The sequence below is a fragment of the Silene latifolia genome, chromosome 11 (genome assembly GCF_048544455.1).
Source record: "Silene latifolia isolate original U9 population chromosome 11, ASM4854445v1, whole genome shotgun sequence".
Lineage (NCBI taxonomy): Eukaryota > Viridiplantae > Streptophyta > Magnoliopsida > Caryophyllales > Caryophyllaceae > Silene > Silene latifolia.
Genome location: NC_133536.1, coordinates 194732564 through 194804652, shown reverse-complemented (window position 1 = coordinate 194804652; position 72089 = coordinate 194732564). Strand labels below are relative to the sequence as shown.

The following is a 72089-nucleotide window of genomic DNA, read 5'->3' as shown; positions in this document are numbered from 1 at the left end:
GTCTCCCTTGTGACGGGTTACCATTTGTGGCGGATATTTGTGAGATAAAATGGTAACAAAATGGGTTAGTGGAGAAAGGAGACCACATGAATAGTGTTGCAGAGAGAGAAAAAGTGGGTACATTGTGAGATAAAATGGTATCCGTCACAAACTTGTAACGGATATGTCATGTCTTCAATGAGAATTTATGTATGAGAAGTAAATAAGGAAAAAAGTTTTAAGTATTTAGATTACTTTTAGATACTACACCGTATGAACGATTCATTGTACCTTCAATCGGTTTCACAAGAACATGTGAATGCTAGTACGATACTTCGTATGTAATATGTTGGACAATGAAACGAATATCACGTCTAACATCATTACCCTTAAATAATTCAATACCTTCTCGTTGTCCCAAAAAGCAAGAAGCTACTAAAAAATACTAATCACTGTCCTAGACAAAGAGAACTTAAGTCGTCTCTAAATGGAACATTCTGCTATTTCTAGCCATTTACTTCAATAACTTCTCGTCGTCTCCTAAATCTTTTATTAAAAAAAAAAACATAAATGATTGTGTGGATTCATTTTTGATAAATAATTTGAAATTCGCCCTATTTTATGAAATAACTTGAATTTCAACCCCATTTAAACAAAAAGTTTGAATTATTCCGCTATATAGTCCTAAAATTAGAAAGCGATTTAGTTAATAGGACGTTGCTCTGAGTCTCTCTAAATTAATTGATGAATATTGAGGCAACATTCCAACAAGCCATGCCTAATTATTATTCCAATAAGATGCAAGCCAGCCTATACTTTTTGGGAATTTTTTTAGGATCATGGTATGATTACTCCAACAAGGGTCCAATGAGAGCCATAATCACATTACATAGATAATCTAGAAGTACTTTTAGGAAACCTATGTAGTCAAAGTTGTTGAACAGATTCAAACAGTCATGTAAAGATTGTTGAAAAATCTGAGAATAAATAAGGTTAGTTTATCAAACATTGTACTTTGATATGAGTAATTAATTAACCACTTAATTAAAGAAAAGTACATTATTCTTAAGTTTAAAACAGATTAAATATTGTGAATAAAATAAAAGTTGGATGAATAAGAAAAAGCAAAAAGATTAGTTTTAAATAGTGGAGTACGATGATATTTAATTTGTTTTAATATTAAGATGGATAATTCGGTTTAAGTTAGACGGATTACTGTAAATAGAAATGGAAAAATAGAAAGGGGCAGGGGTCTTTTTTTGGCTCACATCTTTGGATCCACCAAAAATCAAGGCAGATAGCATGTGTTAATGTTGTGTTAATTATCAATTGATACTATTTGTCACCTGTGTATTCTCAAGTGTGTTTCAACTAAAACGACAATTTGCATGTGACTATGTGGGGATTGAAGAGTTCGTAGTTGTACTACATGAAGTAGCTTCTAGTATGGATCCCTAAATTCCCTGTTAACATTTGGATATACGGGCAGATCCGGAAAATGACTTCATCCGAATGATCCAATCTAATGATTCGATTCGTACCCAAAAAATAGGATAAGGAGAAAGTTTTCTCTTAATTAATAAGGAATTAAGGATTTAGCCCTGATGATTCGAGTCAGGTAGAAGTGTAAAACCGCTGAGGAGATAAAGCTCCCCTAAGTTTCAACATTACTACATGCATAGAGCTCGAAGACAAGATCTCTAATTAAAGAAGAACAATCTTTTATCAGTTGATCTATCTTTCGGCACTATGTTTGTAAGTTGTAACTTCTTTTCTAGCCATAATAGGTCACATGACACTAAAGTGGAGCATGGTGATCGAGTTTGGAATGGAGCACTGAAATGGGGCGCCTAGGATGGAAGCAAACCGTTGAGGTGGTGGGGGCAGTTGGGGCCGTAAACTACGTACGAGTTTCATTTGTTAACGTTTCAACCCCAAGTAGTCATGTTCTATTTGTAGTCGACTATAGCCGTTTTATTGCCAACGAGACGTACGCTTTTCCCATCGTGTTTTGTCAATTTTATCCTAATGCTGATGCGTTACGCTCATCCAAATCTCTTTGTTGCGTCGATTGATAGTGAAAGTCACAACTCGCAACGTTATTACGTTGAGATTAAGCTACCTAGTTGTCCATCAACATAAAATTTCTATTTTCTAACATTAGGTGGACCGTTTTATGATTCATTAGTTAGTTAATTGGTCTTCTTTACAACGGTTATATCCGTCTTAATTGTAAAACAGGTAAAGTGCATATATAAGATACATTTGTACCATTCTTTCCAAAAAAAAAAAAAAGATACATTTCTACCATTCCCAGCAAAGCATTATGTTTTTACAAGAGACTTACCATATTTGGGTGAGGACGTTAAAGAATTTTGTAAATATTGTAACATAGTTTTATAAGAGTTTTTTTTTTTTTTTTTTTTTGGGGGGGGGGGGGGGGGGGGGTAAGTGTGGTTAATGGAGAATGGTGAAGAAAATAAAATGTTTGTTCTATTTCGGTTATTTATTTTTGTTTTGAATCTAAAAGTTAGAATATGGTGAGAGGATGATTTAGTGATAAGTTGATCTTTTATGTTAGCATAGTAGCAATCTTGAAACAAATACAAAGTAGGTTAAGCTGTGAACATTTAATCTCATGTATGAATGCTTGCACACAATCACCAAGTTAAGGAGACCAAAAAGTGAATCTATATGGATTAAAATGATTGGGGGAGATCGAACCCCCTTCGAACGTCCTTCACTATGTGAGTAAATGTATCAATTTAGAAAGATCCACAATGATGGTAAGTAGTAGTTCTTCTTCTACTAACTTTTACTTTTCACACATAAGATTTTATTTATAATATTTTTAAGCTACAAACTACTACAATGGTAAGCTACTAGCTTAGTGTTGTGGTTTAAATACACCATATGTCAACTACCTTCCACAACACTCTTTTAATTAATACATTTACTTATTTTACCTATAAAATAAAAATTAAAAATATTTAAGTGTTGTTTTAATTGGTAGATTTTTTCTTGTGGGCCCATTTGAGCTACTAGCTCCATGGAGCTACTAGCTCAATTTAAGTTAGTACATGTAAAGTGCTCCAATGGTTAAGCAAGTAGCTTGAAAACTTTTTTATTTGCAAACAAGTCCTTTTGCTTAACCATTGGAGATGCTCTTAGACATGTAAAGTGTTGAATCTTAGTAATGAGGATGCTTGTTGTACAGCAAGTGGAAGAATTTTTTATGGGTCATAACAATCACAAATTCTCATTATAGACAGACACTATCCGTCTATACGTATAGACGAATACCATTTTCCCTCACAAAATACTCATTTCGCCATAAAGTGGGAAGCACATGGGGTGCCCTACCTTGTCTTCTCTACCCATTTTATTAGAGGTCTTTACCCGTCTGTTCGCCCCACCCGTCTATACCAAGACCTATTGCATAACAATAATTAGTCTATAATCTTTTTTTTTTTTGGCAAGAGAATTTTACAACATAACCTGACCATAGCCCTTTTAGCAAGGTTATGGGCCCTCTTATTGAGACCCCTAGGTATATAGCTGATGCTTACATAATGAAAAAGGGAGACAATCTGCGAGATCTCGTCCAGAATTAGTCTACAATCAAGTAGTGGACTTATGGGGTCAAGTGAGACAATGCTAGCTAGTCTAACCACCTAACCCTCCTGAATATAAGTGGCCTCTTGGGTCAATAGGGGTTTCACTTCCATGGATAACCCAAACCGAATCCAAGGCATTTTGTTCAACATTTTGGTCCCAACCAAGGTCTTTCCCACTCCCATGGATAAAATTCCCTAGCCAATTGGTAGAGTCTCTTTAAATAGGTCTCACTCCCATATAAGTGGCCCACCTAGAGGAGATTCCCAAGCCTACCCATAACCCATCTAACTAGCCCAACTCCCAGCCCATTGATAGCCAATTACAAGAGGTAAGGTCAAACAAGGGTCAAATTCAATTATTCTCCCAAAAACAATCTCACACAATACTACAACTTGCTTAAAAGGACTAATTATCAAACGTAGTTGTTCATTCATATACAAGATGTTGTGCGGAAGCGTGAATACCTCGTGTTGGGCCTCTGCTGCACCGGTGTCCACAACCCATAATAGTACGATATTGTCCGCTTTGGGCCAAGCCCTCACGGATTTACTCTTGGGCTCCTTCCCAAAAGGCCTCGTACTATTATATTTTGTAGACACTTATAAAGATTAGCTTTCATCTTTATTCTACCAATGTGGGACATGGGTTTTGCACCATAACATTCTTCCCCTCAAACCAAGGACCATCATCTTAACTCAGACCTTGACCTCTATCACTACAAGAAAAACTAAAACAGGCGACCGAAATTTGGCGACTGATAGCAGTAGTCGCCAAATTGGCGACTGAAATCAGTTGCCAATCTGGCGACTGGCTTTTTTAAAAAGGGAATCAAAAGTGGCGACCGATATTTTAAATTTGGTGACGGATTTAGGGGTAGTCGCCAATTTGGCGACTGAAATGAATTTCAGTCGCCAAAATTTTTAATAGAAACCAGCGCTCCTCTCTCCTACTTTACTCTTTACGAAAAAAAGGAAGAGCGACGAAACAGCGGCGACGACACAACCGACGAACAACACCACACAACCACCCTTCCACCGCCATTTCCACCGCCACATCCACCCTCTTTAATTAGGTTAGTTTTTTTTGTTTAATTTCAGTTTAATTAATTTAATTTGTTAGATTAATTTGTAGTTAGTTTGATTAATTTGTGGTTAGTTGGTTAGATTTATTTGTAGTTAGTATGTTAGATTAATTTGTAGTTAGATTTAGTTTAATTTGTAGTTAGATTTAGTTTAATTTGTGTTTGAATTAAAAGGGAATGATTAAGGGGGTTTTTGTCTTGGTTTAGGGTTATGGGTGGGGGTTGGTCGGTGGGTGGCGGTTCGGTCGTGGGTGGGTCGTGGTGGGCGTGGGTGGGGTGGGTCGTGGGGTGGTGTTTGGTGTTGGTAGCTAAGTAAAACCGTCTCATTATCATTAGTATTAAGCTAAGTGAAATCGTCTTAATTAATATTATTATTATTAGGGTTATTTAATGTAAATACTCTAAACTATTGCACCTCTTCTCAAAATACTCTATACTTTAAATTAACTACGAATACTATCAACTAATGCACACATTCCCCCATAATGGAACAGGTGGAAAGGCTACTTGTACCACCGGTATCCTTTTTTAAAACTTGGTTTTTCATTTTTTTTTATCTTTACTCCTCTTTGACCTTTAATTATTACCTTTTCTACCTTTTCTTCTTCCCTCCTTGTACCTCTTGATCTTCATCGCCATTGTTGACCCTTCATTAGCATTCATCATTTTCACCCTCAATTAATTCCACAATAAAAAGGGTAAATCAGTTTCGCCCTTAATTAATTAATACTGTTATTGTATTTAATTTTTTAAATTGCATTTTTCCCAAGTTATTGTTTTTAAATTGCAGTGTTCTTCCACATCCTCGTCTTCAAATATGCTTCGTTGATGGGTTATTTATTGAGAGAGTTCAGATTTGGGCGGTGATTTTAGAGATTGTATTTTAACAAATCTAACTCTAACCCATTTTCTGATTATGTGTCTGTACAAGGTGCTTACCTACCCCAATGTCTAACCCACATACAGGCCCTGTTTGGTAAACAGCGGATTAATATTAGCAGAAGCAGATTTAGAAAGCAGATTTGACTAGCATAATGATTTAGCAGATTTGACTAGCAGATTTATTTAGCAGAATTGTTTTAGAGGTGTTTGGTAATTGACAGTTTTAGATTAGCAGATTGTTTAGATTCTTTGTAAAATGACAAATAAGGATATGAATAAATTATTTATTAAATATATAAAAGGAAAGGTAATATTTTTTAAGGGGGTAAATATGACAATATTTTCTCATTCCAATCCGCTAACCTAATATGCTAGTAGGAGCAGCATATTGTGTAGAGTTTATGGATTCAAGTACCTAAGAGGGGGAGGGGGTGAATTAGGTACTCTTTTTAAAAATTTTAACTTCAACTTTATTGGATTAAAGTAAGTTAAGTGAACAAAAGAGATTAGAGGATACTTTGAATAATATTGAAGGATTGAACAAGTATCACAATGAATGTTTGCTGAAGTATGAAAGCAACAATCGTTCTGACTGTATCTATTTGTCTCAGTTTGTGGAGTATTACTGCAGACCAAATACGACAGTATGATGAACTGTTACTTCTAAGTTTAAGCGAAACAAAACAAACAAACAAGGTATAAAAACAGCGGAAATAAAGTAAACACTTGAACACGAGATTTTTGAATTGGTTCGGCAAGAAACTCAAGTGCCTACGTCCAATCTACCTTTTTATTACTTTCCTTTAGTGATCTACTCCGACAACTAAAAGACCCTTGTAATAAAAGACGCCAACCTACTCCGGTTGCAAAGCTAGTACAAGAACTACTCCGTTCTATGACAAGCTAACTCGCAATCTACTCCGATTGCCAACTCACAACCTACTCCGGTTGTCAAGAGTTAAAGACTACTCCGTCCTAAACTCTACTAACACACTTAAAATGTAAAGGATCAAGTTTCCACTAACACATTCTTAACAAAGAATAGAGGTGGACAACTTTTACAAGATCAACACTTTTAAGCAAGAGAGTTTAGTATAGAAAAGCAACAGTAGCCACGACTGTAGAAACTGAAAGACACTTGAAGACTTTTAAAAGGATTTTGCAAAAGACACGATTTTTAATCTTTAAAAACACTTTGCAAAACATGAAAGAATTAATTCAGAAAGTCTTGGGAGTTAATGAATGAGGGACTCGGTATTTATAGAGGAGGTGAGTGAAGGGGGTTGCTAGGGTTTTGAAGGGTCAAAGACCTTGCATGTGAGGAGCAATAGTAACCACCCAAAAACTTGCACCAAAGAGGAGTCTTTTGCAAAGGTAAGAATAGAGAAAGAAGGTTTGAAAGATAACCTTAAATGCTCATGCAAAATCAGAAAACAAAGGATGTGAGACAAGTCACATGATGACAAGTTAACACAAATATGGCAAAAAGGAACTTTTGTTTTCTTAAAATCCAAGGGATTGAATTTGCACAAAGAGGAAACATTTTGAATAATTCAAACCACTCTTTATTGGATACTATCTCCTTAATAAAAATCTGATTTTCTATCTTTGAAAAATAGGAGTCACGTGAAAGCATTTGAAAGATAAAAAGAGACTTCAAGTTTCTCGAGTTGTGGCATAATCCAAACAGCTGTTTGCGTGTGAAAGCAACAGTCGTCTGGACTGTTTCTATTACTCTAATATACTCTACTTTCTTGCTTGTACATTAGATGACACTTGACTAAATACAATGGATGATTAACAACTTCAACACTTCTTAATCCAAGCTTGATTACATCATTAATCCTGAAAAGGTAAACTAAGAATACACAAATCAAGTGGGCATGTTATCATCAACATAAGGAACCCAACATATTGCAAAATAGCATATTGGACCCCAATATGCTATTTCAATATGCCATTAACCAAACGCTCTAAATAGCATATTCGTAAGTCAAACATGCTAAATCTCTCCAATATGCTGAAATTTGGCCAATATGCCATTTACCAAACAGAGCCACAAACTGCTGCTGTTGAATGAACAAAATGAATATCAAAATAATTGAGATATTTAATTTGATGAAAAAAATCAAGTCCAATGATGAGTAACAAGTAACAACTCAGTACAAAAGTCAGTTGATGATATGGCCAAGCAATTCTGAGAAACATAACCAAATAAATTTCAAGGAGAGATTAAAAAAAAGGAGAGAGTGGAGATATACAATTTATAAATCCAAAAGTAAAAATAAAAAAAATGCAGGTATCATTTGGAAATGTAAGATGAGGAAGATAAAGTTCTTAAAAATAAAACGGTGGGCCCTGCTAAACATATTACCTACTACACTAGGTAAAAAAGAGGGTAATTCTGCTAGATGGGAGGGGTGCATTAGTTGATAGTATCCGTAGTTAATTTAAAGTACGTAGTATTTTGAGATGGGGTGTAATAATTCAGAGTATTCTCATTAAATAACCCTTATTATTATTGTTACTAAGTTAAGTGAAACCGTCGTATTATTATTAATATTAAGTTAAGTGAAACCGTCTTTTGCATTAATGGAATTAGCTAAGTGGAACCGTCTTTTGGATTAAGAGAAATTAGCTATTAGCTAAGTGGAACCTTCTTTAGGACTTGATTTTGATAAATTTAGTTTGATAATTCATGTTATTGATGAATTGAGGTTGAATAACCTTGTTTTTTTTGTTTTTCTTTTCTCTTTTCAGGGTTGTCACCGCGCTGCTAGACACCACCGTACGCGGTAGCTGTTGCTTCTTGTTTTCTTTTCATTTTTGCTTTTACTTGATTAGGTAATCTCCTCTTACCAGTTACCTTTTAAATTTACTAATTTTAGTTCAAATTATGCTACGGACTTTAGGATAGAAACCTTTATTATGTGGTTGAATTGTGCTATTGATTGACTTAATTAATTTAGTACTTGATTGTGTTGTTGTTTGATTTGATGTTGACTTAGTACCCGTTCAAGAATTACTTATTAGGAGTAATTCTTGAATAGTCCCCATTTTGGGACTGTCTTTGTACGTTTTAAGTCATTTAGGTAGTAAACACGTACTTGTGATTAATTAATGAGGAATGAGTTTGGTGGCGATCCCTTTAATGTTCTCCGAATACATGTATATGTGAAGAATATTATGATGTGGAAGAGAGACTGTCGGGGGAGGATGAGGCGGAGAAGGAGAAGAGAAGGGAAGAAGAGGAGGAGATGAGGGGGGAAGAGGAGGTGAGGAGGAGAAGGGAGGAGGAGAAAAGGAGGAGGAAGGACGAGGGGTTTGGAGATGAAGATGATTATGATGATTATGATGATGACGATGATGAGGATGAGGATGAGGAGGAGGACGACGACGATGATGAGTATGATTAAATTGGTATAATTTTGTATTCCTCAAGAGTAAATAATTAAAATTTAGAAGTCCGTATAATTTTCATTTATCATTATTTGTGTTAATTTTTATTTGTATTACTGCAGATGGCTAGGGCACGTCGAGGTAGGAAGCGTGGAGGCTTCTCAGGTTCAGGTTCAGGTTCAGGAACTGTTTAGGGGTCAAAGCCGATTGCGGCGGTACCGGAACTGTTTCTGGACACGCATTCCAGGGTTGACCACAAAGGGGTTAGAAGTTGGACTAAGCCAAAAGACAAGCAATTATATGTAAGTTTTTCCTAACACTTAATTTTTGTTAATTTATTCTCTTTTAAAATGTCGTATATAAGGTGGTTACCATATTAACTTACAACCATTTGTTTAATATTGTAGGATGCATTTAAACAAGAAAAAGCCGCCAATCCAGAAAAACCGGATAATGACATATGGTATGAGTTGGTGAAAGGCTTCAAGAAAGGGCACGTGTATGGTACCGGAAGTTCAACACCGGCTTTCTATGAGAAAACGCGTAGGAGATCGACTTCAACAATTCCCAGCACCACGTATCAACCGGGAATTATTAGTCAACTTCAAGCTCAAGTAAGAGAGCGTGATGAACGTGAAGCCAAACGTGATGAAAAATTCCGCCAAATGAAGGAAAGAATGGCAATGTTTGAGAATTGGTGGCAAGGTTGTAACCCCGGACCTAGAACCGACTACGATCCTTTTGATCCGTATGGTCCACAAGGGGGGAGTGGAGCCGGTGTTGGCATCCAAGTAAGATGATTTTAGCATGTAAGCTTGTAAAACTTGAACTTTAGACTTGAACTTTAGAATAGCTTAGCTTGTAAAACTTTCATTTTCAATATATGAAATGAGAAAATGGGTGGTGTTGGGTTGAAATGTATGGTGTTGTGTGTGTTGAAATTCGGGATGTATGGCGTTGTGGAACATCGGTTTGTATGCAGGTTGTAAATATTTGGCTATCAATGAAAACGAAAAAAACCACCAAAACATACAGTGGGTTTGGCGACTGAAAAAGGGATTTGGCGACTGAAATTCAGTCGCCAAATTGGCGACTGATTTAGGGTAGTCGCCAAAATGGCGACTGAAATTCAGTCGCCAATTTTGACTCACTGATATTGGCCTAGTCACCCAAAATTGGCGACTAAAGGGGAATTTGGCGACTGCAATTCAGTCGCCAATTTGGCGACTACCTCAAATCAGTCGCCAATTTGGCGACTACCATTTCAGTCGCTAATTTTGTCATTTGGCGACTGATTTGTCAGTCGCCAAATTTGGCGACCGATATTAGTCGCCAAAATTAGAAAAGGCGACTAAAGTCTGCGACTGGCGTTTGGCGACTGAAATCAGTCGCCAAATTGATTTTAGCGACTGATTTCAGTCGCCAAAATCGGTCGCGTGTTTTATTTCTTTTTGTAGTGTATGGAGGACTCCCATACTGTAATACTACGGTTTTCTAAGTTTGTTACTCGACCGAATATGGCTTACTCGGCCGAGTAAGGGTGTCGTGTGTTTCTGGACAGTTCACTGCCCAGAAATACTCGGCCGAGTATGGGAATACTCGGCCGAGTAGAGGATACTTGGCCGAGTATACTCTATAATCGACCGAGTATCCGGTCTGATGGGTGTTATTTCCGCGGTTTGATTTAGAAAGGATTAGAGTTATATAATCGTGGATTAACAGTTGCTAATCATTTCCACAAAACCTAAACATTTCAACGTAACTCTAATCCTCTCCAAATCTCTCTCAAGTGCGTGGATTGTTAGCAAGTTTTCTTCATCATTCATTGTATCGTTGGTGTCAGTAAGTCCTTGATTTTATTAGTTCCATTGATTGATCTTATAGGGTTTGCCTTGATTTGTGAATTGGGGAAAAAGGGTTTTGCATATGGTAATTGGAGTTTATGTGATTGTTGTTAGGTGAGGACTTCGTAGAGGAGCCGTTTTAGATTGATTTGTTTGTATCTCATTACAGTTGTGCTAAGGTAGGATTTCTTACTCGGTTTACTGTTTAATTGTTATAAGATTGTGTGGTAATTGTTGTACGATTGATTATCTGCTGATTGTTGTTGGTATATTAGAGTTGGTGTTGGTGTTGTGATGGTTGATGGTGATGTTCGCGAGGTGCGTCCTCGGCTGAGTGGAGTCACTTGCGGGAGTGGCTTCACGCCCTAGTTTCGCCCTCTGTGGAACCCGCCACGGGAGGGGATGTGCACATTAATGAACATGGTTATCGCTCGTTGATGAGCGGGGCTTAGGTGGGTAAGGTTGCGGTCCCCCACTGGCGGTGAGGATTACCTGTTGCGATGGGTAATCTGGCAGGGTTACACACTTTAGTGTGTAGTCAGTTACGTGATATGATTGGGAGTTGGAGGTGGATGATGATCAGCAGTTTGTCTTTTTACTTGTCTTATTTTGATTATACGGTAATTGACCCCGTTGTTGTTTTGTAAAATCTGTGGTGATCTATTCGGGGATGGTGAGCACATTGTGACAGGTGATGATGTTCACTAGCTATGGGGCCGTCGTGGGGAGTCATCACTCGAGTCTAGCTTCCGCTGTCAAGAGATTTAACATTCTGTCTTAGTTGTTGAACATTAGTAGTAGTACTTTGGTTTTGGATTTTAGAACATGTAAACTTTAATTATTTATACTTTAATAATTGTTTTGGATTGGTAACTTTGATATACTATCCCCGGGCTTCCGAGATGGTGACGGTCTTTCATGCTAAGGTGGTCCTGGTAAGGCACCTTGTTATGTGGGGGTGTCACACACATTCTACAGCCTCAACTCTAGACACCCGAAATATCACAAGTCTTGATAACCTCTACTTAGCCGACACACCATGCTACCACGAGTCATGTCTTGTACCACATGTCACCGCTTGGTCAAGTGAGTGCCCTCATATGCTCCTGAACTAGCATGTCTTTGTGCCCTTCTTGGGAATTTGCGACACATGCATATCGAACATCCTCTGCATCCAATATACCCTGGACCGGTTCCGTCACTTCAGAAGTCCTTGAACACAAACGGTCTCTGGCATCTAACCTGGAAAGGACCCACCAGACCTGTGGCACCCAACCTGATAAGGGTCCACCTAATCAACAGTTCTAGTACACAAATAATCTCTGTCCCACAAGATCTATGACGTCTTTCATCCATTTAGCCCTGGACCGGGCTTGCTCAAGGACTCACCCCGAGCTTGGAGTTCAATGTCTTACATTGTACAACTTCAAGTCTTGGGCCTGCTGATGAATCATCGTGTGTAGCCCAAGTCGAACCTTGGGCTCTAATACCACTTGTTGTGCGGAAGCGTGAATACCTCGTGTTGGGCCTCTGCTGCACCGCTGTCCACAACCCATAATAGTACGATATTGCCCGCTTTGGGCCAAGCCTTCACGGATTTACTCTTGGGCTCTTTCCCAAAAGGTCTCGTACTATTATATTTTGTAGACACTTATAAAGATGAGATTTCATCTTTATTCTACCAATGTGGGATATGGGTTTTGCACCCTAACACAAGATTTACTTTTTCATGGACACTTTTTCATAAAATTTCCAAAATCAACATAATTCTTTAACTATGTTTATTAATACTCAAATTGAATAACCAATTAATTTTTTTTATCACCAATCACATTAATTTTCTTGGATTAAGTTAATTTCATAATTTTTTGGATTTAATTAGAGTTTAATTTTTCAGTTAGGGTTTCTTTTGGGGAAAAGGTGATGATGGTGGTAGTGGGGAAGGCTTTTGGTTGCGAGGTGGCGGCAGGTTGACGGTCGTTGGCTGGAGAGGGTGAGTGGGTGGTTGTCAGTGAGAGTTGTTGCATGTTGGTGGTTCGCGGAGGGCGGTTAGCCTGGTTCGGTAGGAGGGGTGATCCAGGTGGGTAGATCGTCGTAGGTGGTGGATCTGGGAGGGGTATGATTCTTGTCGGCCAGAGGTGCGTGGGAAGGGGCGGTGCCCACTCGGTGGGGGTGTGTGGGGTGTGGTGTTTGTTGGGTGGTGGTGGACTCGCGGTGAATGGGTGGAAAAAAAATGAAAAGGTTGCCTTAATTTAGAAAAATTGAATAAAAAAAAAGTTGAAATGAGAGAGGTAAAATGGTCAATCGTGTCTATGATTGAGTAAATCATGTACATGAAAGAACATCTCTTATCAAAATAACTCATTATTAGACTTAATCGGACCCTAGGGGGGCTACTGTAACACCCCGGCCCAAACCCTGGGTCGGGATGGTCACTCACGATAGCTCGTCAGGCTGTGTACATGACCCATAGATCAACATGCACATCCCGAGAACCTTCCAAGGAGGTCACCCATCCTAAGACTACTTTCAGCCAAGCACGCTTAACTGTGGAGTTCTTTTGCATGGATAATCAGAAAAGAAAGTGCACTTTGTTGATATGAGTAGTACTTTCAATCTTTTTAAGCACAGGGACGTAGCTAGGATAGAATACGAGGTGGGGCCGAATTTAAAACATGCTTGGAAAAGGAATCAAACCCTGATGGTGAAGATAGCATAGTTACAGTTTAACCACTATACAATGATTGCATATTGTCTATGTATTTGTGAAATATTTTATATATTCTACCCGGGCCATGACCTAGTTTGGCCATAAGGTAGCTACGTCTCTGTAAACACTAGTCAGATTTTAAGCCTATCAATGGACCTCTTCAAGGGGGTACCCTACCCAAATAATATCTTCGGTTTAGTGGAGTATTACAACTACTCACTAATCTTATTGATTAAGCCTAAACAAATGGTAAAGGTTGTGGCTTTAACATTCAACATTATGTATAATTGATTTTTATAATTAATAATGCAATAAACAACAAGGATGATGATTAACAACTAACTAAATTATAATAAAAGTGAAATGAAGACTAAGGTAGTAACCTTAACTACAATTAATCTAAATATTCAAAAATTCCACAAAGATTAACTAAAGAAATGAAATTAACAAGATAATACTAGAAATTAAAGAGGAAAACAGAAATTACCAAACAATTGGAAAAAGGAAATAATAACTGATTAGATTAAAGACTTGAAAAAGATGTACATAAACCTTAGAGTAAATTAAAAATCAAAAAATTCACGTGGTATCCTCGAACTTTGTCATTTTGCACGTGGTATACAATTTTTTAAGTTTGTGTACATGATATCCTCCATGTTTGATTTTCATGCACATGTCCTTTTTGTCGCTATAAAAAAACTTAATTGCGCATAATTTATAGACCAAAATTCCGAATCGGCCAAATTTTTTTCCCTAAAATGATTATCTCGTCATAATCTACAATTTGAGAAAAAAAAATTGTCGACTGACATTTTATAGGATTTTTTTAACGAAAATCTCAAATCAATCATATCTTCGATCTTAAATTTCCGAATGACCATTTTTGTTTTATCAATTTATAGATCTCGAAGAGGTAATCAATTTGAAAAGAAAAAATAGTCAATTCCGATTTCTGGTCTATGATTTATGCTCAATTGAAAATTTTAAGAATGATAAAAAGGGCACGTTGTGCTTGAAAATCAAATCTCAAGGATATCTTGTGCACAAATTTAAAAAGTTGGAAACCACGTGTAAAATGTAAAGTTCGAGGGTACCACGTAAATTTTCCGATTAAAAATTACTTCTTTTTAAAATCCAGTTTTTTAAAATTATTTCCTTATATAATTTTTTTTTTAAATTACTCTCTTAAAATGCACTTTTATTTAAAATTGGTTCAAAACTCCAACTTACGGTACTTATTCCGTGAATTTATGAACTTAAGTTACAAACAATTGGAAAAAGGAAATAATGTAGTGGGTCGTACAAAAACGAGGGCTTTGCTATTTCTCTTTTCCTTTTGGTTACAAGGGCTTTGCAATTTACACAAAACTGAATTAGGCCCAAAAGACGGACCCAGCCGGTGCATCGTTACACCGGCTGTGGGGGAGTTACGCTGACTGGGGTGAGATGTACCGACAAGGCCATTTTCGATGCGCTGAATTGACCACAATGTACCGTAGCTGATCATGTTGCGCTGCTTGAGGATTAGAGTTACACCGACAAGCCAATTAAGATACACTCGATAGATTACAATGCACCACCGGCTGAGGCAAGAGAGTTACACCGAAAGGCTTAGTTTGACTCTTGACTTCCATTTTATGATTGGTAATTTGGTATTGCATGGAAAAGCGTGAAATGGTACAAAATACTCAACAAACCAGCCGGTGAAGCTCAATTAAGCAATTAAATCATAAAGGATATTCTCTTGTGTACCCCTCAACTTTTTCATTTTCTATAATATACCCCTCTTTTCATGCAAAAAAATTTTGATTGTCAATAACTCTTGGCTACAAGTTCAGAATACGATAAACTTTTTTTTCCAAATTGACCGTCTTTAAGAGGTCTTCCGTTTGAAAAAAAATTCACCGACGTCTCAACTCGTAGTCGGGAATTATGGTCGGTCAAAGTTTATTTGTTAAAAATTGTTTGACCAACCATAACTACCGGCTAACAGTTCAAAAAGCGGTGAATTTTTTTTTCAAATTGTAGGCCTTGACGAGATAATTGGTTTGGGAAAAAAAATACTGTTTTCTAAACTCTTAATGGAGAATTATTGTCGGTCAAAGTTTTTTTTGCGAAAAACGAGGGGTACACCCTACAAAACGAAAAAGTTCAAGGGTACACGAGAGAATATCCCAATCATAAATTCAAATAATTAGCGATTAAATGCATCAAAATTAAGACTAAAATAAGGATTTTTTTGACAAAATATTGGAAAGATAACGTAGTTAATAGTTATCAAGTGAAGAGACTGAACACAATTGAGATCAGAGTACATTATTTGGTGGTGGTTGAAATAATGATAGGAAGTAAAAAATATTAAATGGTTCTTAATGCACATTTTAATTCCTCACGTCTACAAGCCTCGGTTATTTATTACCGAAAAAACTTGTTACTTACTTCATGACCTTCCATAATTCCATTATACACAGATTGTTAAACACTTGAACAAAAAATACTAGCAAGGTTTGCATGTCCTTCATGGCTGTTGATCATCGTTCTCATAACTTTCCGAGCTTCTTCAAGATAATTCTTGAGCCTCGAGGCGATCTTCGTAAACTGGTACTACACTAAAGTTGTATAATTTGCTATCTTCTTACGTTTGTAACTTGTTTTCTCTTCTTTTGTCTAAAGCAACCTCTACGTTCAATAGTTTGTTTGCCTCTGATTAAAATAATACTCATAAAGATTAAAGAATACGAAAGGTAAACAAATGATTGTGACGTAGGGAGTAGGATCAATAATACCATATTCTTATGAGTTCCGGATAATGCATGCATGCAAGTGTGATGATAATGTCACACCTATGAAGTTGAAGATAAACATAACTTTTGAAAGTAATAAATTCATGATCCTGTTTTAAAATTGATTATATTCAATGGAAACTAATAATTGTATAATTGTATCAGGGAATTCCGAAGAAGTTCAAGACAGATCATGGGGATGATCTATTGGATGTTGTAAGCCTAAAAATTCCAACTGGTAAAACATGGAAAGTAAAGTTACTAAAAGAGAATGGAAGAGCATGGTTTAAAGATGGTTGGCATGAAATTGTGACCTATTATTCAATATGTCATGGCCATTTCTTGATGTTCACTTATGGAGGAATGTCTCAGTTCAATGTGTATATTTTCGACATGACCGCTTGTGAAATTGAGTACCCTCTTGATCCTCCAGAAGTCAGTGTCCCAAAGACAGTGAGGGAAACTCAGATCAAGACTAACCCTTGTTCACCTAGCTCTTCATCAAAAGGTTCATTCTTTGTTTTCTTACTTGATATCTAATGTTCATACCTAATGTTCTCGGACATAAATTGATTTTTTGTGAGGCGGTTTTACACTAATAATGGAAAACGGGTCTACAACAGAAAAGATGGTTATAAAAACTTTTAAAAGTTTACCAAAAATTCGTTTTACATCAAGTCTTGTGTAAGTCCGCTTTACACAAGATTTTTTGATCGGATATGGGCTAATACTAGCGCTTCCCTTCATCCTTGGTTATCTATTTATCGCTATTTCGGACCTGATATAGGTTTGCTCAACTTTCTTGCAGAAAATGGGATGCTTGCTTTGGTTGGACAATATAAAAGGAAATTTGGAACTCTCACCCCTGAGCACACCAAGAAGATTAATTCTTACAAATTTGAAAACCCTTTTTTTACCGTCATAATGCAACCGTCTTACGTGACTTCTAAGTTCCGCGTGGTAAGAATTTGATTCATCCAAGTAAACTGAAACATAAACCATATAAATGAGATGAAGGGGTGGAGTTAGCGTTTGAAAATTTTGAAATTTTTAATTAAAATTTTTGAATTTTTTCAAGGTTTCCTTTTAGTCTTTTACTATTACTGACTTCAAATCCTGGCTCCGCTATTAATTTAGGAAGACAGGGAGTGATACGAGATGGTTACTTAAAAGTTGTTTTGATTTGGTGCGGCAGAATGTTCCATTGAAATTTGCTAAGGAGTACTTGCTAAAAACTCAAGGGAGCTACACACTTCAAAATGCAACTGGCGATACATGGCCTATTCGTTGTGAAGGCAGTACGAGAAGGAGAATTAATATTTCTACAGGCTGGAAGAAGTATGCAATGGACAACAAATTACGAGTTGGTGATATATGTGTTTTCAAATTGATAAATGCTGCAAAGCGTCTGTTCAAAGTTGAAACAATCCGATGTTCATCTCAAGTGCCAAGTATTTGTGTTGTTGGTCGAAGTAGTCCTACGAGATCTCCGGAAGAAGATATCGAAGTAATAATAATCGACGAGTAACACGTTTAGAAAATAACGTTGATTTTGGGACTTGGTATTATCGATCAGAGAAAGAAAGCTACCAGCAACTACTCCACATTGTTTTGGTTATATGTAGGTGTTTGTAAGAGATCGACGCGGACTACGGACTATGCACCAAAAATCAAGGACGCTGTATGGCTTGATTTTGACTTATAATGCGTGGTAAGTGGTATGATGTAACATTAGAGAGTAGACTCTGCTCGTCCTGCCATGTTTGCATATAAATTTCGAATTTTGGAATCAGTCTAGTTATATAAGTAGGTCATGATCTAACTACTGGAAGACGACCTAGGACTTGATCTTGAATGAGGATGGTCTTACCTTGAGACCTTGTTAGTAATAGCAAGACTAGCTAAGATAAAACATGTATTTCTCTTCACTCCGTGAAATTACATTCGATGTTTATAAATGGCGATTGGAGTAGTTCTAATTCCACTATGTTCTCTATTCTCACAATCTTTAATCTTTATTAATATTAAGGCTAAAACAAAAGATAGCACAATGTCCCAATTAAATAACTATTATTAAGAAATCCTTCAAGGCGAATTTGGAGATGGATGGCACCCGCAACATGGTTAGTGGACCGCTTCTCAAAGATGATCTTCACGGAAGGTGAGGCTTTCAATCGTTCTCTACACTCTAAAATAATGTTAATGTAAGGCTCACAAGGAAAAGTATTACCCAAAGTAGCTTTGACGGCAAGAATGCAATCTGAACTAATGATAAAGTTTATAGGGTTGTTAAGCGCAAATATCAAACCTTCCTTAATCACAAGAAGTTTGGAAATAAATGGGTTATGGGTTAAACTTAAGACTTTAAGGGTCCGTTTGGATTGAAGGAATTGGAGAGAAGGGGAGGGGAGGGAAAGGGAGGATTTAATTTCCTTTGTTTGGATAAAAAATATGGGAGAAAGGAAATGGAAGGGGAGAGAAATGAGAGGACTTATTTTTCCCCTATAGAACAAATTATAATCTTTCCAAGGGTGGCAAGATTTGGAAAGAAAACATTATTTGGACTCTAATTATACCACCACCATCCTTCAATCCTCCATCCATTTTTCATCTCCCTCCTTCCTCCCCTTCCATTTCCCTTCATAATTTTTGTTATCCAAACACCCACATTCCATTTGCCCTCCCCTTCTCTCCCCTCCCTTCACCTCCCCTCACTCCCCCTCCCCTCCCTTTCCCTCCTAAAATTGTATCCAAACGGACCCTAAGAGTGTGTTTGAATAGCAAAAGTGGAGGGAAAAGGAGGGGAGGGGGAAGGAGGGATGGGAAAGGAGGGAGAGAAGGAAAGGAGAAGGGGACTGAAGTGTGGTTATTTGAATACAGTTTCTCTCCAAATATTGCAAAAAGATTTTGATTAAACTTGGAGGAGGGAAATTGGATCCCTCTAAATATCTCCTCCGCCATTTTTCTCCACCCCCATTCGCTATCCAAATAAGGAATTTTAAATCCCCTACTCTACCTCTTTTCTTTCCCTCTAAGGTGTTTGGTTCGCACAAAAAAGGTGTGAGGTATGAGTTTGGAATGAGTCAAACTCATATCAAGTGTTTGTTTGGCAAATACAAGGGTTTCATACCCATACCTCAAACCCATGAGGTATGAGTTTCTCATAGCCAAGGAGGAGGGTGGGTATGAGATTGATACCCATGGGTATCAAACTAAAATGAACAAAAAATATGAAAAAGCAAATTATAGCATATTCTTAATCCAAATTTTTATATATTTATTTGATTAAATAATCATTTCATTTAAATATTATAATATTGAAAATTATTATTTACAAAATTTTAATTTATGCATTTTAATCTTAATTGAGGTTCAAACTCATACCACTAGAAAATGAAACAAACACAAGATATGAGGAATAAGTTCCAAACCCATACTACCTGGATATGATTACTGATTTCCTGATTCCAAATCCGCACCCGTGCACGAAACAAACGCCCCCTAAATCCTTCAATGATCCAAACACCCTAAAAGATCACAGAACAACAAGACACACACGCAAGGCTAGCAAACTAGGAGGCAAGATAGAAAGCCAAATCGACATTGATCTTGAACCAATTGCGCGGAGGAAGGCCCATAGACAGTAGTCTATACCCAGTCATTAATAGCGCACCCATTTTTGGTGGTCATTACCCATTATTTTAATATACTTTTTATGACCGAGCCCGCAAATAACGATCCTAACGAGCCGGTCCACACTTTTATGACAAGATTTTTTTTCCAACATTTTCACATTATACTTTTGTCTTACTTATACTATTTTACTAGTCTTAAGTTTATGAGGGATACTCACGTCCTAAATAAGAACTTGTGTTTATTAAAATACTCGGGTGGTACCTCGACTCATTTTCTAATACTCCGTATGATTTTGTAAATTTTATGTTATAGAAGTGAGTCATTTCTGATTTGGCCACTGTTAGCTTATGTAGTGGTCGACCTTCCTAAACGCACGGGTTCGCATAAAAGTCGCAATCACGGAGATGATGACGAGTTTGAACCTAGGTTATGACTATCGGTTTCCATAACACACAACTAAACTTGGCAAAACTGATGACCCGAACCCGAATATGACCTATACTTTTTCAACCTAACTCGAATATTTATTATCAACACTAATTGTTCAAATAACTTGTAAACAACCAATCCAAAAATGTCTCTAATCCAAAATAACCTAACATAACTCGAATTAACTTGATCTGAACCCGTCCTAATTGACTCGTTTGTCTAGTCTAACGTACAAAGTGTACGACCAACTGAACCAAGCCTACCAAGGCCTCGAAAAGTGGAAATCCTAAACCCTCTCCCCAAAACTCCCGCGTCTTTCATTTCGTCTTTTCTGCTACATCATCTGTGAAACTATGGTGGCTTCCGTTCATCTCTTGCCTAAAATCTCCTATCACTCAATCAAATTTCGATCACCTACTGTTTGATTCCAACAATTCGTGTTTTTTTTTCGCGCCGAAATCCGATCGATTACCAGGTTTCCTTCTTCGTCATCTTCATCATTTTTTGTTGTTGTTGTTGTTTTTATTTGAATTATCGTTAATTATAGACCATAAAGACGTGAAAATCTGCATTGTAAATTATTTAATGATGTTGAATTTGTAATTTATCGGGAGTGTTAATTTCAATTTTACCCTAAAAAAGGTTCGTAATTGACCTTTAACGCATGCAGTGGTTGAACTAGGGGCTAGTAGACGGAAATGCCTTATCGGATCGATTTGCTTACAAAAAACTGCAGTCGTTGGTGTTCGGATGTAATTACTACTCCCTCTGTCCCGGTCATTTGTTGTCCTTTGGTTTTGGCACAGACCAAGGAAAGAGGAGAGGGTCAATTACTAAATGACAAGTGGAACAAATTGAGTGTGAATGATCAAATTACTCACGAAGTTCATTCTTAAAATAGAAAGGACAACAAATGACTGAGATACCAAAATGGAAAAGGACAACAAATGACCGGGATAGAGAGAGTATTTAGTAGGTTGGAGCACTAGTTGCTGAAACAAATTGTTTTCAATCAATGGTACGGTTGCATACATCCGACTACAAACCTTTTGTAAGTTGGAGCCTTTGAGGGATTGTGTCGATGTTGGTTGAAGAAATCAGTTGATTAACTTGTTTCAGTATGATCCACTGGAATGACAGTAGCGATTACTTAAAGCATCTTCGTTTTAGTCTAAAAATTATAGGTGATTCGCAGTGAGTGGTTTTCATAGGGCTACACGGTGTTGCATTAGTCCTGTGTAGCAAAGTATTTGCAGTTTGGTTTAGATCTTATAGCTATTTTACCTTTCGCCTTACTTATGCAGTATATACTATAGTTCAGCGTTTATCTTGCATTTCTGAATTTGATTTATGTAGTATTCTGCACTTAATTAAGAACCGAGAACTGCCTTTTGTTTCCTTAATGAACAAAGTAAGTGATTAGTTTTGGTTGATCATCGGCTTGCTATTTGATCACTATGTTTAATAGAGGAGAAAGATAAAAGAAATTCTAACTGAAAATCGTCGAGGAAAAAGCAAACAAAGTTTGGACTATTATTTTAACAAGGTTTTCAAATGGCCAATGGTAGTAGTACTTTGTTCATCTCTTTATTTAGATTAAAAACCTGCAACTTAGGCAGTTTCAGCTTCTAATTACCGTATGTCTGATTTCTAGTTTCTATATTTGAAATTTCAATATGCAGCAACTCCTAAGTTTCTATGCCCTTTTCATTGAAGACCCCCTTGGTGAGTAGTTTGTGAAGTCTGGAATGATATTGGGAGAGAAGGAAGATAACAAAGTTCTAAACTGAGGCTGCAATGTCTGATGGATAAGTTTCCGATTCAAAGCGGCCAAAACATTTGTCTTCGCATACCTGGTTGATGTTTACGAGCGACAGGGATCTGATGGATTGTAATTGGGAACTGTGTGATAAGGGATTGTCACCTAATGCTCGCATGGGACCTATTCTAAGTTTCTAAGGTATTGCTTTCTTGATTGTCTATAATATTTATTGTCATCTACTCATCTTGATGGTTAATATCTGTCTGTAATCTTATATTCTTATGTAACATTTGCATCCTTATGCTCATTGGTCCGGTCTCTGTATTGTTTGAGAATGGTTGAGGTTTAGGCAAAACTAATGTGTTAAACCATGAATTATCTATTTATCTGCTATGTTACTTCGACTTCTCATATTATCTTGCGTACTTCTATTAGACACTTGGCACTAAGACAAGGGTGACACTTGAAGCAATAAAATATGAGAATTCTCAATAACTAGTCGGGTCGAACTATGTTAAATTCTTTTAAATGACTCTAAGCAACATAGATTAGCTGAGGCGTTCGTTTGAGGATTTTCTGTTGTCATTGGTGCTAGCTCTTTGACTTATTGTCTTACTAATTTTCAGTAGCAATGTCAAATTTGCTGCTACTTTGCTAGAGGTCCAGTTAAAGTTTTGCTGGGACCTATTTTATATCACAGTGTATCACCTCTGTAGTTCGCACAAACATGTTTCACTTGAACCCTATTTCTACTTGAGCAGGAATTGTTTGGCATGAAACATCTGATTCTAGATCTCTAGATATCATATACGTACACTGGTTAGTGGCTAATGCCTACTCTTTAGTTTACTGTCATTCCTCGAGATTACTGAGTCCTTGATTTTCAAATTCTCAAAAATTTTGAAACTATACTTCAGAGGACTTTTCAAGGGTACTTGGGGATGGAATAACACTCTTCTTTTGTTCTTACGTAATTATATGATCAACAAGGATAGAAGTCGTCTCCTTCACTGGTTAGACAGTCAATTATTTTGTCAAACTTCTTTTGTCAAACTATATATACCAGAGTCCCAGCTTCGTAGCTTCTACGGCAAAGTAATTTTTCCTAGGTGTGACTATTATGATTGAACCATTTTACTGTGCATAATATCCTTTTTTTTTTTGTCTCGTTCATGCTAAAGTTTATAGGCTCTTAAATTGACAGTTCCTATAGGCTATACGGACATTCTCACAGTGGAAATTTCTTTTGATACCTACAACTCCATGAGCTCTTGTATTTTCCTAGAAATCATCATGGGATATTGTCGTATTAAGGTTCCTGGAAATTTGAGGTCCACTTTGTAGAACACTTGGTAAACTTTTTTGGAGGTAAAGTTAACACCATTAGTTCCAAGGTATTCAATTGACTATATGAGCAATTTTTTGATAAAACCCTCCCGTTTATTAGTCTTCTTTCTCGCCCCCTCCTCGCTCACACGCCCACCAGTATCCTTCTCAACCACGCAGGCAACTCTATCCCTCTTGGCCTTCTCCACACCTCCGTGCACAAGTGCACAACCGTTCCCCACTCCTTCCCAACCCGGTTTTCACCCCCATTCAACACTCATCACCTAAAATATTGTAAATAAAATAAGATTAACTCAAAATATCCTCTCAAAACTAAGATAAGTGACCAAACTTCGGAATGATAAAATTAAAGAGGGGCTTGAAATTTGGGAATTATTTGAGAGAGGATTAGGCTAGTTCCCACTCCTTCCCAAGCTAGTGTATGTGGCCGTCGGGGTGAGTTTTTTATGCGGTCGTTGTGGACTTAATAGAGTATATTACAGCAGTTTCTTTAAGAAAAGCTTTTATAGCTAATATTTCATTTATTGTCGATTTCGTGTAATGTTAATGACTATATTAATTATTTTCGCCAATATTATCACTTTATAAAAAAGTAAAGCCACAAAAAGTGCTAGGAAAAAGAAAACTTGTTGGAAGAAACTTATCGAGCTCTTTACGGGGCGTATATAATGGATTTGGTTGATTTGCTATATAACTCGACCTACTCTGCTCTTTGCCCTTTTCATTTTGGCTTTGGCGTATCGAGATATCTCGTTCGGTTTCTTTCCATACCGATACATCTCCGGCGATACTATGCATATTGGCTGAGGTTTTTAACCATGGAGATTATGATAGTGTATGGGTGAAGGTGTTAGGGGAATGGCTTGTCTTTTAAATTGCGGTGCCAATTGCAAAGTCAGCTAATATCTTGCTCATTTTTACATCTACCTTATTGGTGATGTTTTCGACTAGGGTCAAATCAGTCAGTTATCCGTTGTATTGGTCAAATCAGTCAATTATCCGTCGTATCCGTAAATATTGGATGCAACGGACTAATGGGCTAAAGCTCACCTATTTTTAAAAGATCCTTTAAATACAGGAAATACCATTGCGATAAGATGAAATTTAATTGACACTTATCATCTATTTTACTCCGGCTCGTTTCAAAGGGTCGGACATGGGTTATTTTATGAAAGATGAAAAGTTAACAAGTATTTGGTCTAAAATAAAGTATCAGAGTGCCATACAAATGTTTAAGGGTTTAGTGTCGCATACAAGTACGTGAGCACATATGAAGTGTCGAAGTAACATAGCTTTTCAATCATTTTGAACCAAAATCAGGACATATTTCCACGAGATCTCCAAAATTCCAAGTAAAACCCTTGAGTCATAGAGTTACAAACCGAGTCTATGTAACATTGTTCAAACGTGTATTTATCACTCGGCATTCAGTAGGACCTTATGTACAGAATGAACAGATGCAGTAGCATGTAGTCTGTTTAATATGGCACACCAGCTGACTGTCCATGTGAATTTTATGACAACCCTCCCTTTTGCCTGTCTTGGTCATTTCAACTAGTAGAGATATTACTCAATAGCCAAATCTAGTTCTTGTTTGATTAGGTGTCTCCTACTTTCCTCGTCATTGTGTCATTAGTAGAATTATAAACCAGGCATCTAGTTGTTGAATATGAAGTTGCTTGTTCCTACCATTCTACTTTTGGTAGGTTCTGCAGTTTATTGGGCCACTTTGCTTAGTGTTTGTGGCACATCACATGCTTATATGTCGTTCTCTTTGAGCCATTTAAATCAAGATAAACTAGATTCTTATAGTACAGTTATCTGTATCTTTTTTATGCTCCTTTATATTTCAACTATGAATTTTCTGACGAACTATCTGATGCTGTCGAGAATCCATCATACTCCTCGCTCTTAAGGGGTCGTTTGGTTCAACAAGTCGGAATGGAATGGAATGAAGTTTGATAGTATGGTGGTATGGGGTTCTAAATCCATACTTGTCTAATCTTGTTTGGTTCATCATAAATTATAGAAAGAGGGAATGGAGTTTGAATCCAAGGGAGGAGGGTGGGTATGGGATTCCAAGGGGTTGGGGTGGAGTTAGAATCCATTGGGTATCTAACTCCATTCCAAATCACCCCAACCAAACAATGGAATGGATCAAATCCATTCCATTCCATTCCAATATGTCCAACCAAACACCCCCTAATTATATTGTCTTCTTTGACTGAAGTTTGGATTTAGGAAAAAAATTATGAAATGAAATCTTTTACTAAGATAAAATATGCACAATACAATTAGGATGGAATTTTAGTGCTTACTTAACTAGAAGTAATATGGGATGATCACTATGTTTATTTATCAGATTTATTTATTAATAAGAGGATAATTAATTTAGAAAAATGGACTGAAAAGGAAATAAGGGCAATATAATTTGGATGAAGGAATAATTGATATGTTGAAGCTCCTTGTGGTACTAGCAGAGTGATGTAATGTAGGGAGCTAATTTTTGCGCTTGAGCTGGTGCGTTGAGATTCATGCTCATTTGATATGCTTAAAACAATTATCATCAGAGGGTTCAATCACTTCCACCAACACAGGTGGACACTGTTTACCTTAAAATAAATCATGAATGCAAGAGCATTTGGACTCGACTGCTTCTTGAACTTGTTTTGATTGAGGGTACTTATAACGCAGTAATGGCGCAAAATACAAATTAAAGTAGTGGCTACCGGAAACTGGAGAAGGTGGGCGAGAGGTCAATAGTTACCACTTACCTCATAAGGCATAATAGTTACTCGTCTTCCCACTGGGACAATGTATTATCTGTAAATGGGTGTAATAGCTGCTAATCACCCTCACCTTTGTTTTTTGACCTCTGACATTCTGCCAGGCTTGTGTGGACTGGGAGTAGTGGAGGCAAAATACAAAGGAAAGTAAAAGATAGTGATGAAAAGGAAGATGACTCTCATATGAAGTAATATTTCATTTGCCGCTCTTCATCCTCCCTTCACCTCCCCTTTCATTCCTTTCGTCATAGTTTTTTTTTTCCCTTCATGGTTTTGAGTTTTATTATCCTCATAACAATAACTCCCAATTCAAGTGAGCCAATACAACTCTAGAAGGGAAGGGAAGAAGGGGGAGGGGGAGGGAAGTAGGCAGTAGAGCAATGATGTTTTCTTTCAAAAAGCTTATTCGGACTTCAGATGAGAGTAGTAGTTACCAAGATAACAAAACTTAAAATAAGAGGAAAATGGAGGAAAGTGGTGTTAACCACTGGAGGTGGAGGGTGGAAATGAGGAAGGGAAGGAAATGATTTGGCGTAATAATTACCCACCACCCATAGGTTAATGCATTATCCCATATGAGAACAATAGTTCCTCGTCTCCCTCTCTTTCCACCCTGTAACACAATCACTACCGTCCTCTATTTTCTTCTTGTTTTGAGACTATTCCCGCAGCAACTATCATTTTCATCCCAAGTAAGCCCTAAATCTTTGTTAAACTGGAAGAAATTTAATTTGTCTTATATTCCGTATAAGGTAAGATGGATTTGTCCAACTTCTTCCCTTCCCTTTCACAGTCTCATTCCATCCCAGTTTACAAATCAGACAAAGAAAATAGTATCTATACTTCCAGTCCCTATAGTTCTCCCTAATCCCCCATCCAAACTAGGGCAAATGATTTACCCCAGTTCAAGCACCTGCTTAGAGTTTGGAAAGACGGTTTCTTAGCATAAGGAAAGGACCTCCTTACCTCCCTCGCATTGTATTGAATGAATTTAAACTAAGGGACTTTGAACATGAAGTAACCAAAAGTCTAAATTTTGTTACCTGCTGGAGAAAAGGTTGTTCATACTGGGATATGAGTATATGACAACAATATACCATAAATTCTACCTAGTATCATTATAAATGTCAGATGAAGTGTTTTTTGGAGGAAAGAAAAACCTTTTAGCTAATTTCGTCAGCAAATTTACATAAAATCCATCCCAGAAAAGGAAAGGGAGAATCTAAACAAACTTTCAAGCATAATATAGCAACCCCTAAGTTTAGAGAAGAAGTGAAAAAGAAACGTTCTTCCTAAATATATTTACTCAGAGCTTGAGAGAAAGATCAAGCTTTGTGGAGTCTTCCTGATTAGTTTTCTCCAAAGTGTCGCCGCTCCACCAACTACCTGTTAGCCCTTCATCAACTAAGCCGAACCTACCAGCAGCTCCACCTCTCGAGGTGGCGTCTCCTACAAGCTTTCCAACTGCTGGTTGTTGCTCAATAGGCAACCTTAACCACCCATTATGTCCGTACAAATTTCCGGACCCAGTAGAAGACATTGTCATGTAAGGAGGTTTATGGATCATTGAGTGTACCTGAATTCCAAGAGATCTATTAGGAGAACCATGCAGAGGTAATGAAGCAATGTTTGAATAATTCTGGTGTTGCTGTTGTTGTTGGTGGTGGTGCAAATAAGGGTGGCCGAAAGCGGCTGCAGTGGCTGCTATGGTGGCTCCAATCCTCTGGTTTCGCTTTGCTATAGTCCGCTCTCGCTTGTGAGCGTTTTGATGTCCGCCTAAAGCCTGTGAACTGTAGAATTTTCTCTGACAGTAGTTGCACGAGAAAACCCTTGGCTCACTTTCTGATGCTTGTGGGGTTTCTGATGAACTCTGATCAGACGAACCCACGTTAATACAATCAATAAGATTGAGCTCCGTGTTGATTAAATCTAATGGGATTTGTGTCTGGGAGACCGTCTCTTGTTCATTGTCATCTTTTTCTTCTTCTTGTGCTTGCTTCCCATGTATCTGCCACTGCGGTCTGTACAGGCACGGAGGAGCAACTTTATGCGCCACCACCGCTGCAGCCGAGGTAGTGCTTGATGTGCCTGAATGACATGGTTCTATGTCTGTTTGTTCCATTTATATACAGAAGGAATTTTTACTGCTCTTCTAGCTTATGCTGGATATTTATGAACACTTCTGGTATGAGCAGAAGTATACTATAAGACTGTATTTTGGTTTAGGTCTGTTTATGTGGATCTATGAGCAAAGGGTCTTATTTATTCACTCCTAAGAGTTTATTCTATAGGACACTTCACGTTATTCCTATATATCTAGTCTAAGGACAGCCTATGGGCTATGTTTAATCAACTACTTGTCATATTTATATATATTTTATTCTTATGGAATATGAATGTGCCCCATTTACCATGCCAGACACCAATTAGATTAAAATAGAATGAAAAGGAGAAAATAAATTGTGTACAAAATTGCTTTTCTTTTTCAATCTCTAGATCACCTTCCTTTCATTGGTTGGTTGGACCCCATCAATTGTAAAAAGATATCAAGTTGGAGAAAAACTCAACGCACTTGGTGAGACATAAGTTTGATGTAACACGAGTTCTCTACTAATAATAACAACAATACCTTTAAGACTCTCACCTATATCGAGTTAAGAAATCTAATAAATTTGATCTTACCCTTATATCGTACATATTGAGAGATTTTTCTCAAAGTGCCTGGTAATAAAAATTAGATCGAGAATAATGGAGTTGGGGTTGTCGATAATTTAATGATCCTTTTTGATAAAATAAAAGTTTAGTGATCCATTTTGATGTAATAGAAGTTTTGAGTGAGACATGATTTCTTCATGACTGAAGTCCATGTGGGTAACTATCTTTTGGTTTTGGAGACTAACCAGTTACAAGTAGGAGATGATGTGGTGATGGGGAGACAATTGAAACCTTGTACTACAGATCAGACAATCAGCCACAGCTAGGTTGTCCCATGTTACTTGGGGTCTGTTCCTTTTGTAAGTTTTGAGGAGGCACCCACTTTTATTGGGTGTCCCCCACAATTATTATTTTGCCCTTAAACAGGCTGATTTCATATTATTGTAGTGTACTTCTAACACTTAGTAACTGTTATTCTTGGCCAAGTTGATGGTATAGATCTTTCACCAACTAGTGATCTCTTTTCCTGGTGTTTGGGTGGTACCCTCTTGGATCCCCCTTTGTCTTAGTGCTTTGGTTGCTCTCATAAACAGAAAGATAGTGGTATTATTCTTAGCACCTCTATGGTATGATAAACTGATAGGGAGTTTTGGATAAAATGAAATCGGCTTTACACCTAAGTTTGCTGGCGCTTATGAAGTAGTTTTGGACAAATAGAAAGCGTTTGTATGCATTGGTATTGAATTCTGGTCATGACTACCTTCTACAACTCAAATCTGAGTTTGCTGATACTTGTGATTGTGACGTCTTGTAGCTTTTTTATCATACAAAAGACTTTCTTCTTTTGATGTACCTCCTTGGAGATTAAGTGATATGTTCTGCCCTCATTGGCTTCTTAATGGTATATCGACACATACTACTCCGTACTATAATTGAATGTGTTGTCTATCACGGAGTAACTCTAAATGAATAATTATGTACCCTTGCTTACTGTGTATTAGCATTGATACATCAAGCCTTAGCATTGATACATCAAGCCTTGATTGTCCTTAATTGCTGTTTGCAGAGGTGAGAACGAGTAAATTAGTTTATCTAACATTTTTTACTGCTACTGTAATATGGTGTGAGTAATACTGTAGTAGATGCATTTATCCTCAGCAGCTCCTGTTATAAATTACTATTACGTATGTATGGAGTAGTTTTTCAATATAAATTTAGCCCGTATTAGAGTTGATTACCATGGAAAACGCATAAATCTCTTCCCTAATTTGGTATATTGTTTCAATTCAGGATCTCGACTACTAGTCTACTACGGCATTATTTCAGTATCTTAAGGGTTTCTGTACATTGCTGGATCTCAACTATACAGGTGTACTCCGAAAATGCAGAGGTTTGTTATTATATTCCTGGCTACTTGTCCTACGTTCTAGTTCGTACTCGTAACTCATTAGGTCTCTGACTGATTCCCGACTTTAGTAATACTTTACATATATTTGTTTATAAAAAGAGGTTATCTTATCATAATTGGCAATAACCAAATAAACAAGTATAGTGGAAGTACTTGAAGCATGCATCTTCATAAGTTGTATCTCTAAATCTCGATTTTCTCTTAGATTTTGTTAAACAGTTAAAATCCCTTTGAGTGGAACTCGCCAGTTAGCACTTAATTAGCTTTACATTAAACAAATATGAAAGCATATGTAGACATGTCAGAGTATTCTCCTCTTGTTCCGACCCCTACATACCCCTATACAGGGAGAAGTTTGAGTTCCTTTGTAATTTCTAGGAGTCATTTTCCCTTTATTAAATGATTGAAAATATTCTAAACTCATAAATTAAATATACCTTATGGAACAACATTTTGAGTTAGTTTTGTGTAAGACAGTTTTGCACTAATATAGTTGTAAACGATCCAAACACAACCATATTAGTGGGTGAAAGTGGTTACTAAAAGATTCCGTTTTGCGATAAATTTGTGTAAAACCGCCTTTCACAAGTATTTGTGTTTGTATATTGGATTATTGGTTTAAGCTTATGTTGAATCTTTTTAAATTATTGCGTCTTTTCCGTGTAGAAGGTTTCGAGGACTTCATAATCACAAGGAACTGATTTGAATTTTCAATTTATCATCCACGAGAGAGCTGGAAGTAAGTGTCACCTGTCAAAATCTCATCTGTAAGTCATACATTTATGTAAATGGATTAGGGTCAAATTGTTTTCTCATTTTGTGAAGCATGATTTAAGGTTGTGGTTGCTCAGAAGAGAAATGTTATGTTGCCTTCTTATAGGACCTTTTCTTAGGTACGACGTCCTCTTACTTCATTGACAACGTGTTTTCTTGACAAAGATAGTTCTACTTCTTGTAACTCCATGACGGTTACCTCATTTATTGAGTTAGCCAATATTTACAATTTTCTCTTTTCATTACAATTGTGTTACTGTTTTCCAGTAGAAGGAAGTGCTAGATCGGTCAATATACTATAAAAGAAAGAGGTTTTTAACTAATACCCTATTGTCTCGAGGTTTACATCTTACGGAGTAATTATTTTTTCCCGGCTGGAACCTCCGCTGTGGTGTTATAGTATAGCTTACTAGCTTTTTGGATATCCATGAATACAATCTATATTAAGTTTGCATTTGGTCTTGGGTTATGTCGATCGAGCTATAACAGCCTCATAATAAGTATAACGTACTGTATAAACTACTATACGATCGTTGTACATCCAAAACAATGTTGTCAGGATTGGGATTCTACTTTGGATCGATGGGGAGAGTAGGATCGAATCGATAGAATCGGATCGTAGAATCGCAAGATTCTACAAACTCACTAAATATAGGTTTTTATTTGGTAAAAACATATAATTGAAAATTAAAATACTTATTTATTATTATTTATTCATAAAATATTGGTAAGTAATGATTTTATTGTCATTGTATGAACATGTTTCTAAAACTTACACGAAATTTTAGTTTACGGTGTCATTATATAAAAATATATATTAATTTTTTTTATTATAGAATTGGATCGTAGGGTCGTAAAATCGTAGGATCGTATTATGATCCCATCTCTAGAAATTTTCAAATTAACAGGATCGTAAGATTCTATAACTATGATGGAATCGTATGATCCAGGATCGGTCAAGCATTTTTGGATCGTAAAATCGTAGAATCGTTGGATCGAATCGCGATTCTGACAACAATGATCCAAAACATTCTTAATAGTATTATACTCCGTACTCGAGTGAGTATAGTAAGAGAAAGAAGTGGGACAAAGAGCCAATGGAGACAAGCAACGTGTCAGTCGGAGATGTGGGTTGTCTTATTTATGGAGCACTGTGGATATGTTGACAAGTGGCCGACAAGTTAATTGGGATGGTGAGGTGGAGTACTCTTCTAAATACGCTTTTATAAGTATAGAGTAGTTTAGTTTAAAAGGGAGTGTGGTATTCTATGCTGTATTATTAGTTTAAACATCATCAAATCCATAAAGCAAACTCCTGAGATAAGTATAATCTTTGCTTTTCATTTTATTATGATTGAAACCAAACTTCATCTGACTTTTGCCTAATATCCCACGTAGAGTTATATGGCTTTTTCAACCAACCAGCGAGTAAGGAAAGGGGTAGGGAAACTTTGTGAGTGCACTTTGATTTCTTAGGGCGGCTATTTTGCTCATTTTCTCTTCAAATTTGAATTTATACCCCTTGGATTCAACAAATTTTCTTTTATAGTATGACGGTATGTAAAATCGTCTTATATTTTGCCTAAACACCCTCCCGAAACTTCTCTTTTTAACTACCCATTTTAGTAAGGGGGTATATAGGTTTATATAAATATATACGACCTAGTTAATTCAATTCTTTACTATCATCTCTATATTGATTATTTTATAAGTATCAATGATCGTATATCATGTTACTCCAATAATCATATTGGCTTGTTTGAAGTATATAACAGTTTTCATACTTTCGCCATTATGGATGTACGACTTTATTATTGTCCTAATTTGTTTTTGCATGTAGCACAGACTTCCTATGTTCCATTAAATTGTTTACATTTTTTCAAAATTATCCTCACATATTTTGAAAACCGTAAGCAATTTAATGGAACAGATTACTCATTTGCCCCACCACCATATCATTAGTACCTTGAAACCAATATTTTTGTTTTTGTTGTGTATTCTATTATAAACACAAATCGTACAATTTTCGTGTTTTGGAAGATATTTCTTAGACAAGGGAAGTAAGTAGGGGTGTTCACTCGGTGGTCCGGACCAAAGACCGGACCGGACCGGACCATTTGGTCCGGACCAGACCGGACCGAATAATATACGGTCCGGTCCACGGTCCACCAATTTTCACTACTTTGGTCTTCGGTCCGGTCCTGGACCAACCCGAAAGGACCGTGGACCGAACTTTATAACCAATAATTTCATATGATATTTTTAAATCTAGTAAGAATAAGATTATAAAATAAAATCTATACTTTTTTAACCTAATTTTTTTAAAAAGTTTACCAGTATCGTTTTTTTCCTAGTTTGTTATTATATGATCTTTTTAAATCCAGTAAAAAGATATAATCAAATCTTTACTTTAGATTGGTATTCTCGGCTACTCTATGATCTTCATCAAATTATTAAACCCTACACCTTATCGGGAAAGTGGTAATTAGACCCCTTTACTTTAGTGAATTGTGAAATTTAACCCCTTAACTTTTAATTGGAGTAATTGACCCCCTTACCTTTTCTAAAATGTGAAATTAAACCCTTTGTTAATTTTCCGGCCAATATCTCACCGGAATTTCATTTTCTCATCCTTGGTTATATTGAAAAACTAATTTTATTCATTATGATTTAATAATTTGTACCGAGTATTGTTGTTAGCTTGTGTACCCACCACCGTTAACTTTTCTATTAGGTTTATCAATTCAATTTTTGGAAATTGAAACAAATGGAGAATGTAATTAGTTCATGCTTCTCATGATGATAAGCATCAATGGAGTCTTGCGCAAAATCATCTAATTATTATTTATTATGAATACAAATTCTACCCTTATCCTCAATGGAATATTTGCAGATTGTCATAAACTAGAACTTCCAGTACCATAATTTGAGAAAGATAAACATAATAGTCGTTGGTAGATGTACAATTTATTGATTTTTATTTTCTTTGTGTAAGTTGAAAAATTTGTAGTTGTATACCTATGGCTATATCATTTGCAGTATTGTTACTCAGGAAGAAAAAGTCATTATATGAAGAAGATATTGATGAGAAAATGAAATTCCGGTGAGATATTGGCCGGAAAATTAACAAAGGGTTTAATTTCACATTTTGGAAAAGGTAAGGGGGTCAATTTCTGCCCTATTTATAGGGAAAAGCCCATGAAGAAGGACCAATCAAAGAACAGCCCATGAAGCGTCAACCAATCAGCGTGCAGACACGTGTCGGACATGCAACCACGGGATGTCAATCGTTGCGACAGTTAGACGTCAATCAATGCAACAGTGACCAAGCGTCTTCAACACGCCTATTCATATCTCCTTGCCTATTCACCTTCCTCAACAAATTCCCAAGCATCCGCTCTCCCGCCACATAATCAACCAAGCTAAAAAGCGCGGCAGGGGGCAATCAAAAACAACCTAAGCACTCTCAACCCCTGGTCTCGGCCGGCGTCACTTTCTTTTCCACATCGGATGCCCTTTACGCATCCATGTGGAGGGGGGATATGGTACGGCCTAAGAAAGACCAGGCCGAGGCAAAAGAAGCCGCCGCAGAAGAAGCCGTCGCAGAAATTTTTTACAAATTACTTGCGCAGAATATACGCTCAAACATACATCGGAGCCCATACAACGGCATAGACTACTACGCTGGGGCAAATTGATGGGGCATATTCGCACCGCCGACCAAGTCAACATGATTGAGCAAGGTCAAAGATATCCACAACAAGTCAACGACTTGGACAATCTAGCCGTCTGACCCCATCGGCCCGTCACTGGTCTCGGCATGGTAACTCGCCACCGGGACACATATCCGCGTACTCATATCCAAGACCCCTCGGCGGCGAGCCAACAGATCCGCCGGCCACGGCCATAGCCCCTCGGCCGAGGGGTAGATCGATCTTTCCACCGCTAGCCACTTGGCCACTTGGCCACTACGTGACAAAAGGTGAAAGCCTATAAATACTCCTCAACCTTCATTGAGGAAAGGATCCCAACGAATCCACAACTAAACCTAAATACACTATTCATCTGGTAATATCTTCCTTATCTCTCTACCATACACATTCAGCCAAGTAACAACTTATCTCTTAAGTTTACTGACTTGAGCGTCGGAGTGAGTACGCTTGGCACAAAGCCAAGCCCTCAGTTCGTTCATTGTTGCAGGAGAGGCCGTGAGGAACGATTGAGACCAAAGGAGTATCCAACTCAAGACATCATTCAACAAGTCACGGGTGGTAACTATACTTGATCTGGAATTACACCCGGAACAATTGGCGCCGTCTGTGGGAAGAGACACTAGAAGCTAGTCACATTCATTCCCAAACAAAAAAAAAAAAAAACAAAAACCCACCCAAAAAGCTAAGAAGATGTCAAAACAACAAGACGCGGTCGTGACCGACGAAACCGCATTTTACCACGATGACACTTTCAACAATTCTGGAGTCGTGCAGCCCTCCACCGGCGGAGTAATCCAACCGGAGTTCGGGATGCCGATAATGCCGGACACGTCGTCGCTGCACCAACCAGGTCACCATCATGGGACACGTGGTTGACACAAAGAAAACTAAAGATGGTCCTGGACCTAATTAGTAATACGCCGCGTTCACACCGTCACGCCGACAAGAGAGCGGCGGAAAACGCCAGGAGACCGGGGCCCGAAACGTAACTCGAGAAATTTGAACGGAGCACCGGGAGAAGCCGACCCAACCAAGTCGCCGGGGAGCCCAAAGTGGGCGTGGTAGACCTAAGTCCTTCCCGCACTCATGGGAGGACGGCGTCCCCGCAACACGAACGAGGCTTACCCGGAGGAACTGAGGAGTCCGACTCGGCGAGTTGGAGAAGAAGTCCGAGTCGAAGAAGAAGTCCTTCCCGCTACGAGGAGAGGAGCAGGATTAGGAATGCGAGGAGCCGATCGCCGCGTGTCGTTCGATACGCGGTCGACGGCCCCTCAACGCCACGTCCTAGACGTCCCGGTGCCAACTAAGCTCAAGTTACCACCTCTATCATACAAGGGAGACGGTGATCCACCGACCACGCCGAGGCTTTCGAGTCTTACATGTCGGTATGGGAACGACCCACGAGGTCCGGTGCCGAGTCTTCCCGACAACTTTGCATGGGATGGCTCAAAGTTGGTACAAGGGGCTTCCCGACGGCTCGATATACTATTACGCCGACCTAAGAGACGCCTTTCTAGCCCAATACTCTTGCAACAAGAGAAGGGCCGTGGAGACATCGGACCTCCTAACTATCAAACAGGAGGGGGCGAGTCTCTACGAAGCTACGTGAAGAGGTTCGACGGAAAGGTCCAGCAGATTCGAGAAATTAATCCCGAATTGGCGCCTTCGCGGCGATGAAGGGCCTCCCGGGGAGACTTGAAAAATGAGCTCATCAAGTGCGGAGGATCGAACTTGGACGCCGCTAGAAAAATGGCCGACCTGTGCCATCAAGGTAGAGGACTATCACAAGACCGGGTAGGCCCCAGCGAGGCCGAGCACTCGAAAAGAAGAGTCACCGGGAGGACAACCCGGATGAGAGACGCCGTGACAACAACGGGTCACGGTCCGATGAAAGACGCCGTGAGAATAATAGGTCACGGTCGGACAAACCGCGGGAGACAGGACTCGACGGGCGCCGGGTGGAGTTCGGGAACGTACCACCGTAGGCGGTATAGTGATAAGACCCCTCTCGTCGTATCGCCCGCCGAGGTCTTTGCCCGAGCAAAAGCGAGGGCCGAAGTGGGAAAGACCCCAAGCCAAAAAGTGACGGTGACACGAGCCGATCTTTGTGAGTACCACGGCCACACCGCCATTTAACCAACGATCGCCGGCATCTAAAGAATGCCATTCAAGAGCCGATCCGGAAGGGGAGCCTCGCAAGTACGTTGCCAAAGGCCAAAAGATCGACGCCGACGGCTCGGGTAAGAAATCCGTCTTCGAACGGATAGGAGTGATCCATGTTGTCATCGGGGCAACGAGAACGGAGGGTCCGCTCACGGGCACAAACGGCACAACGAACGAGCTATATCGGTCCATCAACTTTGTGCCCAACACGGCGATCCCCGCTTCCAACATCCCCGATATAACCATCGGAAGGAAGGACTACGAAGGAGTCATCACTCCTCACAGCGACCCACTTGTAGTCAATTTGGACATATCCAACCACCTGGTCAAGAGGTGCCTGATTGACACAGGCGCGTACACGAACATCATGTTCGAGAGAGTGCTTCCTCGGCCTCTACGAAAGTCAAGGACTTGAGCCCCCGCACCAACCCACTATACTGCCTTCTCCGGGAGCCGGCTTGGTACCACCGGGATCAATCGACTCCGGTGACGTTCGGCGAAAAGAATGCGGCTAAAAATATCCTAGCTGAGTTCGTGGTCATCGACGGCTCGTCCGCCTACAACGTTCTCATAGGCCGAGTCACCCTGAGCGAGGCTGACGCAGTGATGTCCATCCGGGCCCTAACACTGATGTATGTCTCGGACCGGGGGAAGCGCATAAGCTCGTCTCCAAAGACGAGAATGACGAGGTGGTCAACGTCCGGATAGCCGCCGGAGGATGCAACACGCAATCCCTCAAAGTGGCCAAGAAATCGAGAAAGGGAAAGGTCTATCCTTACAACGGGAGGGCGACCTCATGGATGTAACTAGCGGCCGACTAGGACGTTGTGCCTTCGACAGGCCATTAGACGCCGGTAATCTCGGGAATAACCTATGTAGCGGCGGAGGTGTCCAAAACAATTGTGGGCACCCGACGCATGTTTTTACCTAAATGAAAAATCATCCAAGTCTTCCATCAAAATGTTCGCTCTTCCCATAGTCGCTAGAAAGCGAGACGCCGACTCACATCGTCATACCGACAAGAGCGGCGGTCTTTATCGAAGCGAGATGTCGGCTCACACTGTCATACCGACAAGAGCGCGATCTCATGAAGAAACAGCGCCGTCGTTAGATCACCCCAAGTAGTAGACGCCACTAGATCACCCCAAGAGGTTGGACGCGTCGCAGATCACTCCAAGTGGTAGACGCCACTAGCGATCTCCATGAAGAAGCGTGCGCGCCGTCGCATCACCCCAAGTAGTAGACGCCACCAGTCACCCCAAGAGGTTGGACGCCGTCGCAGTCACCCAAGTGGTAGACGCCACGGCAGCCTCATGAAGAAATAGGCGCCGTCGCAGTCACCCCAAGTAGTAGACGCCACGGCAGATCACCCCAAGAGGTGGGACGCGTCGCAGCCATCCTCCAGTGGTAGACGCCACTAGATCTCCATGAAGAAGCGTGCGCCGTCGCAGATCACCCCAAGTAGTAGACGCCACTAGCCACCCCAAGAGGTTGGACGCCGTCGTTGATCACTCCAAGTGGTAGACGCCACACAGCCTCATGAAGAAATAGGCGCCGTCGCAGATCACCCCAAGTAGTAGACGCCACTAGATCACCCCAAGAGGTGGGACGCCGTCGCAGATCACTCCAGTGGTAGACGCCACTAGATCTCCATGAAGAAGCAGCGCCGTCGCAGTCACCCCAGTAGTAGACGCCACGGCGAGTCACCCCAAGAGGTTTGACGCCGTCGCAGTCACTCCAAGTGGTAGACGCCACGGCGATCACCCCAAGAGGTTGGACGCCGTCGCAGATCACTCCAAGTGGTAGACGCCACAGCAGATTCATGAAGAAGCGAATGCCGGCTCATCTTGTCACACCGACAAGAGCGCAATCACGACCATCGCAGATTGATACTCGCAAAGCAATCAAAATGCCTTAGAAGCGTTAACACGATTGAGATACGCGCTCTAGACCGCCTCGGCCAAGCCGAGGCGGAAACAAAAGAGACACTCAATTAATAACGTAAGGAGACAACCGGACGAAGACAGAGGCGCTAAAAGTACGTTGAGGCTCAAACACTAGCGCAAGAAAAGAGGTAAGGTAAAAACCTCGGCCGGTAGGGGAGCGTAAGAAACGAGCTCTTATTAAAAAAATGTTCAACGAATTACAAGAAATTACAAGGATAAACCAAAAAACTAAAGGCTACGGATATCATCTCCTATGTCCCGTTGCTCGCCATCGCAGCGGTAGCAAAGACACCTTCTTCAAGGGGCAACCCAAGAGCTCCCTCGGCGGCCTCGCTTGGCGGCCCAGACCTTAGCCTCGGCGGCCTCAATCGCCCTTGCCCAATCGGCTTCCGCCTTGGCCGCCTTAGCTTTCTCGGCGATACCGCCGCCTCCTCGGCCGCTTTTTGCTCTATCTTCACTCTCGCCGCCTCCTTGACCCTCTCCTCCACGGCTTTCTCCTTAGCTTCGAGCTTATCGTCAAACAACTTGTCGTATTTGTCCCACGGAAAGGAACCTTCAAGAGGAAAAAGCTCCTCAATTACTTCCCTGGCAGCGTTTGCTTCGGCGGATCCGGAGTCGGAACACGGGTCGGGGAGCATTTTGGTTTGGAGCATCTCAATGTCGTCCTCCTTTTGCTCGATGATGGCCTCTTGCTCAGGATCACCTTCCCCTGGATCTCGAAATTTGCTCCTAAATTCATTCCTCTGCTGGAGATAAAGGTCGGCATGCCTCTGAACAAGGTCACACTTCTCCAAAGAACTTTAGCCTTCGGCGCGCGCAGCCTCGACCTTGGCTCTCTCTCAAAGAAGGACCTCCTTTTCGGCGTCCTCCCTAAGCTTTTTCTCTCCCAAGAGCGCTTTCTCGACATCTCCCTAAGCCTTCGCTCATTGAGGAGATCCGGCCTCGCCTTCGCGGCCACCTTCTTAGTGACATCAAGCTCAAGAGCGGATCGAGCCACGGCCTTCTCTTGCTCTATAATGCGAGCACCGGCCAACTCGTTCCACCTCGCCAGCTCCTCGACCAACCTCGCACCTTCCGCCACGAGCCGGGAGGGGGAAACCTTCTGGGATGAAGGGTCAACAGTGACATTTCGATCGATAGTCTGCGGTCGGGAAAGGGAAACCTTCTGGGATGAGGACCCAATGGCGACGTCATGATCAGCCTGCGCGGGTTTCTCACTCACTTACGCTTTCACAGAGCGGCGATCGACAATGGCCGATCTACAAAATTTAAAGAAAGCATCGTATCAACATACATTGACATGCCGAAGAGCTGTCATCGGCAGCGCTGATGAACCGGCTAAATCGAGCCACCGGATAGATCGATCGTGCTTGGCCTTCTTGGCCGAAGGGCACATCTCCTCGTCGCCGGCAGGCTAAACGGCGGCGGTAAAGGTCGTCTGTTTTCTCTTACGGACAAGGGGAGACCCCTCCTCCTCGTCAGAATCATCCCCATTAGAGATGTAAACGATCTCCACCGTCTCCTTCTGAACAGGGGGGATGGGGGGTGGAACTGATGTCGGCGCCACCACCGCCGAAGACTTTGTTCTTCGCGCGGCGGCGGCACTTGGCTAACGACCCTCGCTCGGGCTTCCACCGCATTCAAGCGTCTCGGTTCCGGGTCCATAAGCTCATTCGGCGACGTCCTGCGGTCATGGGTAAGAGCCTTGGGATGCAATTTAGCAACGGTCTTATCTTTGTGCGGCCCCCCATTCTCCAGGAGGATATTCTCGAATGTGTCCCGCCCAAAGCGGTCGCAAAGGAAACAAAGCGGGGAGTTAGGTGGAAGAAATAAATCAAAATTCGAAGAACAAGAACGTTGAGAGCGATGATGGGCCTTGCACCGACCCCACTCACCCCGCGCTAGTAGGGCGGTATGAGGAGACCGACATAGCAAAGCGGCTCATCCCGAAGAATGATCTCGCGTCGGGGGAATCCATCTTCTCGACCCCACTCTCATCCGTCTCAAAGAGCCTCATCGCGCCTTCTCATCCGCGTTAAGGTAGACACGGTAGGCATCCATCTTGAGCTTCTTGTATGAAACCCACCGTCACGCTCCGCCTCGGTCTCGCACCGCAAATTAACCGGTCTTTGGAAGGAGCGAGGCGGCGGATAGTCATCCCAAGCACCTTAACGTACACCCACCGATCCCTCCGGTCCTTGCGCAGGAGGTAGGTTTGTCCACGAGGCATAACCATGCTCCGTTTGCACACCGTACCATCCGACACGGTTAGGTATCGATGGCGAGGAGATAATGAAGCCGTGCGGAATAAATTCACGTCGGGGCCTCTCTCCTTGAAGAGGCACACCCAAACAAAACCGACTATGGTCCTCATGGCCAACGGGTGTAGTTGGGCAACGACAACGTTCATGGCTCTAATGATAGCCATAACGTACTCATTTAGCGGAAACCGGAGCCCGTACTCCAAATGCCGCATGTATACACCAAGTATGACCGGTGGAGGACAAAGACCGCCCGACCCTCCCTAGGAATAACGATCTCGTACCCCTCGCCAAAGAAGAAATGGTCCTCGAATAATCTCTCGCCGGAACAACGGGCAAGCTTATGGGTCCAAGCACAGTCAAGGCGGACCTTACAAGCGTCGCCGTGATCCATAACACGCTGCCTCTCCTCATTAGGGCGAGCCTTTTCAGCATCATCACCAAAATCGTCATCAACCTCATCGGAGTCATCCCATTCCTCCAAAACTCGAGGATCAACTTCAGGAGAAGGAGACCTAGCACCCCCCGGTGCAGAAGTACTAGCCCCGGCGTCGACAGAAGACATGATAGCAATAGTTAACAAAATAAGAAGGAAGTTTGTTTGTTTACCTTAAAGAAAACACTCGCCGGAATAACAATTCTGAAAAATCGAAGACGAAGAAAACCCTTGAAAGTTAGAGGAAAATTTTGGAGAATGAAATTGGTGACCAATTTCACGGAGCAACTGCCCTATTTATAGGGAAAAGCCCATGAAGAAGGACCAATCAAAGAATGTGACCCATGAAGCGTCAACCAATCGGCGTGCGGACACGTGTCGGACATGCAACCACGGGATGTCAATCGTTGCGACGATTAGACGTCAATCAATGCAACAAAGTGACCAAGCGTCTTCAACACGCCTATTCATATCTCCTCGCCTATTCACCTTCCTCAACAAATTCCCAAGCATCCGCTCTCCCGCGGCCACATAATCAACCAAGCTAAAAAGCGCGGCAGGGGCAATCAAAAACAACTAAGCACTCTCAACCCCTGGTCTCGGCCGGCGTCACTTTCTTTTCCACATCGGATGCCCTTTACGCATCCATGTGGAGGGGGGATATGGTACGGCCTAAGAAAGACCAAGCCGAGGCAAAAGAAGCCGCCGCAGAAGAAGCCGATGCAGAAATTTTTTACAAATTACTTGCGCAGAATATACGCTCAAACATACATCGGAGCCCATACAACTAAGATAGACTACGCTGGGGGCAAATTGATGGGGCATATTCGCACCGCCGACCAAGTCAACATGATTGAGCAAGGTCAAAGATATCCACAAAGAAGTCAACGACTTGGACAATCTAGCCGATGCAGACCCATCGGCCCGTCACCTGGTCTCGGCATGGTAACCCGCCACCGGGACACATATCCGCGTACTCATATCCAAGACCCCTCGGCGGCGAGCCAACAGATCCGCCGGCCACCATAGGCCCCCCGGCCGAGGGGGTAGATCGGTCTTTCCACCGCTAGCCACTTGGCCACTTGGCCACTACGTGACAAAAGGTGAAAGCCTATAAATACTCCTCAACCTTCATTGAGGAAAGGATCCCAACGAATCCACAACTAAACCTAAATACACTATTCATCTGGTAATATCTTCCTTATCTCTCTACCATACACATTCAGCCAAGTAACAACTTATCTCTTAAGTTTACTGACTTGAGCGTCGGAGTGAGTACGCTTGGCACAAAGCCAAGCCCTCAGTTCGTTCATTGTTGCAGGAGAGGCCGTGAGGAACGATTGAGACCAAAGGAGTATCCAACTCAAGACATCATTCAACAAGCCACGGATGGTAACTATACTTGATCTGGAATTACACCCGGAACAACTCCAATTAAAAGTTAAGGGGTTAGATTTCACAATTCATCAAAGTAAAGGGGTCTAATTACCACTTCCCCGCCTCACTATAAATAGGGATAAACATACTTTGTTCATCTTCCGGCAGTACTCCTTGAACTATACTATGAGTTTTAATCTTGGATATTTTTAAGATAATATGGTCCATTTGGTCCGGTCCGGTCCGGTCCACATGTTTTTCTAGTCCAAACAGGACTGGACCGATATTAATATGGTCCGGTCCACGGTCCACCATTTCAGCCTTATTTGGTCTTTGGTCCAAGGTGTTTGGTCCGGTCCGGTCCGGTTCCGGACCAATGAACAGCCGTAGAAGTAAGATCATAACTTCCTCCAAATTAGATTAATTTTCATTCTTTTGTTGTTGGAATTTTGATAAGAGATGTGGGAGTTGTTGGAATACCTGCACCCTTTTGTTGCCATGGACTTTGTACTTATTTCTTGTTTGACAAAGAAAGTCTCAAGGCTAATTTATTAGACAGATTTTAGGTCTAGGCCATGAGTTTTTATTTATTTAATGATTTTACCTCCAAAGCACTTGCACCATTAGCTTTGTAATTGCTATTATTATAGTATAAGAAGACCAATCATGCTAATTTCAAACTAAAGAAAAGTTTAGAAATGATTCCACGTTTCACAGTTTTGTCTAATCAAATTTAAACCAAATCTCTTTATGAGATCTCAATGTCTGTCCTGATAAAGAACTGCTTGACATCTGAATGAGAAGAAAGCTCAACTTATTAGAGGACTTCTAGTCTTTAAAATGTATTAAAAATTAGCAACAACAATTATAATAAGTTGTTAAGTTGTAACTACTCATAAAAGTTGATTAACTTGTGAGGTCTTTTCATAGTTTGTAGGCATAATGACCCATCTAACTATGTTACTTAAGCTTCTTGAGTACCTAACCCCACTTCCACTAATTTTCATTTCAGACGGACTAGTCCGTTTGAAGATTTCAAATGGCCTTGTGTGACTATTTTTATGGTAAAATGTGATCATTTAACGATAAAATATTGTAACTAGTGTTTGTTGTTTAGGTAACTTTTTTGTCAAAAAGCGGTCACATTTGGCTATGTTACTTAAGCTTCTTGAGTACCTAACTCCACTTCATACTTTGGCTAGGGGTTTTTTTTTTTTAATTGCTTTCAACTTTTGACTTCTCATCTAGGCCATTTTAATCTAGGTAGTAGTTAAGATCGAGTTTGGTTAACCTGATATGATTATGTGGAACTGATGCTATGGGTTTATTTTATTTTGATGTAGGGAAACTATGACACTATATTGTGTCTATGCATCATCTTTGCAAGTGTTGAAATTTAAATGCGGGCAATTGTCGGGTGTTCTGGGCAAAAATAAACTAGAGTTCTGTTTACAAGGTTAGTTGATACTAATATCCATAGTATTAAATCTTGGTTTCGATCCTGGTTGTGAGTCTTGTGACCTCCTATGCTAAATGTAGCAATATTGCTTCAAAATATAGTAAAAGATAGTAGTAACCTACAAACTTTAGTAACTCTATGATATTTGAAGTCATGCTGGAACCTATAAAAGGTTGTTGACTTGTTATGTTTTAAGCTAATTTGCTCTCAGAAGCGTCAGGTAATTGTGAATGGTAACTAGTAAGCATTATCTAGCATGAATTCTTAATTAAGACCGTCTAATTATATAAACTTCTTGTGAAACTGCTTTGTAGACGATTTGTGTATTTGTTTAAGATAAGATAAACAAATGAATAAATGAGTATGTATGAGCTTCTACATTGGCACATATTCTCATTTGTGATGGTCATATCCGTCGTAAACTTGCGACGGGTCAAGTATTACCCACTTTGGTAGGAAAAGACAAGCCATTTGGGATTCCCTATGTTTTGACTTATCTACCCAAGTGGGAGAACTTGACCCATTAAAAGCTTGCGACGGATATCCGTCGCAATAGACTTACTGCTACATGGGATGGACAGCTTTTTTCCAAGAGAATGCTTTAAGACGCACCAAAGTAGTTGCATTACCGCAGAAAGGCACTCCGATGCCGCGTCACATGCAATTTGACTCTTGTTAATTCTCATGCATTATTCCAAATCTAATAATCAAAAATGTAAACAACCTTTGTTTGATTCTATTCACTTTATTTATTAGGTCCATCGAGTTCCATACATTGTGAGTGCATGCTCATTTTTTTCTCTTTTAATAAATTGATTTGAAATAGGAAAGTGGCTATCTGCCCATCTAATAGTCCTTTCTCTGACTGCTTTTCGATCTCAATGAAAGTAGTTTTCTGATTGGTTAAGCTCATCCAATGCATGTCATCTTTCTTGGTTTTCTATCATTTATTTTAGTCCTGTATTCAACTCAGTAAGACCTCACATCATAGTATAATGGCAATGTTTCATATTCAATACTTCTTGTTGAACCAGAACAGCTGAATTCTTGATTTTTGATCTAATTTAGGAATTGTTTTTATAATAGGAATGAGATTATTCATGCGTTCTGATCTGATATGCACGTCTGGTTTCGTTCATCCTGTAGTTGCTTGTTTCTTCTTTAGTCCTTTCTCTGATATGCTTGATAATTTGATTTTCCTGACAGTCTGTGTTTAGTTGTTTACCTTACTATGGAAGAAAACAAAACAAACCATCAACAACAAAGAAACAAAGCATAAATAGTAACTAGTGATCAGCTAATTTTAGCAGATTGCATGTTTAACATTTTTCAAAGTATGTACTCCGTATCATGTATATTACGTAGGCTAATCGAAAATGAAGTATTTCATTTAGCATGGTATTATGTATACTTCATGTAGGGCTGCCAGTTTTCTTTGTTTCTTGTTTTGGGTTGTTACGATTTTCTGATTTGGCGACTGAATTTGGTCGTTCGTTAGGCTATTTCAGTCGCAATTTGGCGACTGATATGATATTTGCAGTCTCTAAAAATAGTCGCCCGTTTTGTTATTACTTGTAGTGTGTATGGAGTTATGGACTACTCGTACATATTTCCTCACGTTTGTAAAATAGCCGATTACTTATCGAAAAGCAAGAATAATTCTTTCTTATCTTCTTAGTGGGTTATAATTAGAAATAGGGTCAATAATAGCATGATTCCATGCAGCTCTCCTGTCTTAGAAAGATCCAAGTCCCAAATCCTGAAACAGACATTATTATCAACTGAAGTTCTGGAGTTTGAACAAAGTAATCTCTTTGTTGTGACTTATGAAGTCAAACTTTCCAACTGTCAAAGACATAACCCAAAAGCATCATGTTTACTCCCTGTTTTTCTTCCCTTTTTTTTTTTCCTTTTCTTTTCTTGTTGCTTTTTCTTTACTAATCAGTGGGTCTTATTTCAGACGGCCATTTTATGGTCAGATGTGACCATATATAACTCGTCTGAAGACCATATATGACCCGTCTGAAGGATTCAGACGAAAATAACCGTCTGAAATGAGAATTTGTCCTAATTTACTGTATCAGTGATGTGCAAAGTGTCTTTCAGGTTTATGATCCAATATACATTCGTTGCTGGAGAGCAAACAAAAGACACGCTTTATCTGGTAATATCCTTTACCACAAAAGACTCTTGATATTCACTCTGTTGGCTCTCTTATTGCAAAAATAAGGTGCTCTATATTTGGTTGGCTTCCTACTTTAGTTAGGCTGTGACCTCATCTCATCTTTTGCCTTTTTTTTCCACTTTTTAATGCTTCTGCCTTTTTCTTTCTTTGCATCTTTCTCTACAAGTTTTTTTTGCCAATAATGTGGTTATACTAAACATGTAATTAAATTAGATATTATTTAACATTCATTCGAGTCAATATCAAGTCGGGAAAGATATTGATCCACCGTAATCTTTGTGAAGCCGATCCACTTAATTGAGTAAAATGAAGAATCAAATCACTAATCCACTAATTTTATTTTGTTATGCTATGTGGTGTCGATATTGTCCGCTCTTATTATTGAAAGGACATAAGTAAATTTAATAGTAGTCGATGAAGACACCGAGTCTTTTATTAGTTAATCTCACGTGTAAGATCAATTTAGATTCCTCCTATATACCAAATGTAAGTTGGGTTCACGAATGTTTTTCATATCGATAAGTGGTCACCATGTTTTGTATTAATCCAAACTATTTATTTATAATGTATATACTTTTTTTTACTGCTGTAAAAAAAAAAAAACTTCTATAGTCAGTAGTCAGTACCGAAGTCAAGTTGACCTGGCAAAGCTGACCAGAACCGGAAAGTGATTGAAATTGCATGACCCGAATATGACCCGAAATTCAAATTGATCTAACCCAACCCAGACATGAACCAAAACTCGAATTAACCCGATTATGACCAAAACCCCGAATTAAATCATTGACCCGACCCAATTTGACATATACCAGAAAATGACCCAATCCGAAATGACTCAAACCCAAAATGACTCGACAACTTAACATGAGAAACTAATCTGAAACACGAAATGACCCGGCCCAAGACAAGATGTGCGATACACCCAAAAAGACCCGATGTAAATTGACTCAATTGAAATCCGACCCTATTGTCTTGTTTTCTTGAACAAGACTTTATTACTAGTTGGCATTGGGCCTAAAATTCAGCAATTCTGCTCTTTAGATTTATCGCAAGGATTGTGTCTTCTGACCCCGATGGTCGGTCCAGTTAGGAGAAAAAGGAACATACATCGGATGTATTACCTCCAACTTTTTTGTTTTTGAGCATATATGTATATTTTTTGAGCTTATTTACCTCAAATTTTATTTGTTTTTGAGCATATGTATATTTTTTTTTTTTGAGCTTATTAAAATTTATAAGTTAGATTTTATTTTTTTTCTATCAAAACTCATGTTTTACTAAATTTATATGTAATGTTTTTAAGTTTTATTGTAATTTTGTAGAGCTTAATGTTTAAGTGAATAAACTCAGAAATTTTATAGTAAAATTCATAATTTTTAAAACAAAACTCAAAATTTTTATTATAATGCTCAGAAACTATAGAATTGGTGGTAATACATCGGATGTATAATCCACCTACTAGTCCAGTTAGGCTTCAAATTTCGTACGCCAATGCCAGAGGACACTGGTTTTTGTTTTTAAAGGATACAATGGATTTTAATGGGCCTATGGCTTTTAACGCAAGACCTTGTTGATATAAACGGAGTACTAATTGATTAGTAGTAGAGCTGATCAAGTGCGGGCCGGCTCGTTTGGCCCGCTTGATTATAAAAGCTTATTAAAATAACAGGTAGCGGATAACAAAATTAGGCTTGCTAAAATTAGTGGGCAGGCATGGAATCAGAGAAAAGTTCATGGCCGGCTCTCTAAAAAAGATATTTTCCTATTTTTATCTATTAGTATATGACAAATTTAATAAGATGAAAAAATTGTAAAAAAAATCTATAAACTAACTATTTTTTCAAGTAAACTTTAGTAAAATAAAGTTAAGCCTTATTTTAAGCTGATAAACCTACTATTCTTGGTAGTAGATAGTTTTGTTTAGGTTAACAACTGGTTTTTATTTTAACTTTCAGTTCACGATCCCGCGAGTAAGCCTGCCTATTTTGATGGGTGGACTTCTACAATCGAACCAACCCCACTTTAATGGAACTAGTAATACCGCGAAGCAATTTTTTCAACTGTAGGTTTGTCCATGTCTAGCCCAAGCCCGCTATTAAACGCCTCTAAGGCCCTGTTCTTTTTGGATCAAACTTCTCGATCGAATCGAATCGAACTTATAGGATTCGAATCGAATCAATCAATCGAATCAATCAACCTATAGGATTCGAATCAAGTTATTGGATCTCGAATCGAATCGAACTTATAGGATTCGAATCGAATCGAACTTATAGGATTCGAATCGAATCGAATCGAATCAATCGAACTTATAGGATTCAAGTGAACTTAAATTAAGTGAGGTATAGGATCTCGAATCGAACTTATAGGATTCGAATCGAATCGAATCAACTTATAGGATTCGAATCGAACTTATAAGATCGAATCGAATCGAACTTATAGGATCGAATCGAATCGAACTTATAGAATCTGAACTGAACTTATAGGATCTGAACTGAACTTATATTAAGTGACTTTAAGTCCAAAAGAACAGGGCCTAATTATTAGTTGTACTTTTTAGTTTTAGCAACTCTCATACAGAATCGTCTTATAGTATAAGATGGGCCCAAAATAGAAGAATTAGCCCAATAAACACGAGGAACACATAACACTCGTAGGAACAAAAGCTACAAACTTTGGTAATGTAGTCTTCTCCATTGCATAACGAGGATCCCCACCTCGACCACCTCCGCAAATATTGTCTCCAAACGATCCCCCCAACCATCTTCGTGGCGCCAATCAATTAGCCGTAATAGAATATGAATGGCGACCCCGACTGTAACACCCTGTCACTCACAAGTATGAAATTATATTTCTAAGGTACCATATTTGCGATTTTAATATGCTTAAAATAAACTAATTTGTATTACCTTGAATATTCATGTTTTTGATGTTGAAACTTTGAGTTTTTAAGTAAGAAATTCGGGACTTCAATTGAAACTCAAATATTTAACACAAACTTTTTTTTTATATTATCAATTTGATAAGTATCGGTTCCAAGTTTAAAACTTGCCGTTTTAGTTTAAAAACCTCATATTTTACGATGAAAACCATGCCTCTATTGTAACTTTATCATCTCTGAGTCCTATTTTATTTTGTTAAGTAGCATTACTACCAACTTTTGTTTGAAAACATAAAAACCTTTAAGTTTACCAAATTGCTACTTAATAACCTAAGTTAGATCTTAAATGAGGTAAAATCATCAAACATCCATAAGTTAATACTCCATATACCCAATTTGCTCATCTTAAATGAGGTGAAATCATCAAACATCCTTGAACACCTTCTTCACCTCTTCTAGCACTACCTTTAGAAATTAGCATGCAACATCACCAACACCAACACCACCACCACCACTACGCTAACCTAGTTCTACCATTTTAATTATTATGTCCACAGATTCAACCCCACCACCTAACCATGCCTTCAATATCAACTTACTCTAACCACGGACACAATTGAACACCACCTCCACCCTAATCTAGCCACACCCTACACCATATCCACCATTATAGTGTCATTGAAATTTCACCTTACCCCATAACCACTATCTCAAAATCGCCATCATCGCACCCCAAATCCCAACCAGCAAAAACAAAGTGATTTATATAAATGTCTTGAAATGTAACAATGACTTATACTCCGTATAAGAAAACAGAGACCGCGATAAACTTTATATTTTGGAAAACTTTTAACAACAATTTGCAACTTATTCAAGAAAAAATCAAGTTTTTTTTAGCCAATACCTACCCTAACATGATTCTTAATTTCAATCTCATACACTTACCAATCAAACACTCATCACATAACTATAATCAACATAATCCCAAAGTTAAAACTCTAATTCCTCATGATTGGAGTGCCCTTACATCCATGTGGGCACCTGGTCCTCTCACAAATAGGTAACTGAACACAGAAGTTGGTCAAAAGGTTTGGCATGCCATTCTTCAAATTAGTTTTGGTATCAAAGACACGTCATGCACGTGACTCCAAAAGCCAAGGAATCTCAAAGATCTTATAAACAAAGCTGAATCTTGCTCAACCTATAAACAAGTCACAAATTATTTGTTTTGGGTGTCAGTGCTCCTATAAAGTTTGCCTACTTTGCATAATTACATCTCTTCATTGGTCTATTATGCACATTAATTGTTCACAAATTCTCATTTAAGACTGACACTATCCGTTTTAAACTTAAGACTCGTTAAAATACATATCAAATTACATGGTAAGTTGCCTAAGAAATACCAAAAGTTTTGTCTTTTATTACCATCATGTATGGTAGTATTTGGCCTGTCTTAAACTCAAAACGAATAGGGTTCGTCTTAAGTAAGACTTACTGTTAATTGTTTGATTTATCATTTTATAATAATCAGATTAGTGCTAATCTTGTTATCTTCACAATGTTCTAACATCTCCATTCAATGAATCGATTCATAATATGGTTTAAGTTTACTCTTTGATTCCCAATGCTCTTATACCATTACCACAAATATACTAATTGTTTAGTAATCAATTGATTAAGTAATCAATTGATTAAGAATTAGATTACCTGTTTAACATAAATAATTGGGTTTTATATTGTGGAATACAGTTGTTTAGTTAGTTGATGGATCGTATGCTACGTATACATTTAATAAGTGAGGTGATTTACTGACAAATCATGTGATGTAGTCTTAACTAATTGAAGATTACAAAATTTCGTTTTAAGTAATTCGTTTAGGTTAGATCTTTGGTCTTACGTACATTCATAAAAGTGATAATAGGTTGGCGCATGAACTAGCACAGACACATATTTCATTGTTAGCTCGTAGTAAGTAGATATGCTTAAGTTAACGGTTATTGTTGACATGGTTGATTTTGATTTACAATTGATGAAATAATAATACCATCGGACTTTTATCGAGGATGACTTGGCCTAATAATTCAGATCAAATATCCTAAACAATAGGTTTAGGTTCAAATGCTCCTTCACTTTATTGTTTTGCCGCTGTAGTTGCAGTATATTTGACATAAAAAATAACGCTAAAACATTTCCGCATAATTATACAGCTTGAAAAACCGTTATAATTAACTAAATGACTAAATCAACACAATAAAGGTGGCCACTAACAAGTGATTGCAAAACACGACCAAATTATTAATCAACACGATTTTGTTGTTGGAATTACATGCATCAATCTCATATTCTCTCATGCAGCCGTCTTCATTCTCCACCAAGTCGTACGTACCATACACAAATTCGAAGGCTCAAAAATAAACAAAGTTGCTTTTATAATCACATTTATCGTTTTTTATAATTTGATTACATTTACAATCTACGGTGTTGAATTGGTCCTAATTTTTGCTCATATTTGATGATTCTATAACAGACAATTTAGTACAATTCTCCCTGTGTCGAGTTCTTACAGGACAATCATTTATTGAGCAATAATATTCGGGGCCTCTTGTCCAAACAGCTAATTGCTATGGAAGGTCGGACTGTCCAAATTAAACATGTTTACTAAGAAGCTAATCGTGCGACAGACTGGTTGGCTAACCTGGGAATCCACTCAGCTTCATCTACTACCGTGTTTGTGATGGCCTTCGTTCTATCCTTCATGAAGATTTATTAGGAGTCACTTTTCCTCGCTTAGTTCTTAGTTAATTTCGGGGCATCGCCCCTCTTATGCACCAAAAAAATAAAAAAGATCTAATGACAAGTAAGCAACTAATTGTGGAAAAATTTCTTGTTTCGTTTGAGTAGAACATCTCCCTCCATGCATTATTCATTTGTTTACCTTTGTTGGTACAATTATCCTAGCTCAAATTCAAGCGTATTTAGGGATCACTTTCTTGTTTTACAATGATATGATGATGTATGAGAACACAGTTATTGTTATTTCAAGGTAATAATGCAATACATAGTACGAGTAGTACAAATTAAGGTACTCAATAGGACTCCCATGTAGTAAGATTAGTGTAGGTCCGGATCTCCTTTTCTTTATACACAAATTCTTATTTGTGACGGAGGGTATCCGTCACAAACAAGAGACGGGTACCATATTGTCTTACAAAAAACCCATAGGGGGTGAGAGAAGGAGCACATGGTGTGGGTGCCCACCTTGTCCCCTCTACCCATTTCCACTCACAAAATACCCGTCGCAAGATCCGACCCGTCACAAGCAAGACTTATTGTTCTTTATAATTGCACTAAATTTGTAGTAGTATCATTTCCCTTTAATATATTCTAACAAATGTAGAGCATGTTTGGTTTAGATTGTTAATAATGAGTTTTTGTTTTTAAGTTTGATTTTCAAAAAGTGTTTTTTTTAAAAAATTAGAAGCAGCAAATTGGTGTTTTTATTTTTAAGGGCAAAAAAATGATTTTTGAACTTTTAAGAAACTTTTTTCAACTTTTAAGTAATTGTGTGTTTGGCTAATTTGTGTTTTTGGCCAAAAAACACTTTAAAAAGTTAGGTCAAACACACACGTAACATCCATTGGTGAGATTAGTATGAGTCCGTATAATTAGTCAAGTCTTTGTGTCACCGCTATCTTTTTTATCGAATATTTTTTTTTTATCATCAGTATGTGTTTTACTTAGCCTATAAGGTAGTTTAGTTATGGTGATATATTTGTTACCTGTTTGAAGCCCTGACAACTTAAAAATTGTCGCTATAATTCTCTTTAAGTTAAAAACTATCATGGTTATAAATCTTAAACACCTTTTTTTTATTTTATTTTTGACAATTGAATTTGCAGAAAATTAATACTAGTATACTCCTTTGTTATACAAACATTATGCTTGGCACCTTATTTCTAAATACTCATTTAATTAATAACAATCCCATACCACACCAGGCCAATATTTGTTATGAGGAAATGGCATGCATGCGTTCTTCATAAAAATGAGAGACCATTAAGGCTTTATGCCTAAAGCAAATAAAGTGAACTGACTATAAATGCCCTTTAAAAGATGGAAACCCTCTTTAAAAGTCAAGGTTTCTCAATACTTAAACATTAATCTTAGTAGCTTTACGCAACCCAGACAGCATTAGACTGTCTCAGCCAACTTTACAATTCGGAGTGCACATTATTAGTCACTAAACAAATGAAGGTTATTTGCCATTTTTCTCTTCTCATTTGCCATACAATTTAGTTTAAATCAGGGACATCTTAAAATAAATGGAAGTTCGGTGCACTACAAAAAATACGACCCCAATATGAATGTATAAGTGTAGTATACTTTGAGATTTGTATTGAATTTTATCAATATAAAGCTTGTAAATTAAGTGACCAAAACCGGAAGCCCAGTTCCGCCACCCGTGGTTTTCCAGGACCTTAGACGCCCCTGGTTCAGATTAATATAAGGTAGGATCACAAAAATAATGAAGTTTTTGTTTTGAAAATTGACATTGCCTTTTTTAAAATCTTAAATTTGGCGTATTTCTCTCGGTACTTATTATTTATTTACTGTTAAATAATATACTTTTCATAAAAAGCTAAAAAAAAAAAGTAAATAAATAAGGTGCCCTAATAAATAAGACTGTTAAATAGTTTCACCAAGTACTCAAAGTAGTTTTTATCCATTTTTTTAACATGATCAGCTCTGAACTAGTTTATCAGGTCAAGCCATAGCTTAGGTCCATTTTTACTACATTTTGGTGCCTAAAACGATCCTTCAATATAAGACACTACAAACCTGGTTCCCGACTATGCAACCATGGTGGGTTGGTCTTGCTCGTGGGGGTGGGTTGTGAAGGGGTTGACTCAGCTTGATCTTGACTTGGCCAGAGAAGTGTTAGGACTTAGGGTGAGCTAGACCAAAATTTTCTTTGTTTTGGGTGTTTAGGCTGGAAAGAACAACCCTGAACCGACTTAGTAAGCGATAGGCTGAGCTAGGCTTAGGAGCGAGTCAACCGAGGTGGGAGGTGGTAAACCTGACCATCGTGCCGAGTCGAGCCGACCAATGCAGACGAATAGGTTGATGGCACGAGAGCGACTAGTTTGGAGCAATTAGAGATGGCAACGGTTATTAGATCTAAACTAAATCCAAATATAAATCCACATAACTAACAGTGGAACTGGATCTTTGTGACACCCGCACATACCAAGGTGCCTTACCAGGACCACCCCAGCATGAGAGACCGTCACCATCTCGGTTTTCCGAGGCTAGTATATCAAAGTTACCATTCCAAAACAACATTTATTAAAGTATAACGAGTTAACGATTACAGAGGGCGAAACCAGGGCGTGAAGACACTCCCGCAAGTGACTCCGCTCAGTCGAGGACGCACCTCGCAAACATCATCAACCATCTCAACACCAACACCAACTCCACTCCAACAACAACAGATAATCACAATATCAATCGTACCAACAATTACAGCATAATCATAAATCAATTAAACAGTAAGCCGAGTAGGGAAACCCTACCTTAGCACAAACTGAAATGAGACAATCAAGCAGGCTAAAATGGCTCCTCTACGAAGTCATCTCCACATAACAACAATCACGTAATTCCAATTACAACATGCCAAAATCCCTATTCCCCCAAATCATAAACTAGGGCAAAACTCTAAAGGACAAATTAATGAAACTCATATAATTAGAGGCTTACCGACACAATCGGCGCAAAGAATGATAAACAAGACTCACGAAAGATCTACGCACTTGAGAGAGAGATTTGGAGATGATTAGAGTTACGTTGTAAGTTTAGGTTTTGTTAAAAATGATTAAGAAACTGTAAATCTCGTTTTATATAACTCTAATCCTCTCTAAGTCAAACCGCGGAAATAAACACCGTCAGACCGGGTACTCGGTCGAGTATAGAGTATACTCGGCCGAGTATTCCTGGGCACTAGTCTGTCCAGAAACACACGACACATTTACTCGGCCGAGTAAGCCATATTCGGCCGAGTAACACACTTAGAAGACCGTATTATTACAATCTTAATTGGAGTAAAAAGTATTTTCTTTATTTCATTGAATTTTTTACGGTTATCTTTTGCATAAATATTAAGAAAGTGGGGTTATGTCTACTTTTTATATGCTTACTAAAATAACCTTATTAAGCTTCACATCTTTTTGCACTCACACATTAAAAAAAGGTGCAAAAGTAACGTAGATAAGGGTATGTGATCATTTAATTGATAAAAAACATTCATATAAGGAAACGTAAACAATCATATGAAACGATCTAAAGTAGAAAACGTAAACAATTTAACGGAACAGAGGAAGCATTTACTAAACTAGCTTTCATGAAGAATAGGTAAACCAAACTTAAGAGTTAAGACCCATCACAAGTAGATATGGCAAACGGGTCAATTGGATTGGGTTTTGGTCGTACTAATTCGGGTCGGGTCAATTTAGCTCTATCATATTATCGACTTAGTTTGGGTCGGGTTGGTTTGTATCAGGTTTCAGGTATATTGATCGGGTCAAGCGGGTCGGGTTATTTCGGGTCCGGGTTATTTTCGGGTCATTGGTTATTAGAGAAAAAAGTATGCTTAGTATTATTACTTATTTTTAGTTAGTTTTGATAATTGGTTCTCTAATTTTCAAGTAAATAATGTTAAGTATGCTTTTAAATTAGTCATTTCAAATCTTTTTTGGTCAATTAGAGTTATATTTTGATGGGTCATTTTCAGGTCGGGTGGTTTTGGATCGGGTCATTTCGGGTCGGGTAGCTCGGGTCGGGTCAATTCATGTTTCAGGTCACATTCGAGGATTGTAGTTTGGGTCAATTTCGTACCTCGAGTTAGCCTTTTTGAGTCAGGTCAATCGGGTTGGGTTAATTTTGTCCAATCTAATCACAAGTAGAGGCTCCCTACTCCTTCCTTGACCACCAAAACTCATTAAGTCATTAGTATTAATCTTTCATTATACTCTCATTAGATTTGGCAAAACTGACCTGACCTGAATAATCTAACCTGCACTTGAATCAGGACTCGAATGTGAGCCAAAATCCAAATTAACCTGGCCGCTCTATGTAACCCAACCCGAATGTTTAGTATCGTAAATTGTCTGTTATCCCTAAATAACTTGATAACAACCCATCCAAAAATGGCCCAAATTTAAAATGACCCGACCCGACCATGTCCGAATTATTACGAAGCCGAACCTCAACCTATAGGCCCTATACCCAACCAAATTAACCCATTTACCAGGTGTAACTCCCACAAAGTCACAAAAAGACTTGTACTAGTCTCTAATCCCACAAAGTCACAAAAAGACTTGTACTAGTCTCTAATTCATTAATTTATTTTCAAAACCTCAAATTCTCTCCATTCCACAACTCCACAAGACAGAAGTTGCTATACACATCTAAGTTAGTTCACACCGTAGCCACTTTAAATGTTGTATCAATCAAGTTGAACAAGTAGATAGAATGCACTCTCGTTTGTGTGAAGCTACAGAAAAAAAGCCACAAGACAAAAACATAGATGAGACTAGGTATTAGATGCCTTTTGGATTTTAGTTTAGGTCAAGATACGCTTAAATTTTGTGTTCGCAATACATGTTTGTTTTTTTTGCGTCACGACATGTAAAAGTAGCTTTCACCATGTTTCGTTGCTTATTAATCCTACTACACTACCTACTGCGGAGCAATGAACCTAGAGATGACTAGTCTTTAATCGGAGACTTCAATTACACAAACGTACTTGTCATTTACACTCTAATTAATCAATAGTCTTTCTATGCTTAATTGCTTATTAGTTATGACTAAGCATGACAATAGCCGAGATTTTCGACTTCTGTTGCGTCCAGATCCATCTGACTAAACCAAAATCGTAGTCAACAGATTCGAGTAAGGATGACAATTTCACGCACACCTGATCAGAACCCGATCCATCAAACTCTAAAAGCTGGATGAATACCCGACTTAAACAAATAATCGATGGCAGATGAAATAGATAACAGATGAATGGTGGGTTGGATGTAGTCATGGCGAAACTAGCCCGAATGACACAATCGGTAGAACTCCACCCGATCCGTGCAAGGTTTGTAGCCCGATTGATCCGAATTTGAAATGACTATTATCTATAAAGAACTTGATAATAATCACAAATTCTTGTTTCAGACGGACACTTTTCGTCTTATTTTTCAGACGGGTATATGTGACCATTTTATAGTCAAATGTAACCACAATGGTATAGGTAGTGTTACAGCTTATGGTAACTGGTTTTTCAATAGTGGTCACATTTAACTGTAAAATGGGTAACTGGTTTTTCAATAGTGGTCACATTTAACTGTAAAATGGTTACAAAATCCCGTCTTATTATTTCAGACCAAAAAGGCCCGTCTGAAGCAAGACGCACTGGATAATAATAAGCTGAAAAGTGACCCCAATATAAAATGACTCGTCTCGGCCTAAACTCGACCCAGTTGAACCATCGACATAATTAGAGCATGTACAATAGAGAGGAGATTATAATCCTCTTATTTTTTCTTTCTCCCACTCTTTTTTGGACACCTCACTTTCTCTATCATCCACTTCCATCCTCACTATTTTCATCCTCTTCTTATTTATTTTTTTTCTGACAATAGAGGATCTCTTTTTTATCCTCTAACATTTTAATTGCTTTTCAACTTATATTAAAAGAAAAAAATAAAAAGCAAATACTAAATTTGGACAAATATAATTGGATAGTTGGCACAAGGGCCAATGTTCCACTTCCTCTAAAACTAGAGGAAGTGGAGAACATCCTCCTTCTAAGAGGATCCTTTATGCATATTCCACAATAGAGAGGACCTCCTCTTAGATGAGAGAGATGGCTAAGAGGAGGGTAAATCCTCTCTATTGTACATGCTCTTAGTGGTATTAAGATGGCCAGGTTGCAAACACGTTATTATTATTATTGTTGTCAATAAAAACAAAGAAAACAAATTTGAAAAAGAAAAGAAGAAAAGGAAATGCACTTTGAGCAAGTCTGACTGGTTGCATGCTCATTCAATCCAGCTTTAACAGACCCTATTTATGGTTAAAGATTCCATCCTAATTATAATTATTATTTTCACACACATTTAATTCAATTAATTTAATTAGTTAATCAATACACACATTAAATAATTCAAAGACAAGAAGACTGCATCCAATCAAATTTAAAATAAATACACTACTTTTTCCATCTAAACCTCCCTACTCCAGTCTCCATCCCTTCAAAAAAAAAAAAAACTCCCTACTCCAAGACACAAAAAACTCGCTGTTAAAGACCACAATATCCGTCTTAAGCTTCTGACATGTCAAATTATTTATACTTCGTATTAAATAATATTAACATTTAAACATTATTTCCTGTTTTATTCCCAATTATTTATCACCTTTCACTCCAATCATTTCAATTTTAACTTATCATATGATATCTTTCATATAAAACCAAACAAAATTTGTCAAAAATAATTTCTGAATTTCAGAAAGTGACATTTTATTAACTAATTGTTACTATTTTCACTGTCTTTTTCTGGGTATTTCTTCTGTTTTTAAACAGAGATCACAAATCTATCTAGTAATAATAAAGATAACAACTTTTATTAAAATTTTCTGAATTTTTCTGGGTTCAAAAATGACTGTAATTGAAAGAAGAAGAGATCATCCAAATGATCAATTTCCAATTGGTATGAGAGTTTTGGCAGTTGATGATGATCCTATTTGTCTTAAACTTCTTGAGACTCTCTTGAGAAAATGCCAATATCATGGTTTGTTTTCATCTTTTTTAATTATTTATCCTTTTTTTTTTAATTGTTAATTTCATCATTTTATGTATTTTTTGTGTGTATAAGTTTAAAGGGTGCATATAATTTTGATTGGTTTATTGGTTATGCCAAGTGTTTTTTAATCTGTGGTTGGTATAGATTCATTTGATTTTTTTTTTTAGGAAGATTTTTCATGTTTTTAGTATGATCATGTTTTTTTGGACTTGGGTTGACTGGGGGAGCCAGGATTTTTGGTTAGGGGGCGAAAATTTTCAGGGGGCGAACTACTAATGGAGTAAGGTATATCATAAAAAAATCGAAATTTTTTCATTGTTCAGAGGGGGCGAGCACCCGGCTAGATCCACCACTTGAGGGGTTTCTCCTGCTTAACTGAGACTTGTGCTTCTATTTGTCTTTCAAATGACTTTTTGGATTGACTATTTATTTTAGAAATAAATTGGGCGTTTTTAGTACTAAAAATGTAGCTAGAATTCATATTTGTCTTGTAGGATTGACCAATTTAAGATCATGATTGAGAAATGATATGGGTTAATTATGTAACTAATAACATACAGTTATTTAGCTTCTTTTCTTTTATTTTTTTCTGCATGTTTTTTGGGTGGGTCAACTGGTCTGGTCAATTTTGAGTGTGAGAGATCTGTTAATGTATGTGTTGCTAAGTTTGACTGTATCATGTTTGATGCATAATTAAGATTAGGATGCTTATCTGGGTGTTTTAATGGTGTAGTTACAACTACAAGCCAAGCCATTACAGCTCTGAAGATGCTGAGAGAAAACAAGAACAATTTCGACCTTGTCATTAGCGATGTGCACATGCCGGATATGGATGGATTTAAGCTGCTTGAGCTTGTAGGACTTGAGATGGACCTGCCTGTTATAAGTAAGCTTTGGAAACATTTGTTCTTCATTGAACTGATTTATACAATATGTTATCGTATCGTGTGATCTCACAAGTATGAACGACTGGCTGTCTACAATCGAGATATTAGTTTATGAGAATTGATTTGTCAGTTCTTTCTGCAGGATTATACAAAGTACTCTTAATGTAATTCAATGAGTCATTTTCATCTATTTACTCTGATTCTTGCCCTTAACTCATTACTCATGTACCCGTGCCCGACAATGGACAAGTGAACATGAGGATGGCACTTGGACACTTTCAATTCAGACCAAAACATGAAGATTTTTCATAAAATAACCTAGTCCGTTATTTGGACATGGACCCGCTTGTAACCAAATCTGAGCGACATAGACCTTTGTTTTATGGTCTTGAACGCTGTTCAAGTCAAAATTTTCTCGGTAAATAGTTTTTTGATTGACCACCTCGTTTACAAATAAACTGATTTGTGCAGTGTTATCCGCCAATGGTGATACCAAGTTAGTGATGAAGGGGATAACTCATGGAGCTTGTGATTACTTACTCAAACCTATTAGGTTGGAAGAACTTAAGAACATTTGGCAGCATGTCATCAGGAAAAAGAAAATTGAGCCGAGAGATAGGAACAGCTCTAACTGCCTGGACAAGGATTCTGATGGAAATGCATTAGCAGGGGCAAACTCTGATCAGGATGTCAAGTTCTGCAGGAAACGAAAAGACCAAAATCTGGATGATGATGAAGAACAAGATGAAAATGACTCCGATAATGATGATCCCTCTGCTCAAAAGAAACCTCGTGTTGTGTGGTCGGTGGACTTGCATCGCAAATTTGTTGCAGCTGTCAATCAGCTTGGCCTTGACAGTATGTTTTCGTTTTATTCATGTTTCCATAGAATTTAATAACTAGACCCTGGACTTCGCTAAATGAGCTATTTACCTTGACTCTTAATATTCCCTTTGCTTATTAGTGTCCACATCCGGCGATTGGGTATGAGTATGACACTTGGACACTTGGACACTCCACTTTAAGAAAAATACATTCAGATTTTTCATAAGATGGATGAGTCCGACAGTTGGGCATGCATCCATGTTGAATACTTCTTAGGGAGTCTGTGTATCATAGCTAACGGGTGCTCCCAAGGACAATGGGGTTGGAAGTGAGATGTAAGGCTTTAGATAAGAAAGTCAACATTGAGGTTTGAGAACACATTACTCTAATTTGGCTACAACTGTCGTAGGGAGCTCGTGTTAGAGTGTCAAACGCTGTTGTGAGTGTTGGTGGTGAAAAAGTTCGTCTCTTTTACCAAAGATGAATTGTTAAAACTGTCATGCCGTGTGGTGTCGAATCAAAGTAAAGTGTTACATAGATGAGTATTACTCCTTCCGCATAAGACTTCTCCCTGTCAATTGTACGTGCATGAGACTCCATTTTCATACTACTAATTAAGTACTAACAGTAACTTTGTTATGTTTTTTAAATGCAGAAGCTGTTCCGAAGAAAATACTGGAATTAATGAATGTTGAAAAACTGACCAGAGAGAATGTGGCCAGTCATCTCCAGGCAAGTTTAATGACTTTCACTCTTTAATAGTTTCCTCCTAAGATTATCGCAATCTAAACACCTCAAAATCCTCTTCTTTTTATTTTGCAGAAATATCGGCTGTATTTGAAAAGAATCAGCTCCGTGGCTAACCAGCAAGCTAACATGGTTGCGGCTTTGGGTGGGCCCGATTACTTGCGCATGAATGCCGTCAATTTCCACAACTACAATGCTGCTGTACAATTTCAGAACACTTCATTTAGATCAGTCCCCCCAGCTGGCGTTCTTGGCCGATTAAACACCCCAGCAGGGCTAGGCCTTCACGGGCTCTCCCCTTCTGGAATGGTTCACATGGGCCACACTCAAATCCCGAGTAGTTCCATCACGGACAGTGCTAAATTCCAGGCTGGCATATTGCCCGGGAATCAGACGGGTATACTTCAAGGGATGCCTACATCATTGGAATTTGATCAAATTCAACAGAAGAAGGGTGTTACTGGAGTAGACAAATTCTGTTCAGCAAATAACATTGGAGTAACCTCGGATTCTTCCACTAATGTCTTTGATCATAGTAGAAGTAATAGCAATTGGCCTACTGCTGTGCAATCAGAAGCGACTTCAACCAACCGAATTGAGAGTATGATGCATGACATGTCACCCAACATTTCTGTTCATAGTCGGTTGCAAGACTCAAGATTGGATGCCCAATGCGAAGTGGGTTTGATGAATGATTTTGAACCCGATTTTCTAAACCATGGGAATTTTATGGACAGCTCATTGAATTCTTCAATAGGGGTTCAAGGAGCATACCATACAAGCTCTATGTTGCACAGAAACGGGGGTGTTGGTTCAATTGGACACCAGAGATATGCTTCCTTAGGCAACCAACATAGTCAGTCAGTCCAGAATTCGGGATTGGACATGGCGGTGAAAATGAAGCAAGGACAGTTCATGGATTATGGAGGGAGGCCTATAGGAAACTATGCTGCTAATGGTGCTGGTTCCTTGGAAGATGTTGTAACTTCAATGTTTCATCAAGTCTGAATGTTCCTGTTCTTTTGCAGGTATATTCTTTCGATCTTGAACTAGTTTATGGCCTCATGTTAATGCTTTTTCAGAGCCTAATCCGAATTGACCCAATCCAAAGCCGAAAAGGGCGACCCTTAGCAGACCCTAAAAACACTGACCAGACCCGAAACTACTACTTTGAAACAAAAACTTACTACTATTCATGACTGATCAATGACCTGAATCAACCGTGCACCCGAAAATAATCTGAACCTCAATGACACATTTGTCCGGTCTACAATGTATTTTGATAAAAAATGTTAGTGTTTGCTTGATAATCCCAGTCATGTCCCTCTGAGTTTGTTATATTTTTTGTGTATGTGACTCAGGAACAAGATGCACACATATGTAGAATGGAGATTTGAGTTTGTTATCGTTAGCTTTCGGGAACTTGCATCTGGAATGTATTATTATACACTTTCTATGTTTGTTTTAGACTTGTTAACTGCTGGTATTGTTCTGAATAAAATTCACTCCTTCTTGGTTCTCCTATTATACTGTCTTACATACAAAACTTTAAAAACATTCCCTAATTTCCTTTACAGTTCCTATAATTTCCGACTTTTGTCTGTAAGCCCGTATAATACCTTGCTCTTCTTTGGAATTGCCTGTGTAAGTAACTGTGATGCTGTTTATTGACAGTCCATTGAATTGTAGCCTAAATAGAAACACTGGTAATAAACACGATGAATTCGAGATTAGGTTAGCTTCTTAGATATTAAGTTGAACACAGATTCTGGCCTCGGAGTAGCTTTTACATACCTCATTTACTATTATCATCAAATTAGCTGTGTAAGTTGTGTATGTCCTACAACAGTCTTACACAAAATTAACCGTAAGTTAAAAACTGTGCCGAAACTAAAGAAAGCTCATTCCGTCATAGATGTCATTTTATGTAACAGAGAATAGTACTATTTCACATTATTGCTATTCTGACATGAAATCCCACAGTTGAAGCTTTATATCAGAAAATGACTTGAGTAGAATAGTCATAGAGATGGGCAAATCTTGGATCAAGTACAATCATATTTCTATTATACGGATTTTGTCAGAATTTTACTTTCAACAATAAATACTGAAGTACTTCTATCATTTGATATGGATCAGATATTCAGATGCAGAAATGCTCAAGTACAATTTTAGTACATATCTTAGCTAATGCCACCTTGCATGAGCATCTATCATACAAGGACATAGATATGATTATCTCATTGTCCAACTATATGTTGCCGTGTGGCGTGTTAGGTGAATCGAACATTTCAAGTTACATTAATGCCATTAGGGTGACGACGTAGAGACGACTAACCTATAATTGACCAAGTCGGTTGGATGTGTGGTGCAATCTTGACTATATGTAGAAAACATAGAGACTATTTCCGAAGGACCATAAAGTTACGACGACAAGGTTGATTTCAGAGTAGCATTTAGTTCAAAGTGAGGAAATAATGTGAAAAAGCATTTAGAATTTGAGATGACAACCCAATTCTCACATCAATGCCCTTATCTTCCTTAGAACTTTGCATGAAATATGCAACCTGTGGAACCGGAGGGACCAGTGGACAAGCAGAAGCAGTTGTTTGTCCATGATGTCCGAAATTCACCTTGTGAAAGGGCGTCCTAGTCCAGTCAGACACTATGGTTAGTTCCCTCAACGGAGGGAGGGCTCCACCAGACCCCTCGAGTGCCTCGAGATACGAGCTGACATACTGATTGTTGATGGAATTCTTTGCTGCCTTTATCTTGTTGACAATGGTCTCAAGGCTCGCAAGTTCAAGCTCTCCGGCCAAGAGGGCTACCGAGGCTAGGACATAGGCGTTTCCACTAAAGCCTGGTGAGAGTGGTGGTGCGAGCCTAGTCCTTGTGTCCACTGCAAATTGAAGGCATACCATTCTGTCTTTTCTTAATCCGAGTGCTTTGGTCCTTGCCTGTATTATTTGGTCATAACATCTCATTAGCCCACATAATTTCAGATCGGCTGAGGATTTTGAGTTTTGGTCTACAACTATAAGAGCAGCATTAGTTCAGTTGGTAAGACAAGGAAAGAGAACTCGTTAGCAGGCCCCGTTTAATAGCATGTTCAAAAGGTTCTTAGAATCGGGGCTCATACCCATTAATTTATTCTTGGTCGCTAGCCAAATGTTGGGTTTGAGTACTAATTGCCACAAAAACTAAGTTTTCCTATTATATAGGGCCTCAAATTGTCTTACAGAACCGGACCTCTCAAATCCATTTGACGGCTTTGGTCATTAGTGTCAAAGTCACACTCTTACGAGAGCAATTGGCTTCAGACTATCTTTGGAGTCCGAAACTGTCATGTCTTATGGTATGCCGATTTTACCCAAAAACTTACTATCAAGGTATAAACCATTGATTAGGCCTCGACCATCAACTTTGGTTCTATACCTTAATACTCATTGAACTAGAATTCATGTTAACTAATGGCTCAAATTGCATGAGTTCTACCCTAGGATGAACCAAAGACCTTAATGAACTAAATGTAACGAAACTTATAGCAAACACACACTTACCTTCCACAAATGTGCAGTGACAATCTCAAAAGACGAACAAGCTGATACCATGTTGTTTAGTCCATAGTTTCCCCTCTTCAAAATGTCAATCATAGAACTAGTGAAATGAAATGTCTTAAGAATACAATCTTGATTAGTTGAAGAAACCATTAACTGAGGATTATTGAGCATTCCGCTGGGCGGGGATGCTTGAATGATCAACTGGTACAAATGTTGAATAGCCGAGCAACTTGGTAAGGCGGTAGCCTGATTCTTAGCTGTCGTCGGATGACTGTTTAGCTGAAGTCTTTCTCTGCCATGGACTGGCTTATGCCAGTCTAGTGAGTAATTTAGTTGGTTGAAGTTTGACTTGGAAGCCCATGCACTTAGGAAATTGAAGGTTGCTTGACCATCAAAGAGTGCATGACTTGTTCCTACTCCAATTGAGTAGCCTCCACACCCAAACTTTGTTACCTACATACATTTATTATCATCTCACAATATAAATAATCAATCTTGAAAAATTATAACTTCATCATAAGTCATAACAAACCAACAAGGCAACAATACCCCAATATAAATAATCAACTTGTAGTATAATTGATTAGACCTCAGCCATCAGCTTACGCTTATAGTTGATGCTTAATTAATAATTATGTATCTTGGTATTAGAGTCTGTTGATCCGAAGTCCCAAGTTCAAATTCCGAGTCTCTAAAATTTCAAAATTTCAAGCCCTTAATTTTTTTTAATGAGTTACGGCTTATAAGATGATCGGTCATGCTACCTTTTTCTCGTTCATTGATTATTGTATCTAAGTTATTACCTTTGATTAATTTATGGTCTTAACAGAAATAATCAGAGACCAAGCAGGAATTAAAGACATGTAGTAGTAATTAACAATGTGTTAATCACCTGTGACCTCTACTATAAAGGTTGATGAGGGAACAATAAGGGAAAATTCCAAGAGAATCTCGACAAAACTGTCTTTCATTTTGTTAACAGTTTTTTTCCCACTTTACGTCACTTTGCATAACCAATAACATGCACTACAAAACTCAATCCTTGTAGTTGTTTTCCTTTTTAGACAAAAAAACGCGTTATAATGAATTTATCATAAACTTTTTCTATCAAAATTGAAATTATCCTTGCAATACTATTTTTTTTTCCATTATCATGCAAGTTTTTTCTTGTTTTTTAAATTTTTTTGCATTATCAAGCTAGTTATATAGAGGCCTTAGATTACTACTTATAAAATATTACTACTTATAAAATAGAGGGGGAAATAATAAGTATGGTTTATGTGCTTAGAAGATGAAATAACCTTTATAATTGGTTGAGAAGGACCAAATTGTTCATCAAATGCAATCCTAAAATATAAAGAACAATTGACTAGACAACTAAAATGGAATAGGACAATAAATGACCGAAACAGAGGGTGTAAATTTTAACTAGATGCCAAAGCCTTTGTTTTCCAAGCCATAAGAAAGTAATGCCAATTTTATCACAATCTTTTTATAATTGCGCACATAAATATGTAATTTCTCTGAAAAAAGACGGTTTTAACATATAATTTTAGTGAAACTCAGTACCAACTAATGATGTTATTTCATTTTCCTTTATGTTTCACAATTTATATAAATCAACCATACAAACTCACATAAATATGTAATTGTGCACAATCACAATCTTTTGTAATTGCGCACACAAATACGTAATTTCTCTTAAAAATGATGATTTTACCCAGTATTTTTAGTGAAACCTAGTATTAACTAACCGATAATGTGCTATCTCATTTTCCTTTTTCTATAAATGAAACGTATGAAGAGTGTGTATAGTGTAACAAAATTTCCAAACAAACATCTCATCGAGTATTGTATTTGTGTAGTAAAGTAATTACGTACCTGAGCAACAATAAGTGGCATCTCAGAGATATCTCCATTAGAAATAGGTTTATAAACCAATTTCTCATAAAACTCATTATAATGACACAAATTACCAAGATCACACATTCTAGTTTGTGTATAAGCTTCAACCATAATTGCACCACCATTGTTGCACCATAGATTAAGCTTCCCATCATTAGGGTTTCTACTTAATCTTCCTGCACTCGGGTACCAAAGCGATAGCGTCTCCTCTAATCCTTCCTTTAATCTACTAAACACTGAGGTATTAGTACCATACATATAATCATAATTAGTTGGTTTATAAAAGAAAACCAAGTACATAAGTGTAGGACATTGCCTATCTAAATTGGAAAGTTTCATCATTTTGGGTTGTTGTTGTTGTTGTTGTTGCATGGTTTTTGGATATACATTTACCCTTTTTGTCTCATAAACACTAGCCATAATAAGGGTTTTCTTGTAATTTTCGCGGTTTCGGGTGTTTCTTAATTTGCTTACTTGTTGATTTGGGTTATAATGTGAAGAATTAGAGCAAGAGTTTGTTGGTTATATAAGGAGTGAAAAAGGAGAAGTAGATTCCTAGGAGCCGACCTCCTTGTCTAAATGTTTAGGGTAGATTAGTTTAATTAATCATAAAATAAGGTTTCTGATTATTTATATTAAGAATGATTAAGGGTTTTTTTAAGCTTAATTAATTAATTGCAAAGAAAATGCATTGCACTTGCAATTGCATGCTACTATATATTCATGTTAATATTAATGAAGTGTGAAATTAGGTTAATAATTTGGTATTGTTATCTGGCTTCCACTATTCTGATAGGCAATCCAAAGACATTCTTCAAAGTTGGCCGGTTCGTCGATTTGCTAACAGATTTTATACCAATAATATTTATATGTAAATATATATCTTTACAGATTTCATATATTTCAATGTTTATGTTTTGCAATGTCATGAATTAAAATGTTACTCTTTTCTTGCTAGCTATTTCATGCGTTTGTTCGATCAAAATTCCTCGCATAATTTACACAAACGTGTAAAAATGACATGAAAGATAAGAAATATCTGCGTTAGTTAATTATTAATTTAGTGCATAATTTTAGCATAGTAATCAGCTTGACTCAGTGGTAAGAGTAATGGTATATATTGCCAATGATCTTGTGTTCGATTCCCACTTCAAGTTAAATTTTGTTAAATTTTTAAACAATGTGTTGTTCAATTTCAATTTTCAGAAAAATAAGGCCATGGGGAATCGAACTCGGGTGGCATCTCTACTTTATCATCCAACTAACCACCATGCTAATTAATTGTTGTTGAAGAATGGAAAAGAAATATATTTATGTACTATATTGCTTTTAGAATTGAGAAATAAACTAGCCATATAAAAATTACTCAAAATAGTTAACATACGTTTTTTTAATTACTCTTTTAATAAAAAATGGTACCGGGGCCCCTCTATAAGATTTCGCACAGGGCCCCCAAAACGACCGGGACGGCCCTGAGTTATAACTTCGTTTAAAAATCTCGTAAGAGTATTCAAATTTTGATTTACTTGGATTTATAAAGCGTGATTTAGGCCTTGTTATTTCTGGTTTATTTGAGCTCATTTCAGTTCACCTCTATTCAATTCAGTTCAGCTCTGCTTCATCGATCAGTTTAATTAAGCTCATCTCTTTACAAATTAACTCTTACTTCAACTTCATTCAGTTCAATTTGGTTCAACTTCATCCAGTTTAGTTCAGCTCAGCTCAGTTTCGTTGATTTGTTCAGTTTAGTTCAGCTCAACTCAATTTCATTGATTAGTTCAGCTCAACTTCATTGATTAGTTCAGTTTAGCTGGGCTTTAGCTTCATTGATCAGTTCAATTCAGCTTATCTCTTCACAAATCAACTCTTACTTCAACTTCATTCAGTTTAATTCAGTTCACCTTCTATCGGCCGAAAAAAATAAAACCTTGTTCAGATGATCGCCATAAATCAATCTTAACTCTCCAATCATGCATTAGGCTAACCATAATTCAAAATGGTCATTGTAAAAATTGCCCTGAATAGGATTCAAACCATCAATAATGAAATGCATGAAGATAAGAGAATAGAGTCCGGTAAAGGTAACAACAAAGAAATCGACAGCAAGAATCTTAGGATGATGAAACGAGGCTTGTCCTTATTGAAAATAGATAGCTAATAATATGTGTTTTATATGTCAAACCCCATCCTGTTTTAATATTTGTAGTTAAAACTCTTAGTTGATGGACGACAATTGTACTTCGACAAATAGAACTACGAAAACATTTCTCTTGTTACTAGTGATGTTCTTATGCTTGTTTTTAACTGTTTTTTCAGTGCCCCAGACGCGTTCTGCTACAAGCAAATGTCTTTTATTGTTTTTATTTGGACGATGTAAAAATTATGCACCCGCTCATATTATTCTTAGCAAAAACAAATTGGTCAATTAATGACAGATTTAATTGACATATTTGACTAATATATTTCAATTAGCAGATTAGTATAAGTGTTTGATAATTAGCGGGTTGAAATTAATAGATTGTTGTATTTATGTGCAAATCATTGATAGAATCATTTTTTACAATCTACAAAGTGACTATCCTTGTTAACTAGTCAAACATGTTAAAGAGTCTTGAATATGCTGAAAATTTATCAATCTACTGTTTACCAAACACCCCCATAAGTAGGTATTAAGTAAATGCCTGAATATACGTGATAGCTAGCAAGCCTACAAACCACGTATACCAAGTCAGTCACTTTATTTAACAGGATAACAGACTTGAAGTTTAGAATCCATAGTCTCAGGCCATAGATAACCCATACAACCATTGTTCTTAGAGGGTTTATGCTTGAGATACGAGCCAAACAAAGCCAAACACGACCCAGATAATTGAAAAAAAAAAGACACCGAATAATAAATTTATGACCCAAACCAAGCAAAACACGACCCAAACCCGAGTACACCCAATAAATGATCATAAATTCATGATTACCTGACCCCGATGATGATCCGATCCAGATGAGCTTGATAATGATCCGACCCGACAATGACCGATCAAAACTCGACCCGACACGACAAATCTGTCTAAATGATCCGACAATGACCCGAACCCTGACTCGAACCCGAACTAGGAATTGATCCGACTAATTTGACCTATAAGTGACCCGAATCCGACCCGGACGTAATCATGACCCAATCAACATGATCTCCGAAATCATTATTTTCTAAATAAAACAAGTCTCTTATATTCCTATGATGAATTACTTAACTGAAATTGATATTCAATATAGGAATATTTTAAGATAAAAAGAGTATAAAGAAGCGATAATGATAATAAACTACTTCAATATAGGAATATAGGCCGAAACTTAACTGAAATCGAATCGATCCAAATGAAAAAATTAAGTCCAATTTGATCCATATTTTAGATCGATCTCCAAAAACATTTTCGAAAAACCTCAACCAAATCCATTGCCATCCATTTTTATATACCCAAACCCGTCCAACCATTTTTATTTCTTAAAATATTTAGGCTCCAAGAGTATAAATTTTTACTTTTGTCCTACAAAATAAATTTATACTTCCTTTTTCCAATGATATGTTTACACTTTTTTATTTTATGAGGGGGAAAATAAAGAAAGTGTAAATAAATCACTGGGACGAAGGAAGTACGATAATAGGGGTCAAATTGGGCTTTAGATCGGATTTTAGATTACATTTTGGATCGGGTATGTAATTAGATTACATTAGAAGGATAGAATTTGGATTGGTGACATACTAGTAGTTGAATCGGGTTTGAATCAAATAAAACCCGATCAATTATTATCCCTACTCGGATATTCTAAACATCTCCTCCATCTTGGATCAAATGTGAGTTTTATAGGCACATTAAATTACCCTTTTAAGTAAAACTACAATCATTTATTTAAGAATATGCAACCTTACTTTCACGATTATAGCAAAAAAAAAAGACAGTTTCAGAGTTCTGACAATACAAGTACAAAACATTGGTTTTAGGCAAAGAGATCAACATAAATCCATGGAATATTATTTGTTTGCATGATGAGACATGAGTGTGAAGCAAAAGGGAAATAGTCCAACCTTTTCATACTGTGGTCTCGGAGACATACGCTTTTAGTTTACACGTAAATTCCAGTGGGATTGTATTTGTCTAGCCGTACTACATGACTACATTGCGTTTGTACACACTAATATAAAGCATCGCATGATAAAACATCAATCAACCATTACTAAACGTGAACATTTCGTTTAAACTTTTGGTTGAAATGGATTTCTATGTACAATAGAGTCGAGAACTCCAGATTCATCATTTTTTCAAACTATACAACGATCATTATGAATAATAATTACGAAACAATTATAATGTGTACAGTGAATTAACACGTTCTACATCTAATGCACTTAATTAAGCCAATTTAGGTGGGAGCCTTGAAACACTGGAATAATATACTTGCTATTATTGACACTTCCTCTTTTATAGTCAATTGTTTACGTTTATTTTAAGAGAAGAAAGTAAAAGCAGACTAGGTTATTGACAGAGACAGAGTGAGACCATGTTCTTTTAAACTTAATTTCAGCTCATTTCTATTCAGCTCAGCACATCTCTTCACAAATTAACTCTTATTTCAATTCAATTCAGTTTTATTCAGTTTAGTTCAGCTCTTTTCAGTCAAAAAGAATATAACCCGAGTATGCAACATAGTAAAAATAAGGGATTGTTTGTGAAGAAGAGATAAAAGAAAGGTGGGAAATTGAAGCAGCAAAGGAAGGTGACGTTAATAACAGATTAACAGGTTGGAAAATGG

At 38.1% G+C, this 72089-nt stretch overlaps 4 protein-coding genes and 1 long non-coding RNA gene across 10 annotated transcripts; 3 read left to right on the top strand and 2 right to left on the bottom strand.

Annotated features, from left to right (window-relative positions):
• The first annotated feature begins 15850 nt into the window (after positions 1–15850).
• On the top strand, positions 15851–18254 carry LOC141615271 (B3 domain-containing transcription factor VRN1-like). Its single transcript, XM_074433697.1, has 4 exons — positions 15851–16114; positions 16462–16804; positions 17105–17256; positions 17492–18254. The coding sequence occupies exons 1-4, from the start codon at positions 16025–16027 to the stop codon at positions 17822–17824; spliced, it is 918 nt and encodes a 305-aa protein (XP_074289798.1). The 5' UTR covers positions 15851–16024; the 3' UTR covers positions 17825–18254.
• A 2307-nt stretch (positions 18255–20561) lies between these two features.
• Positions 20562–52526, top strand: LOC141612237 (uncharacterized). Of its 5 annotated transcripts, XR_012529024.1 has the most exons (7): positions 20562–20836; positions 22044–22321; positions 30202–30301; positions 30986–31086; positions 44333–44445; positions 46555–46612; positions 52039–52526. It is a non-coding gene; the product is annotated as an uncharacterized LOC141612237 (long non-coding RNA). The 5 variants fall into 5 exon arrangements; XR_012529027.1 differs by lacking the exon at positions 44333–44445 and having other exon boundaries at positions 20564–20836; XR_012529026.1 differs by lacking the exon at positions 52039–52526 and having other exon boundaries at positions 20564–20836; positions 30986–31058; positions 46555–47104.
• On the bottom strand, positions 27351–28671 carry LOC141612236 (zinc finger protein 1-like). Its single transcript, XM_074430972.1, has one exon. The coding sequence runs from the start codon at positions 28376–28378 to the stop codon at positions 27563–27565; it is 816 nt and encodes a 271-aa protein (XP_074287073.1). The 5' UTR covers positions 28379–28671; the 3' UTR covers positions 27351–27562.
• A 6266-nt stretch (positions 52527–58792) lies between the features above and the next one.
• Positions 58793–63342, top strand: LOC141612235 (two-component response regulator ORR24-like). Of its 2 annotated transcripts, none has more exons than XM_074430970.1 (6): positions 58793–59347; positions 60093–60245; positions 60718–61104; positions 61727–61803; positions 61894–62846; positions 63180–63342. In XM_074430970.1, exons 1-5 carry the CDS (start codon positions 59215–59217, stop codon positions 62824–62826), a joined length of 1683 nt encoding a protein of 560 aa, XP_074287071.1. In that variant the 5' UTR covers positions 58793–59214; the 3' UTR covers positions 62827–62846; positions 63180–63342. The 2 variants fall into 2 exon arrangements, with proteins under 2 accessions (XP_074287071.1, XP_074287072.1); XM_074430971.1 differs by lacking the exon at positions 58793–59347 and adding an exon at positions 59591–59644.
• Positions 63343–63818: 476 nt separating this feature from the next.
• On the bottom strand, positions 63819–67753 carry LOC141615270 (brassinosteroid-related acyltransferase 1). The gene is made up of 3 exons (XM_074433695.1): positions 67260–67753; positions 65379–65831; positions 63819–64775 (listed from the first exon to the last, which is right to left on the bottom strand). The coding sequence occupies exons 1-3, from the start codon at positions 67701–67703 to the stop codon at positions 64275–64277; spliced, it is 1398 nt and encodes a 465-aa protein (XP_074289796.1). The 5' UTR covers positions 67704–67753; the 3' UTR covers positions 63819–64274.
• Between the last annotated feature and the right edge of the window lie 4336 nt (positions 67754–72089).

Coding starts and splice junctions, on each gene's coding strand:
- LOC141615271 (XM_074433697.1), top strand. CDS start 16,025: ATGTCCTTCATGGCTGTTGATCATCGTTCTCATAACTTTCCGAGCTTC. Junction 16,115..16,461: donor GAGGCGATCTTCGTAAACTG/GTACTACACTAA, acceptor TAATTGTATCAG/GGAATTCCGAAGAAGTTCAA. Junction 16,805..17,104: donor ACCTAGCTCTTCATCAAAAG/GTTCATTCTTTG, acceptor ACTTTCTTGCAG/AAAATGGGATGCTTGCTTTG.
- LOC141612235 (XM_074430970.1), top strand. CDS start 59,215: ATGACTGTAATTGAAAGAAGAAGAGATCATCCAAATGATCAATTTCCA. Junction 59,348..60,092: donor GAGAAAATGCCAATATCATG/GTTTGTTTTCAT, acceptor TTAATGGTGTAG/TTACAACTACAAGCCAAGCC. Junction 61,105..61,726: donor CAATCAGCTTGGCCTTGACA/GTATGTTTTCGT, acceptor TTTTAAATGCAG/AAGCTGTTCCGAAGAAAATA.
- LOC141612236 (XM_074430972.1), bottom strand. CDS start 28,378: ATGGAACAAACAGACATAGAACCATGTCATTCAGGCACATCAAGCACT.
- LOC141615270 (XM_074433695.1), bottom strand. CDS start 67,703: ATGGCTAGTGTTTATGAGACAAAAAGGGTAAATGTATATCCAAAAACC. Junction 65,832..67,259: donor TGCCACTTATTGTTGCTCAG/GTACGTAATTAC, acceptor AAATGTATGTAG/GTAACAAAGTTTGGGTGTGG. Junction 64,776..65,378: donor TCACTGCACATTTGTGGAAG/GTAAGTGTGTGT, acceptor CAAATAATACAG/GCAAGGACCAAAGCACTCGG.